Genomic DNA, 72,089 nt, shown 5'->3' with positions numbered 1-72,089 from the left:
CCTTTGTGTAGAAGGATGACTGCTCCTGTTCTCTTAATGAGGCACACAGCCTGTTTGGAGGCTACAGTTAAATAACAATTCCAGATGGCCTGATAGGTCATATTTCATGCTATTTAGAAGGCATCCTGGGATATTGTCTAGGCCCATTAGTGCAGTCTTCTTGGCCTTAGAGAGAGCATTAAGGCCCTGTTCCAAAGTGATAGCAGGGGAAGTTATATTTGATGGTACTTCCACAGGGAATGTTAAGGGGGAGACAGGGATAAAGTTGAAGCTGAACAGCTCGGTATAAGTGTCTCAATTTACAATGAGCTTTGGATGTTGATGGGTCTTCTCCTCATCCTGTACTCCCAATTCTTTTGGACCTGTAGAACCCCCATTAGCTCCTTAAACCACATCTGAGGAGTCTGGCATCAGTGTCATATGATATGCTTTAGTGACCTGAAGTGCATTCTCCTCTTCAAGACAATGCTGGTTCTACTTTCTTCATATTCCTTGACAGCAGGGGTACAGTGGCCTCCAAGTGCTAAGACATGTTCACTGCACCTGCTCCTCAAATATCACTGCAGCTTTCTTAGGTTCATAGGTTCATAGGTAGGTACTAGGCCATTGGCCCTAGGGCCTGTACAAGCCTAGCCAAAAAGGTACCCTGGCTTTTGCCACCCAAGAAAATTATTTTCCTGTACCGCTGTCAAGCAGAACCACAGAAGTGATCCCCGAGGTGAATTTCCTATTACCCATCCAATCATCAAGATTTTTCTTGAAGAGTGCTAATGAGGAGCTCTGTTTGACATAGATAGGTAGTCTGTTCCAGAGTATGGGAAGTCTCTGGGACAGAAATCGATCCCTCCAGCATGTTCTGTTTATTGTGGTGACAAGGTTTAGGACCCTAGAGTGTGTAGCTCAGAGGGATTGGGATTTCTTTAAGTGGAGCATGTCCAACAGCTCTGGGTTTGACATAGCTTTGTATGTTAGGCAGAGATCACCTCTGAGTAGGTGATATGCGATGGAGTAAAGCTGGAGTTTTTTGAGACGGTCTGCATAAGGCATCTGTTTGAGGCCAGTAATCCTTTTTGTGAGGTATTTTTGCGGCCTTTCCAGTTGTTGTAGATGTCTTGTGAGGTACATACCAAAAGGGGCGTTGTACTCTATAATCGGTCTAATGAGTGATGAGTAGAGGGGAACAATGACCTCTTTTTTTCTGGATGAGAAACCTTTTGTAATGAGGTGTGCCACTTAGAAGGATTTCCTGACCACTGTGGCGATGTGATTACAAAGGAGAGACTACTATCCACCTGTGTCCCAAGGTCTCTTATCACACTCTCGGTGTTAAGTAGACTACCGCCTATGTGGTAGTTCATGGGTACAGAGTTTTTACCAAAGGGGATGACAATGCATTTTTTGGCATTGAGCTTGAGACCATGTCTTTGACACCAGGCATCTGTCTCAGTGAGGCCCTTTTGTAGGATGTCCACATCGTTAGGAGTTTCAATTATGGCTCCTAGTTTGCAGTCATCTGTGAATTTAGTTAGCCAAAGACCTTCTATGTTAGCCTGTACTTCAGAGAAGTAGATACCAAACAGGAGAGGACCCAGGACTGAACCCTGTGGTACTCCACTTGTCACTGGTCTGAAGTCTGATTTGGAGTCTGCTACTTTCACAGTGTGGATTCTGTCAGTAAGCCAGCTGGCAACCCATCTTGTGACATAGGGATTTATACCTAGTTTAGTGAGTTTATCTATAATTCCAGAGTGGGGGATGGTGTTGAATGCCTTGGCGAAATCTAGATAGGCTGTGTGAACCAACTTACCCTCATCTATGGCTTTGGTGACTACTTCAAAGAAGTCTATCAGGTTTAGGAGACATGATCTGCCTTTTACAAACCCAAACTGTGTGGGGTCCAGAGTTTGGAGATCTCCAATGTCTTTTTTTATGAGTTCCATGATGATACGTTCCATGGCCTTGCAGACTAGGCTCATCAGGCTAATGGGGCAGTAGTTCCCGGGGTCTGTTGTGGCCCCCCCTTTGTGGAGTGGGATAACTGTCGCAGTGCGCCATTCAATGGGCACAAAGCCTGAGGTGAGGCTATGATTGAACATGGTACTTAGATGGGGAGCCATTTCATTCTGTAGTTCATGTAGAAGGCAGCCTGGGATGTTGTCAGGTCCCATGGATGCTGTGTTCTTGGCTTTGGAGAGTGAGGTTTTTACCTGTGCAGCCATGATTACAGGAACTTTGCATTCTTCTGGTATAAAGATGGGCCCTTTAGGGGGTGAGAGGGGGGTAAAGTTAGCACTGAACCTATTTGCCAGGATGTTGGCAATATCAGTTGGTTCTGTATGTTTATTGTCATTGTGCTGTAACTCAGAGTAGATCTGAGTGTTGCCATTGAGATTCTTGACATAGCTATAGAATGCTTTGTGGTTGTCTTTAGAATCAGTGGCAATTTTGTTTTCATAACTAGCTTTGGAGGATTTTATGAGGGATCTCAGCTTCTTACTGAGGCTGACCAGGGAGTTCCTCCAATCGTGGGATTTTACTCTTTTTTGCAACAGCTTCTTTCTTCTGTTGTAGAGTTTGTTTATGGCAGAAGACCACCAGATTGGCTTCCTTTTTTTGGAGGATAGCATCTTGGTTCTGTTAGGGATAGCATGATCCATGCACTCGTGTAAGTGCTTATAAAGTGCATTTGTGTAGGATTCAGCAGTTGTACTTCTATTGTCCATCTGCATGGGTGTCGTGAAGTTTGCCACTTCTGTCTTAAGAAGTGTGAAGTTGGCTTTGGAGAAATTTTTTACTGTTGTTTTCCTAATGGGGGTGAGAGCGGGATGGGGATGTCTAGGGTGATTAGCTTGTGGTCGGATCTGACCAACGAGGAGCTGACCTCTAGTGTGGAACACCGGCCACCCATGTTGGTGATGACCAGGTCTAGGATATTGCTGCCCCTGGTGGGGGTGTGGATAAGTTGATCCAAAGCGTTGGAATTGATGATTTCCAGAAAACGTTGAGCAAAAGAGTTGGTACATGAGTAGTTTTCCCAGTTAATGGTAGGGTAGTTGAAATCACCTATTATTAGAGTGTTGGGTTGTACCTTAATATTTTCCAGTGTATCAAGAAAAGAGGAGTGGGAATCCTGGGGCATGGTGGGAGGTCTGTAGCAAGCTACAATCTGGATTGCAGTTTTGCCCAGAGTTAGTTGAACTTGGATAATCTCGGATGCATTATTCTGAGCAACTAGCTTGGAGGTGTGGATATCCTTAATGAATATGGACACGCCTCCACCTTTAGTGTTTCGGTCCAGGTTTGGTGGCAAAGTAACTTTTAAATACGTTAGCATGCTTTCTTCATACGAAAGCATGCTAAGGGCACCATCAGAATGCATGCTGCTATGTGACTAGGTAACAGCATAAAGACAGGAGCCAGAGAAATAGTGCTCTTTGGGAGAAATGCATAACTGCTAGAAAAAATGTATTCATTCCATGGGGAGAGATTCTTTCTATATTTTGCATGCATTTTTATAATAAAAGTAAAATATTTAAAAGTTACTTTGCAAAACATTTTCTTCTCCAGATGAATCTGAGAAAGTACATTACCTATTGTAATTCCTAATGGTTTGATTAATTTTTCTCACTGAGTTTCTGTCCAATAATATATATTTTTGTTAATGTAAACTGAATGCTTCCACACCTCAAAGGGCTGCACAGTTCTTTCTTTTTGTATGGGCGTGACTTGCACATATGATCTTTACACCTGCTCCTACTTTCCCATTATTCATACTCCAATGGCAATGGCACACTTACTGGCTTCTTTCTCATTCTGCACAACAGTTTCTATATTAACAAACATGTTGCCAACACAACCTCAGTAGCATCAGACTCTGAAAACATTTCTTCAGAACCATACAGCATGGGAAAGCAGCAACTTGATTTGACTCATTTTTGTTCAGAATATTTAGAGAAATACAATCTGCCTTCTAATAAAATAGTCACAATGGCACATCCAGAACATGGAAGCATCATCATTTTCACTTTCAACGCACGTTTTGCTGTGTAACATCCATCTCCACTGATTGACTGACAGTATCCTTCTCAGCCATTTTGGAAAAGCTCAGTCCTCCATTCACTTTTGAAAAGGACATTTTCCTCCAGCTTCCACTGTTGAAAAGAACAGGGGAATTTCCGTGGTGCTCTGGTCAAATTTCTCCCTAGTCAGTATGAATACCATTTTAGTTCTTCCCTGAGTAGAGGCCATAGGCCTTTTAAGCCAAACCTAGTTAACAAATGCATAAATGAAGTCCTGCAGAATCAACGTTAAAAGTACTTTGTATGAATTATCATAAGTAAAGCAGATGTGTTCACGCTCATGTGTGAGTGTTTGTGTGCCTGTGTCGTTGTATGTGCATTAAAAATTCCCACCAGTTCTGAGGGCTGTAGTTGCTTATTATGTTTCTAGAAAGAAACAACATAAATTTGTACCTAGAGATAAAAGCCGAAGAACTTTTCTTTGTATCATGCATATCAAATAGCTACGCTATGTCTTTAATGAAGAAAAGTCAAACATTTAAGAATCAAAGTGGCATGTCTTTTTCCATTAGATTAATAACCCTTTCTGCAGAGAACTGATTAGCATATATACAGCTCATGTCTGTGATCAAATTAATAGAATCTCTGCTTTTTTACCATGCAAGACTGGATGAAGTCTGACCTTGTAACTATTTAAAGGTTTTTATACTTATAAACTGAATATATTAGTCAGTAACATAGGAGCAAAGATCACAGATAAGTGAGCTAACATATACACAATGTGCTGAGAATTAGTTGGTTTTCTAAGCTTTAGTTAGTTTTATGAGCTTTTTCATATTAATTGACATATATCTCACACAATTATTTTATTCTGCTACAATTACTGAATCTTTATTCCTTTATTTATTACATGCTTATTTGCTGTTTTTGCTATTGGGCCAGCATAAATACAATTATATAAAAAATAACTTCCGTAGAATGGGAAAAGTTTTCCAAAAACATCTGTGAAACAGGTTGTGGGATGTAATATAATGATGCCTTCTGCTAAGTTGCTCACTCTACTGTAAAATCAAGGATGGCTGCTTATAAGCAGAACAGCAGAAATAAAATGCATTAGCTTTTACCTCACTATTTTAAAATTAATAGTTTATGCCCCACCCCACCAGAAATCACTGCAGAGGCCTGTAAACTGACCCATGCAGTCGTCCCACAACTCTACTTACTAGGTTAGAGATACAGACTGGCAAAGTTATTGGCTGATGTACTGCTGGAGATAGCAAGAGATTTGTGTTTATTTGGCATAAAACAATGTGTGTGTGTGTGTGTGTGTGTGTGTGTGTGTGTGTGTGTTCACACACATGCAAGCGAATGGGTCTGTGTGTACATGTGTCTACGTGCTGCATGCACACGTCTGTATACGTGTTGATAAAATAAATGAGTATGCATGTGTGCTTGTATATTTAAATGATTATACCTCTGGCAGAGTATTACTTTTTGTGAATCACTAAACTGCTTTAAAAAAACGAGAATTTCCAGGCACTTGGGAACGTTTGTGAAGCATCAGGAAAGGTATCTGCCAATGAAAGATATGGAACAGGAAGGTGACTATGTGTAGTGATATATTAGTGACAGTCCTGGATCCTGGCAAGACTCTGCTTATGATGTGTTCCATGGTTAACTGTTTTATGGCTTCAGTGCTTTATGCTATAGTCTGCAACTATAGTGAATGCAGTCATGTCACTGCACTAAGGTTCTGATGTTACAATGTTAAAGTGCTTCTTTATTCTACTGCCTTTTAATCACTGGTAGTTTATTCCTGATTTCTACATATCTACTCATTGGAGAAATATTATGTTTGGTAAGGATGAGTGTTTTCACAAACAGCCATCATTTCTTGAAAGATGTTCCGTGCCATTTCTGAGACTAACTCTGGAAATACTGTTGCTAAAAATATAATTTACAGTGAAATAACTTCTCAAATAAATCATATCCTGAAAGACTGGAGAACTGTAAACTCAACACTTTAAGAAATGGTGTCAGGGCTCAATGTTTTATCATTAACTAATCATGTAGCAAACTCTAGAAGAACTTAATATCAGGTGCCGAGATCATTGGATATTCCATTAGAAACTTGTGACCAGTTCTCCCTCTCACAAGTTCAGTAACCATATACAAAGTGACATCTGACTACAAGGATGAGTTGCAACTGTTATTATTCAGTGAAATCAGTGGACATCAATGCCTGACCCATGAATCAGAGCCGACATCTGTAATGACAGGGAAACAAACACTTATAAAATGTAATTATGGACTCTGTGGATTAACCCAGTGCTACATCAGCACTCAGTACCCACTGTTACCATTATCCATTAAACCTGCACACCATTCTTACACATTACTTTTGTGTACATTGTCTAAGTGTTACATCTGAACATCTTGAGAATAAAAACACCTTTGTGAGGGTACTATTCATTGACTTCAGCTCTGCTTTTAACACAGTCATCCCACTTCATCTGGTAATGAAGTTACTCCAACTGGGTGTCAACACTCCAGTTTGTAACTGGATTCTTGATTTTCTCACAGACAGACCTCAGAAAGTGTGCATAGGAAATAACTCCTCAGATAGCATCACTCTTAACACTGGAGTTCCACAAGGATGTGTACTAAGTCCCCTGCTGTTCACCCTGTTAACACATGATTGTACAGCCAGGTACAATACAAACCACATCATCAAGTTTGCTGATGACACAACAATGGTGGGCCTCATTAGTAATGACCATGAAACAGCATATAGAGATGAGGTGGAACAACTCATTACCTGGTGTGGAAATAATAACTTGGCACTAAATGTGAACAAGACAAAAGAGATAATTGTGGACTACAGGAAAAATCGCAAGGAACAGTCCCCCCTCACCATCAGTGGGGAAACAGTTGAAAGAGTGAGAAGCACAAAGTTTCTGGAAGAGCTCATCAACATACCTCTCAACCTCTTAGAGCAAAAAATCTGGACAAAGCCTCAAATGATGGGGGGACAAATAGGGACAGATTTTAAATATTGCTCTTACTAAGAAAGTTGATACAATAATAGATTTTGCATTAGCATGAATTTTCTGAAGGATGTAGAGTCTTAAACTCAAATGTCTGTCATTATTTAATGACTTCAGTCCTCAGCTATTTGCCAGAAAAGTACAGATTTTAGGAGGAACACACTAAAAATATGAGGCAAAAATCTAGACATTCTGTGAAAATCTGAACAGTTGAGAGGTATGCTCATCGATGATGACTTGTCTTGGAACACAAATACAAATACCATAGTCAAGAAAGCACACCAGAGGCTGCACTTTTTAAGAAGGCTGAGGACAGTGACTCTCCCATTGGCAGTTCTCACTACCTTCTACAGAGGTACGATAGAAAGCATTCTGACGAACAACCTCGTAGTATGGTATGGAAGCTATACTGTATAAAGAAATGAAAACAATTACATATCAGAAAGTATTTTATACATGCATCACCAGCAATCGACTACCTTCCCAGACCCCATACAGTCCATCATAAAGTTAGATTAGTAGGTAAATTTTGTGTTAATGCATTCTGTTTTAGACCTGATTATTTTAGACAAGAAGTCTCCAAACCTGGTCCATTTTCCACCAATGCTATTACAGGTCCAGTTCCAAATTCAAAAAAGACTTGATTTTTCATCATTTTATTTGAGAAAAATTGTCAGTCATGCAAACTACTGGAATTCCTGCTTAACCATGGTGCCCCGAGGAGTGATGGCATCTACCCATGCCATGTTTTACCAAATTACGCAGCAGTAATGTTATCAAATCACCTTCTCTTAACTCTGCCTCTTTTCAAAACTGTTCAAACTTTATGGAAAGGGGGCAATTGTGATACTCATACCCACATTTTCCAGACCAACCACCATCTCTGATTATCCACCTGTATCTCTATTACCATATCTTGGATAATCATTGGTGCAGCATTGTATAACCAGACCACCAATCATCCATCCCATGACAGCATTCTATCATCTACTATGACAGATTTATAAAAAAACACAAGTACCGAAGCATCAGTCTTCATCCCCAGTGTTGCCACTCTTTCAAATGCTGACCTAGGTCAACTGGCAGGAATATTCATTCATCTAAACAAGGCATTTGACTGCTTCATCTATATCCTCTTATAAAACTCTCTGTCTGTCTTCTGCTTCAGTATACAAACATTTATTTTAAAATGAACCTTTCTAGCAACATCTTTTATACTATAGTCAAACAATGTTCTTTGCCATTATAGATATTGCTCCAGGGGTCCTACAGGATTAATACTCAGACCTGTGTTTTTCAGCATATTCATTATCTATCTCTCCCTGACCTTGGACTTTTAAACCTGATCCTCTGTGGAGATGATGCTGTGCTATAGTATGGCACACACATAACCAAAATACATGTTTTTTAACACCCAAACAAAATGGAAAAGCTTACTGTACTTTCCATGTCCCCTTAACTGCAACAACCCAAAAGATACTATGCATGCCATCAGTTAATTACTTTGACCTCACTATTGATACCATACTAACCGTGTCAATGGATATTAATAAGTAAAATAAAAATAAATAAAGCCTCATGTGGATATCATAAAATGTCTCACTTCTTGAATGCAGAGGGGAAGATGAGTCATTGGTAAGAAGTCTTACAACCTCAACATAAATATAGGCTAGTGCTTCTTCCCCATGCCTCAAAAAACAAAATGCATATCAATTTATCTTCAATCAAACTCAAAAACACTTCCTTAATACATATAGACAGACTAGCTATTCATGAATGTTTTGATTTCCTACTTGGCCTCACTCACAAAATTCTCGATAACATGATATCCTGTACTTTTGTTTCAGAACAGACTGCGACACATACTCTCCTACTATGCACCTTGTTTAACTTTTCTAGCAAATTGAGTCAAACATTTATTCATAACTGAAGGTAACAATGACCATTCTGAATGTCTTATTTAATCTTTTATACTGTGTCATTAAGGTCTTACAGGCAGTGATTAAAAGGGATAAATGGGTCCATTTGGATCAGTCCACTACCTTTGCTAATAAACGTAATTAAACAGAAAGAGCACTGACTAGTTAAAAAGACAAAATGGAGTGGAAGCAGTAGAAGTAGACAATATTCTTCAGGCTGTAAACAACATGTGAATAAATATAGTAACATAGTCATAAGCAGGCCTCATGTTTCTGGCCAGGGACAATTACTAAATACCAAAACCTCCTCAAAGAGTGGATTTGCTCACACAATACAAAGAATCCCAAATCAACCTCAAGATACAAAAGTGCCATCTGATAGTTTAGATGACAGATTTCTGACATCATTTAAGCACCTTTTTCTCAGGATATGTAGCAGGTAGTAAAGGAGGGTAGAAAACCTGCTTACAAACTAGATGACTGAATGAGAAATTTACTACAAGACTGACCAGTTTGGCTCTCTTGGAGAAAGCAAGTGCTATTTGCAGGGCAAGAATGATCAGGTAAGAATGGTCTTGACATAAGGATGTTTGGACTCTGGTCCCTCTCCAATCACCTATTTTCCTAAGCTATGGCAATCATCCCATATAATTACGAATACTGCCACAATGATCTAATCAAGAGCATAGTACAACTGTGAAAATTAGCTTACCTTACCATAAGATAGATGTTCACATAGAACCACTATTGCATTATTAGCACCCTCCTACCTACCTCCTTATTCTCTTTGTCCTACTTTTCCCAGACTGGGGTGGGGTATTTATTTTATCTTTGCCCTCCTGGCATGACACTCTTTACCAGTTTTGAGTAAATAAGGCTTCAGCCTCTTCTTTGGGCAAGAAAGTTCAGATTTTTTGCACGTCTCTATGTTTTTGTCGGGTCTATATTAGAAGACCGAAGATGCATTCTTTCAAATGCGTCTGCGTCGAACTGAAAAGGCTGAAAATGGAAAATATTGAAGTGGCTGTTAAGCAAAGTCTTTCCCTGGGAAAGAATTCACTTGGCCGCTTCAGTACTTTGCTGTTTTTGGCACTGTAGTGTGGTCTCAGAGTTGGCATATTTAAGTAGAGGGGTGTGGGGGGGGGTGAAGCCCCCCACTTAATGTAATTTTTGTAATTGATTTATTTTTTTTTGTTGGAACAGCGATGTTCTGACACTTCGATATTGTAAGCTTTCGCTTACATAGGGTCGATTAAACACCGTTCACTTTTTTAAACATTCAGTGATTTGATATAGACTCTTTTTTTCTCGTGCTAAGTGCAGGCGTACTGTACATGAGGACACAGCCCAAAAGATTTGTAGACTGGCTGCATAGCTGATATTTGGCAGGATATGTCTCTTATAGTTATGGCTACTGCAACAGTGATCTATTTGAATACTTACTATTATGGAAAGCTAACTTTTATAACTGTACTTTCTGTACTTTCTTCATGATTATACTGCGGTGGTGGTGCTGCGGTAGCATTGTCGGCTCACAGTAAGACATTGTCCTGTTCGATTCTCAGCTAGAGCATCTTCTGTGTGGAGACATGCGTGAATGAGCATACCTTCATTGAAGGTTGTGCGTCAGGGCCGGCAACTCGGCACGTACAAAATCTACTGCCAATCATTAGCGGACCGGAGTTTCACTGTGGCGACCCCTAACTTGGAAAAAGCCAAAAGACACAACAACTTTCTTCATGATTATATTTTTCCTAGTTCTCAGCTCAATGTACATTGCATGCAACATAACTTCTTGGTGAGGCTGTTTACTTTCTTGCATTGGAAACTAGATTGACATCATTATTTTTAAGTCTGCTTTTCAACATTGAGTTTTGTTTTCAACAAAATCTCTCATTGTGGCCAAATAGTCCACATTTATAACAATCTCTGTTTTGCTTCTTTTATTGTCTCATGTACAAAGTTTGCCCTTTGAGGTCTGGTTTCTCCTATTCTTGTGAAACTTCTGTAACTTTCTTGTTCAAATACATCACATTTTTATGAAATTATTCACATTTGTAAACAATTCCAAATGCTTCTTCAGAAATTATGTATTCCTCAGTCATCAACTTTTTCCGAATGCAATATATTTTCCAAAGATCATTGTATTTTTCAGTAATTTTTGAAAATCATCTCTGTAATTACAGTTATGGCCTAAGTTCTTCAGATTGGTAATATATTGTACTAGTTTTACGAGCTTTCTTATTGTATAAAATGAATTTTCAGTGCTACACTATAACACTTGTCTTTGGATTAAAATAACTTCACATCATGTAATCAGCTTTTCAAATACATTATTGCCTGTTTTTTTCCTTTGCTAAGTCTATTTCCCATTAAACTGTTTATACTTCTATAGCAGTTTTCTTTTATTATTCAGTGCCATTCCTGTAAAACATTCATTTATCAGGGCTAAATATGGTTTGCATTGCTGGCAGTATGACAGGAGGGAAGGGAGACAGAAAGAATAAATTATTATTACCAAAGCAGAGACGTTTTACTAAAACAAATTATTTAAAAATTAATTCAGTATGATACATGTATTATGCCTGTGAGCTATATGTGTTTCCCTGATCAAAAGTTAAACTAAATATTATACATTTTCCTCATACTGGTTCATTTGCAACAAATGGCAGAATTCATGTATGTTTAATGAAAAAAGAAATCAGAAAAAAAGAAAAGAATACAGGAAATAGTATTTCAGGTTTAAATCAAACTATGCAACACTGAAAATAAATTGAATACAAATGTATACAAAACAGTGACTAATGAAACAAAGGCATGACATTTACTGCACTTTCACCTATGTCATAGCAGGCCAAATAAATATTTTTCTGTAGCATGTGCCACACTTTAAAATACAAAACAAACTATGCTAAGGTAATCTATTGTGATATCCAAATAAATAACTAAAACTTATATGTTACACTACAGTATGTGACTTTTCATAACTACAGGGATAGTGAAAATGTGTACCTTCATGCTTCATTTGATTTATTTTTGTATGCTTCATCCCTGTACTCCTTCTATATGCACACCTTGTAAAAGCAGATAAACTGGTGAAAATCCAACTCCAGAAACAGCATAGAAAATGAAATCTTCTTTAATACAGAATAAAACAAGCGCTTTCGCCTGGCAATCCCAGGCTTTGTCAAGTTACAATGTTGTTCTGGCAGTGCAGTGCATTTATATTAAACTGCTGAGCCAATTAAACAATTAAAAATCACCAATTACAATAATCAGAGTCAATTAATTAAATAAAACATTCAGTCAAACTGTTTTAAAATGCTTTGCACAACTTACAAATGCCATTTACAGCTCTCTAAAACTTGGATTTAAAACCAAAACATTTCTTTAAACAAAATGCTGAAAATAATCATAAATAATAAACCTTGACATTAGTGCTAATGCAAAACTAATGATTTTGCAGCTTTCAACTAATGCTAGCTTGAATGCAGTGAGGAGTTACAAGATGTTTAAAACCCACATCTATTGTTCTATTGTCAAAACCTATGTGAGCCAAAAAAAATGAGGAGATAAGACTTAAACCGGGCGAAAACACTATGCCACAGTGTGCACCAGCTGATGGTCAATACAAGGACAGTATGTTAATGTAATGAACATAACAAAACCAAATGTTAATAAACTTGTGTTGTGTTGTGCTTTAATTGTGCCCCCAAAAATAGGGTACACAAATAATATACTACTAAGTCAAATCAAAAATCAAGCTTAACAACTTTGACATAACACCCTGAAGCAAAAACTAGTAGGAGATGACATATGCACACCTTACTAATGTGCTTTCCCCAGCCTGTACCAGGAATAGACACAGTAGATGCCACCCCACCCTAGGATGGTAACACCAATTCCTCCCTGCTGCTCTGTCAGTCACGTGAGCCAGTAATCAAACCCTGGGTGCCTAGCTCATAGTCGTTGCATTATCCCTCTACACCACCTGAGTGGCTGGTGCTTAGTAAAACTGCAGTTATATATGGCAGTGTGACACTTTGTTTCTCAACCAAAGATCAGGTGTTTTATAGTAAATGCTATAATGATGATTTTTTTGTATTAATCTCTTTACATAGACAGTTCCATGAAGCATACACTAGCTTGCTGAAGGATATTTTACAAACTGCTTGGTAGAAATGAGGTCTGTTCAGCTTGAGGCTTGTAAGACTATATGACAGTTCACATACAATTAGAAGGTTATCAAGTGGTGGGCAGCACAGCCATATCTGGGTAGGGTAAGAGGGATGGCTGCTCTAGGCACATTCTGTCAGGGTGCACATTCTGCAGGTGCAGATGGGGTGGAAGTGCAATAACAACATGCATTTATGAAGCCCCATAGATATCAGGGTTTCATGAATGAAAGTTGATATCGCATTGCCATATTTTGGTGAAGCTCAGTTTGTATGCTAGCAAATGTAGGAAAGGTGCTTAAGTTGTAGTCAGCAACTTGCTATAGTTACAGAAGAAAAGAAGACTTTCTGGGTCAACTTCAGAAGACCTTTTTCTTGGGAACTCAACTTCTTTTTAATGGTCCTCAGTTTTTGGGTTGCAGAAGCATTAGATGAGCTATGGAAAGGGTGGATGTCAGATATTGACTAATAGATTATTACTTTTATGTAAAATGTGATAAGAATCTGTCTCTTTAAAATGGATTTTGTATGTTTTTCACTATGAGCAATTAGAAGTCAGGCTGACACAGGAAGATTTTGCAATGCACTTGAGGTGTACTTGAATATGTAACTAAATATTCTGTGTAAATTCTGATTCATCAAGCAACGTTACATCAATGCAGTTGTTTGTAGATATCTGTGCTAACAAGTGCATTAGTACATGCAATGGACAAGGGTAAGAAGCAGAACGTTTTGTCTGCTTACAAGTAAGGGCTGAAACATCACAATATTGTTTGCCTGATAAGAGAAGAACATAAGAACATGTGGGCAATCCTTTGTTACTGTGGGCTAGCATGACTAGTTATCTTAGTCATCTCTGAGTTGTCTTATAATGTAAATACATCATGGGCTGACTGGGATTATGCTTATAGTATAGTGCACTGCATTCTTGCGTTAGTTCAGATTATGTCATTTTGCTCTTACCCATATAACAGTTACTTAGAACAGAGCGATAAAAAAATCTTATGAATAATCTTGGACTTCATCTGAATGTCTCAAAGTCTCATTCTCACTGATGTCCTGGTGACAGCTATCAAGTGGGGGCATATTCAAGTTTTTTAGGCAGCCTAATGGTAGAAGGGCTGAGCAGGGATCCTAGCTTATGATTGTGATAAGTAGCAATGTTGCCTTCTTGAATAGAAAGGCAGTGGTGTCCACTAGCACTAGCGAGGATGGGTAAAGATGAAAATCTTATTTTCACTTGTTTGCAATAAACCATGAATGAGGGGCAATGACAGACAAAGCATATTGTAATCTGTGGAGTAAGATAATGGCAATATCCAAGTGAACTTCTGGAGGAAGAAGCTGTGAAATATTGTAGGCAACCCTAGGCTGCTGAAATGCTTTACATGGGGAATTTTCAAACACAGAAAAAATACAAAGAATAAAAAAAAATTATGAACCAGTATCACGTTACATGTCCTGATAAATCAAACAGAATAAAGTAAAGCACTGGACCTCCTTGAAAGTGTTTTTAAAACAAAAAAAATAAAACAGGTTAGTGCTTTCATCCTTACACACTATACATGACTGCATACAAAATCCAATCCTTAATTTATCCAATTAATACTTTTGAAAACATGTAATCATTCATTAATTTAATAAATGCATTTGAATCCTTCATTAATTCAAGTTCAAAGACTATGGAAGGAGAGAGTATAATTCAGCAGTATACTTAGATATTTTATGGATAAATTCTGGTGACCAAGTGTCCAAGTCACTGAGCAGAATGTTGACATACTCTAAAAGACCAAATCATAGTTCAGATACAAGGCCTTTTAGTCTCTACTCATCTCCCTAATAGAGAGTAAGGTTTAGGGTTTTGGTCCTTTTCATGTCACTTTAGACTGAATACAAAATTTATGAGCAAGATACATTTTATGCTGTTGTAAAACTGCTGCTGTAAATTATGAGGAAGTTTCTTGTCATATGTAATGATGTAAGTGCAGTTTTGTGTGTGTGTGTGTGTATTTGTGTGTGTGTGTGTGTATATATATATATATATATATATATATATATATATATATATATATATATATATATATATATATATATATATAAATATATATATATATATATATATGGGTTACCTTTAGAATGTCGACAGCCCACTACATCGAATTCCACTTCTCTGACACAGCAGAACATCGACAAATAAAGAGCCGAAGTTTCCCACCTTACCTTTTGGCCATCCATAATTGAAAAACTGCCATCAAACTGACTACACAAATGTCACCCACACACCCCTACATGGGGGGCTACACCCCCTACACCCCCCTAACTTAATATTCTAACTCCAAGAACGCACTACCATGGGGGTACGGAGCAAAGTTCGGGTGGCTGGCCAAATGGTAACTTACCGTGCAGGAAATGTCGGCTCTTCATTTGTCAATGTTCTGCCATGTTGGTGAAGTGGAATTTGATGTAGTGGGCTTTCGACATATTAAAGGTAACCCATATATATATATATATATATATATATATATATATATATATATATATATATATATATATATATGGGTCTACTTTTTCTTATAGAAAGCTTATGCTTTTGAAAAGGAAAAGTACGAATCCATTTATGCGAAAGATGCAATACCTTTACTTTTAAGACTGTGTCATATAGAAGGATTTCCTTACTACTGTGGATACGTGATAGTCAAAGTTCAGATTGTTATCAACCTGAGTACTCAGATTACATATTAATGGGTCTACAGTTGATGGGTGGGCTGTCTATAATGTAATTAGCAGGGTTGTCAGCTTTCCTAAAGGGAATAATAATGCATTTTTGCATTTAGCTTTAATGTGTGGCTTTTGCACCAATTATTTGTCTGTGTTAACCTTATCTGCAGTATATTAACATTGTTGGGGGACTCCATGAAAATTCCCAATGTGCAATCATCAGCAAACTTGGTCAGCACAGGCTGTCCAAGATTGTCTGGACTTCTGAGTAATAAATTCCAAACAGTAAGGGGCCCAACACAGAAGCGTGTAGTATGCCACTGGTGACTGGTCTTTTGCTAGAGGTGAAGTCACCTACTTTGACACTATGTGTCCTGTCAGTGGCTATGAATCTGGTAATGTAGGGGTTAATTCCTAACTGGGAGAGTTTTTCTATAATACTTGAGTGGGGGATTGTGTCAAATGCCTTGGCTAGGTCAAGACAGGTGGTATGCACTGTCTTTCCATCATCCAGGGCCTTAACGACTTTGTTGAACAAGTCACCCATGTTTAACAGGCACGATCTACCTTTAAACAAATCCAAACTGGGTTGGGTCCAGTGTTTGGAGATTACCTATTTCCTTGTTAATAAGATCCATAATTATTCCTTCCATGGCCTTGCAGATGAGGCTGGTCAAGCTTATGGGCCTATAATTCCCAGGGTCAGTTGATGGTCCCACTTTGTGCAGAGGGATTACTATTTCTGTCCTCCATTCCACCAGAACATAGCCAGTTCGCACACTGTGGTTAAACAGGGATCCAAGTGGGGATGCTAAGTCATGTTTTAAGTTATTTAAAAGTCAAGCTGGGATGTTATCTGATCCCATTGATGCCATGTTTATGGCCTTGGAGAGCAATGAGCTGAACTGCTCTCTTGAGATAATAGGTTGAGGAATGGTGACAGGTATACTTTGGGGAATGACTGGAGGGGACAGGGGGTGAAGTTTGCTCCAAATCTGTCAGTTTGCAAGTTGGCTATTACCGCCAGTTGAGTATGGGTGGTGCTACTCACAACCAGTTCAGTGCATAGCTGGGTATTCCCTTTTAGATTTTGGACATAGTTAAAGAATGTCTCGTGATTATCCTTAGCAAGGAAGGCTATTTTTACTTCATAATTAGCTTTAGAGGACTTGACAAGATCTCTGATTTGTTTGTTTAAGCTAGAGAGGGAACTTCTTCATCTGCACAGCCAGTTCCCTCTTGTTCTTGGGCATAAGTTTCTTTCTCTTGTTGTATAGCCTGTTTATAATAGGGGTCCACCTGGGTGGCTTGTTTTTTCAGGAAGACCTGCTTTTAATCCAGTCATGTACAGCTGATTTTATACAACCGCTTAAGTAGTTATACAGGACATTGGTGTACACCTCTATATAGTATTTCATGTAATCTGCATTCAAGGGGGCTTTGAAACTTCTTATACCATCACTTAGTAGGAGGTAATTTGTTGATGAAAAATTCTTAAGCATTTTTGAGCTTGATGGGGTATCTATTCTTATAATTACATTGAATGAGAACAATTTATGGTCCGATCTAACCAGGGAGGACATCACACGGGTTGGGGTGGGAGGCATCACACCGGGGTGGGGTGCAATTCTCTCCCATATTAGTGTTGAGCCTCTTGTTTGTGTTCTGACTAGCTGTTCCAGAGCATTTGCATTGACAAAGTCTAAGAATCTCTCAGTCAGCATGGTTGTGGTTGTGTATGTTTCCCAGTCGACAGTCGGATAATTAAAATCACTGATGAGTAAGGTGTTGGGCTGTATGGCAAGTGACTCTACTAAGTCCAGGTATGTGGTATGCTTTTCTTGTTTCATGGTGGGAAAACCTATAGCTAGCTATGATGTGGTAGGGGCTTTGCCTATAGTTAATTGGACATGGGGTAGCTCAAGACAGTCATATGGTTTGACTAGTCTCAGGGTGTACTTATCCTTAGTGAAGATGTGTATACCTCCTCCTTTGGTTCTTTCACACTCAGTTTGTTGTCTGAACATATGAAAGGCATTGTAGCCATGCATGGCCTGATGCTTTCCATGCCTTTGAACCATGTTTCAGTGACTGCGCAGACATCATCATCTTCCAAAGTGAGGAGTCCTTCCAGGGAGTGCAGTTTCTTGTTTAGACTCCTAGCATTAAGCAGCAGTGCCTTGAGTTTATCTAGAGAGGATTTTGTTATGTTGTGAGGTTGGTTATTTTGACACTGCCTAAAAAGGCACAATAGGGGTGGCCAATGCCTTTGCCAGTATACTAAAACCTAGAGGAGACAGGTGCAGACCATCTTTGGCAAAGTAGCATGGCCTGTCAACCATACCTTTCCAGGCTGACAGATATTGGATCCCCTTGAACTGACACCAAAAGCTAAGCCAGTTGTTAAAGCCAATCATTTTTTGTTTGTATTGTGGTATCATCTTGGGAGACGGTAGAGTGCTGCTTAACGCTAGGCTTATACCTGCCAGTGACACATAATCTGAGAACTCATTCATGTCTCTCTTTCTATAGTCCAATGAGGTATGTCCCAAGTCTTCACCTCCACATGGGCTATGACAGAGTCATACCAGGGTTGTGTGACTTGAGTGTTTGAGTGACTTGATGGCTCCTGGCACCTGACAGGCATCTGACTGTAACCTGCTCCTTATCCAGACTGGTGAGGGGAATCCGTGTATCTCACCTATGACCAGTACATTAGGTTTTATGGTGTTACGCCAATTGTGTTAGCTTCTTATTCAATGGCATGTGTGCTATTATGTGCTGTGGTTGTTTTTTGCATTGTCATGTGTGTAAGCTGTTTCCATTTAGGAGGCCTCTGATCTTTTGGTAAATTACTAGTGAGTACCTCCATATATGTTGGTTTATGTGCCATGTCTTTATTTAGTGTGGGAAGTGCGTGTGTGTGTGTGTGTGTGTGTGTGTGTGTGTGTGTGTGTGTGTGTGTGTGTGTGTGTGTGTGTGTGTGTGTGTGCGTGTGTGTCTGTGTGTGTGTTGACAATCTGTTTGGTATTCAATGTGTCCTTATGTAAAGTCTTTCTTCCAGTTTCATAGTGTAACTGCATCTTTCGCATAAAACATTTGTTTGTTTCAGGAGTAAGTAGTTGTCAGTATATATGAGACAATTGCTACATTGTCTTAGGATGGCCATATCAATCAGGCTGGCTAGAGAGATGATGGGAAACTGGCATCCATGATATCAGGTTCTTACTGTATGTTTCATTAAGGAAGGGAATGGGTTAACAGGACTGTGCTGGTAATGCAGAGATTACAAGAGGGACCTATACTTTATGTAGGCTAAGGTTAATCAAAAAAGCAACACTGCTCACTGCACAACTGAGCTGCTCCTAGAGTTACAGCAGAAAAGCTTGGAAGGGTTTCACTGACAGCTGTTTATGGAAAAAAATGAGCTTTTAGGCTTTTGCAGCTATACAGAGCACTGCTAACTGACATGAGGCTTAAATTCAAGCAACAAGAAAAAAAAATTTAAGTTGACTACCAATCAGGAAAGTACACAATAAGCCTTCCACCAGAAATCCTCATCACAGACAGGTTAGATCAGCATACTTCTCCAACAAGGGTGCAGAAAAATACATTCTTAATGTAGAATAGCTGGTTTGGAGCCCAATTGTAACAAGACCACACAAACTACCTACAACAGCCCTAAAACTTTTAGATACAGAGTAATACAGTGCTATTAACTACTTAAAGCAATATCAGACAGTGCATTTTTTTTGAAACTGCTAAAGTACAGTCACTGTATATTAGACAACAGCAAAAAGATATTTAGAGCCCTTATATGTGTTTCCCAGCTCAGACAGACCAGATAAACACCTACTGCCACTAGATGAATAATCCCAGTCAAGGAATGTTTGGAGTGAAATGCTACCGCAAACATAAATGATAAGAAATGTTACCACATACAAACTTAAAGATACAGATACAGCAGTCTACTTTAACCAGCTTATAAAAGTGTGATTATTGAATAAAAGTACTTTGTATAAATGGGCCAAAAGCCATTCAGATGTACAGAATTTAAAAAGGCACTAAAAAAGAAAATAAGCTGACCAATAAGCCCTCCAGCCAATAAAACTACATACAGAAATCTCAAATGTTTCTCCAACTTAAACAGACCAGGCTTCCTCCCAGTGCACTAGATGAAAAATCCACTCACCTCTTGATGTAAAAACAAGTGCTTGCTAGAGTGTAAAAATATACTACTTTATCCAACAGCTAGCTAGATACTAAATTCAGAGCAAGTAAAATTAGTAGAAGAGACAAGAAGAAGCAAAATGCACTTTTTCAATATAAACACAAGGAAAGGCAAAGAAATAATTCAAGATATCAACAGCAGTGTAGAAAGGGAGAAGCTTATTAAGCTCAATTTACAGTAGTGTTGGGCAGCTTAAAATCATGAGGTTTAAAAAGCAGATCAACGAAGGGTAAGGTGCATGAGGAAAACCTAGCAGGGAATCACCAGCAGTGCTTTAGTTTATGCAGGCTTGAAATCTTTTAAAAAAAAAATAAATATAAAAATAAAAGCCCAGAAATGCACTGTGTATTTATGTATCACTCAAACAATGTAACCTATGAAAAACATGTGAAATGTGCAACCTAGCTCATTTAAGTGTCTCTCTCTCTCTCTCTCACATAGGACAAACACCAGACTGAGAAAAAGTTGTGAAATGCTCAACACACTAGTTACAATTGATTCAGATATAAAATGACTATAATGTAAAAATGCCAGAGTTATTGAAAAGTAGATTCCAGTCAGAATGGTATAGGAGCCATGATCCTACAAGATGACAGACCCTTAGCTTGAGAATCAAGAACCTATAATGATACGCAGAAGACATACCTGTTACCAATAGTTTATGGATAAAAGAAATCCATAAAAGTGTATTTGGTAAAACAGTTCAGATGGAATAGACCTTACACCTTTGCAAAGAATATTTCAGAAGCCATTGCACAAAGTATATGCAAGATTACAAAGGGCAATACTTAATCTAAAGAAATAAGACCTGAAAGCAAATTACACACCAGGCAAGGAGTTAACACAGCAGATTGACTGAACAGATTTACCGGAGATGCATAGACAATTGTTACAAAAGATAGATCATAGGCTCATAGGATAATAGGAGGTTACTAGCCTATCGACCAAGAGGTCATTTCAAGCCTAGCCATTTCATCCCAATGTAATACCATAGATACTCTAGCCAATACCTAGGACTGTATTTAGTAATGACTGCCCATGTCCAGGAGGGTTGTGGGACCTATCCCCAGTATGAATTTATGGTGGCCCATCCCTCATCCAGGTTCCTTTTGAACAGTGCCATACAGATGCTTTGCTTCACATGAATTGCCAGCCTATTCCAAGGATGTGGCAGTCACTGGGAGTCAAATCTGTCTCTCCAGTATGTCCTATTCAAGTCACAGACCATATTTATGCCCTTGGAATGGGCATCTCTAATCCAGTTTAATTTATGGATGTGCAACAAATTCATTAGGTTTGGGTCAGAGATTGCTCTGTAAGCCAGGCATATGTCTCACCTAAGAAGTCTATATGATACAGAGTATAGTGACAGTGACTTTAGTCAGTCTGTGCAAGGCAGATGCTGGAGTCCCTTGATCTTCTTTGTTAGAAATCTCTGAGGTCTCTCCAACTGCTGCTGGTGCTTTGTATGGTACATGCCGAAAGGGGTGTTATACTTAATTATGGGGATGATTACTGAAAGATATAGAGGGGTTATAATGTCTTTTGCTCTAAAGGTGATGCCTTTGCTATAAAGTGTGCTACATAGAAAGCCTTCCTCACTATATTTGACACATAGTGGTCAAAGTTAAGGTTGCAGTCAGTTTGTGATCCCAAATCCCTTACCACTTTGTAGGTACATAGGGTATTGTTGTTAATTAATAGTGTGAAGGGACATTGTTTTTACCAAAGGAAATGATGATGCATTTCTTAGCATTTAGTTTGAGACCATTACTAAGACACCAGTTATTGGTCTATGTAAGACCATCCTGAAGTTTACTGACATCATTTGGGGATTTGATAATTGCACCCAGTTTGCAGTAGTCTGCAAACTTAGTCAGCCACAGCCCCTTAGTTTTGGCCTGAACTTTAGAGAAGTATATATCAAACAGTAGGGGGCCCAGCACTGACCCTTGTGGCACCCTGCTGGTGATATATCTGTTGGTTGATGTAGAGTCACCCACTTTGATTGTGTGTGACCAGTTTGTGAGGCAGTTGGCAACCTATCTTACAACAAAGGGGTTTACATTCAGTTTGCTAAGTTTATCGGTAAAGCTTGTGGGTGGGATTGTGTTGAAGGGTTTTGGCTAAGTCAAGCACAGACTTGCCCTTGTCATTGGCCCTGGTCACATTTTTGAAGAAATCCACCAGGTTTTACAGGCAGGATCTGCCCCTGACAAAACCAAATTTGGTCAGATCCAAGGTTTGGATGTCTGCTATATCTATATTTATGAGGCCCGTGATGATATGTTCCATGGCCTTATAGATGAGGCTGATCAGACTTATGAGTCTATAATTCCCTGGGTCTGTTGCTAAGCCACCTTTGTGGAGGGGAATAACTGTTGCTATTCTCCATTCCGCAGGAACATGTCCTGTGGTTAGGCTGTGATTCAATAGGGTACTTGATGGTGATGCTAGTTCATGTTTTAGCTTGTTTAGAAGACTGCCTGGGATGTAATCTGGTCTCATGAAGGCTGTGTTGTTTGCCTTAGACAAGGCATTAATGACTGGCTCTTCAGATATGTAGGGTAGGGGGGAAGTTGGCGGCAAGATTTGTAGATTTGTGATAAGTTTGGAGGGGATAAGGAAGTGAAATGTTCACTAAGTCTGTCCACAGCAGGTATGCTATCTCTGAGGGATCAGTATGTGTGATACCGTTAGTCACTAGTTCGGCACATCCTTTTAGGCTACGTACATAGCTGTAAAAGGCCTTGACTCTGATTGCTAAGTTTCTCTCAAAGATACCCTTTGAAGATTTGACATGTTGTCTTATTTCCGAAAACCAGAATAAACTTCAGAAAAAAAAAAACGTGAAAAGAAGACAAAATAGTGACTGTCCACACAGATAAAAAGTTAAGCGATTTCTTTCATTTTAATCACAACAAACTTCTTCAGAACTGACCAGTAAACCAATTAGTGAGGTTTAAATACAAAATTTAGTTAATAAATAAACCAATCAAATGTCCATTCATCTAATTATTAATGAATACATACCATTTTCTTAAAAGCAAAACTATAAAATGTGAAATATAACACTTGACATATGTACAAAAAGGATATAGCACATACAAATGTGTGCATACTATAAAATGTTTATCAAATAAACTATTTATAGTCTATTATTTAAAAGACATTTAACATTTAAGGTCTCATTTAGACCAGGAATATGATCTGCCCTAAAGAAAACTGGCCATCTGAGCTCCTTGTTTTCCAAGGCATTATTGAATTCTGTAACAAATGGAGTCAAATCTATTTCATCCAACACAAGAAATAAAAATTTCTTAAAGTTAGGGCACTCCAGAGCATGTTTGGCTAAAGCATTGTTATTATCTTTATTTCTAATAGCCAAACAATGTTCATAAATCCTTTTGTAAAGGGCTCTAGTTGTTTTCCCCCAGATACAAATTATGACAGGTGGAGCACATAGCCCATACTACTACCCCCATACTTTTGCAGTTGTATCTGCCTTTACTGACCACCATTTTATTAATGTGCGGAAAAAATATATATTTTGATGAGTCAATAAACCTGCATTGTTTGCAGTTATAACATGGATAGGTACCAGTGGCTCCTCTAACAGTTTTGTGTTCTCCTATTTCTAAAATAGACTTTACAATTACAACCTTTTTATAAATAAAGTGTGGATGGTCCCCTAATACTCTAGCTAGGTCTCGGTTTCCCAAAATAACTTTCCAGTTGTTGGAAATTACCTGTTTGATACTGTGACAGTCAATACTAATAGGAACAGGAAAGGCACAGTCCATTTCTTTTACTTTCCCACTGTTGTTAGTTCTAAACCCACTAGTTAAAATTGGTGGGAACTTGTCCATCCTAACCAATAATATCTGCTCGAAAATTTCCCTCAGTTTTTCATATGGATACCCTCTCTGGACAAACATGGAAATAAGTTTGTTTGCCTCACAAATTAAATTTTCATTGTCTGAAATTAGTCTGCTGAGGCATATAATTTGTCCTCTGACTAAGTTCAACTTCATGAACAAAGGATGACCACTCTCAAAATGAAGGAAATTGTTATTATAGATGTCCCTTCTAAACACCGTACTGGGGAATCTTTTTTCTTCAAGATTCACATTTATATTCAAGTCCAAGAAGTGCACATTCGTGACAACTTCACTTAAAGTGAATTTCAGTCCCATCCTATGTCTATTCATATCATCCAAAAATAGACTTGTCATCAGTAGGTCCATTCCAGACAAAAATCAAATCATCAATAAACCTCCTATAAAAGGAGACATATTTAAATATCTCCAATTTGGTCAGGAAGGACAATTCCCACCAAGTTCACACTAAATTAATGAAAGCCACTGCTACTGTAGCACCCATAGCAACCCCACAGGTCTGACTGTATAGTCTTCTGTCAAATAAGACAAAGTTATTTTTCATCACCAAATCTAGTAAAAGGCAAATGGACTGTACCATTATATTATCAAGCTTAGTGTGCTCCTTCAAAAAACGTTTCACAGCTTCTATCCCCAGACTTTGATCAATTGAAATATACAGGGATACTACATCTATGGTAACTAATAATGTTCCTGTACCTGTAAAAGTGTAATCTTTAAGAAGGTCCAAGAACTCCCAAGAGTCTTTAAAAAAAATGTGGAGTCTTAACAACTAAGGGGTTCAGCAAATGGTCCAAATAGTGGGAGATGGTAACAGTTTTACCCTTCTAAGCTGATATTATGGGTCTAAAGGGTGGGTTGGTCACATCTTTATTTATCTTTGGAATACCAAAAAAAACCACCTAACAGAGGTTCTTCCACATAAAGGAATTCATAGGTGTTTAAATTAATATAATTTTGTTTAACAATTCCATTAAAACTTAATCTATATTGTGAAAGTTTCTCCTCCCTGTGTCTTTATTGACTAACTGATAATTCTTTTTGTCATTTGGCAATTCCTTGATATATGCATGGTAGTCAGATGTTCTCATTATGACCAACCCGTTACCATTATCGGCTTTCATAAAACTATACTGTTGACTCTTTCTCAAATCAGTCAAAATTTTCATCTCTCTTTGGTCCCAAAAATACCTTTTACTTTTATTTTTGTTTTTGTCATAAATTGTATTTGTTCCCTGATTATTACATATACCCCTGATGTCATTCTCAGAGAATTCATTAAATATATTGAGTGTTGATGTCAATTTTGGGTTCACATTACTTAGGTTTCTACATTCAGTATTGTTTCTGTGTTTTATACCAGCTAAGATTTAACTTCCTGATGTATAGTTTTAAATCTAAAATAGTGTCAGTTAATGGAGCTTTAATAGCAGGTACAAAAGAAAAACCTTTTTCCAACACTTTTGTTTGACTTTCACTAAGTGATAAATCACTAAGGTTGTATATTTTGCATAAAGGTACTATTTTTTTCAAAATCTCCCCTTCTTTTTGTTCCGCAGGTTTCCCTTCCCTTTGTTAGTGCTCACATTATTGTCTGTCTCGGATGACTTGTGGGAAAAAGGGTTATTTGAACCATGTGAAACATCATTATTACTGCTTGTACCTTCCATTGCTTCATTTGTTACATTTCCACTGTTTTCATTACTATTCTATTCTTTTCCATTGTTGGGGTCTCTTAGTTTTCCTAGACAGCAACATTTTGCATTTATTGTAAACTTTGTTGATGCTGGATGTCTACCAGGCCAGCTTGTTTTTACTTGGGGCTCTGGCTTTGATTCTGTCTGAAATAGCTGAGTCTATACACTTATACAAGTAATTGTACAGGACTTTAGTGTAAACTTTCATTTAGTTACCACTTCTAGCTGGGAGTGGGGCCTGGAAAGCATTTATACCTTCCCATAGGAGAGTATAGTTTGCCTTGGTGAAGTTTTTTAGTCTGACTTCATCCATTGTGAGTTCTGCTGCTAGTGCCTGAAGGAGACTGATTTGTGGTCACATTTAACTAATGATGGTCCCACAGTCACAGTGGTGCATCTGTTTGTCATGTTAGTGAGGACCAGATCTACTATGTTTGCTCCACTTGTTGCAGTTGGAACAATTTGTTCAAGGGCATTTGAGTTAACAAAATTAAGGAACTTTCACACTAGTGAGTTAGGGCTAGAGTGGATTTCCCAGTTGAAATCTCCCATGACCAGAGTGTTTGAGAATATTTGGATTGACACCAGTTTGGTCAAGTAAGCCTCATGTACTTCGCGATCTATGGAGAGGGATCTATAACTAGCTATAACTTGAATGGGGTCTTACCCACAGTAATCGGAACTTGAGTAACTCCATGGAGTTGTCCTGTCTAACTAGTCTAGAGGTGGATTTATCTCTGATATAGATAGAAACACTGCCTCCTTTGGTTCTTACACTTTCATTTTGCAGTCTGAAGATGTGGAAGGCATTGTAGCTTTGCAATGCTGGGGTACTCTCTGAGGCCTTGAACCAGGTTTCTGTGACTGCACAGACATCTACATCTTCCAATGATAGGAGTGCTTCCAGGGTGTGCAGTTTTTGGTTTAAGCTCCTAGTGTTTAGCAGCATAGCCCTTATTTTGTTGTGACTGGCAAATTACACATCAGCAATTTTGTTTTTGAGACCTTGCCTAAAAAACGGCACTATGGGGGAGGCAAGAGCCTTTACCACAGCCAAAAGCCTAGTGGTGCCAGATGGAATCCATCTCTGAAAAAGCAGTGAGGTTTGTCGACTCCATCATTCCAGGCTAACAGAAACTGTATCCCCTTGGAATGACACCAAAAACTTAGCAAATTATTGAAATCAATCATTTTTGTTTATACTGTGGCATCATTCTAGGTGAGGGTAATATGCTGCATATACCTGCCTGGGACACATACTCTGGGAGCTCAGTCATGTCTCTCTTCATATAGTTCAGTGAGGTATGCCTCAGGTCTTTCACGTCAACATGAATTATGACAGAGTCATAATGGTAGTTGTTGCCGATTCCAAGAGGCCTGAGTGCATGCGTGATCTGACGAATTCTGGCACCAGACAGGCAGCTAACTGTGACTTTCTCCTTATCTAACCTGGTGAGTGGGACATCTGTGTGTCTCAATATGGAGCCACCAATGACAAGAAAAATTGGTTTATGAGTGTTGTGCCTTAAGGGCTTGGTAAGTGAGAACTGGTGTTACTATGTGTCTTGTGTGCTATGGGAACTGTGTTAGTTGTAGCAGTCTTGTGTTTTAGAGTTCTCTGGTGTTTCGGTAAGCTCTTTGAGCGCACCTCCAAGAATGTTGATTTATGTGTTGAATGTTTACTATGTGTATGAGTAGTGGTACTATGTGCATGCGTAGTGGTGCGTGAGTTAACAACCTCTACAGTGTTACTTTTTCGAGTGGTAAAGAGCAGAGATTCAATATTCTTGGTGCAGATACATCTCTTGCACTCTGTACTAGAGTGAGTTATTAGTAGAGGATTTTCAATGTATATGAATCAGTTGCTACAGTGCCTAAGGAGACCCAAATCAACAAGGCTGGCAGGAGAAACAGTGATAGTCCAGCTGTCCATAATGCTAGGTTTGAAGAACTGTTATCACAACGTTTTTTTTTTTTATCCATAACAGAAGAAACACTAAATGATTTTCAGAGATGTACTAATACTGACTTAGAAATCCACATACAGAAAGATGTAACACTGAAGTATAGCCTTAGTGAAATGTCATTAGTAAAGAAAGAATGCTAGCCTTATTTTCTTTCAAAGAATAAGCTGTATCCAAGGCATAATGCCAAAAGCAGACAAAATAGTTGTTCCTGGTCAAGTAAGAAAACAAATGCTTGGCAGGATGCATAAAGCACATTTGGGTATAGAACAAATGTAAAGAACCCAACTTAAATGGTGACAAATATCTCAGTCTTGGACTGCTTGCAAGTCATGCTATGACAGCAGCACAAGGGAAGAGGCACTGGTATACCCTGTTGTAGTCCATCCACAAAGCTGAGTGGGTACAAAGCAGCTGCAGTTCAGATAAACCATGTTTCTCATAGGTAGACCTTATTATTCAAAGTTCCCCAAAATAAACTGGCAGACACATGTGCAAGTGTGGTAATCCATTGTACTCTATATTTAACATAGGTGATACCCATCATTCAAGAATTCAAAAAAATATTTTCTGAGTGGGAATTAAAACATTTAATGTCCAGTCCACACTTTCCTCACTTGACTGGACAGCTGAAAAGAACTCACCAAATACTAAAGAATCTCTAGAGAAACAGCTGTAGCAAATGCTATGAAAGCTGTCATCTGGCAATGTTGGACTATAGTAATATTTGACTGCAGGTACTCTCTCTCTCTCTCTCTCACTCACAGGCTCAGTCGTTCATTGGCTGAAAGCTGAAAATTGCCAACTTCACCTACTTGAAAATATGTAGTAGTAATAATAATAATAATAATAATAATAATATAGGGATGTCAACCAACTCTGTTAACTTACAAGATGGCCATTTGGTTCCTAAGCAGGTATCTTCATTTAACTATTTCAACTGTCTTGTCATCCCTAATCATGGCATACCAGTATCTTTCAGAAGAATAATTATTGATAATCGTACAGATTAGGTGTCAGGTTTAAATTAGATTTTAATTATCTTACATAGCAGAGTCTGTAAGACTGAAATCTTGAAACCTTTTCTCTAACATAAATCTGCATATCACATATCTGGGATGGTCTTTCTGCCACAGGGACTAAATCTGAAAGAAATTAAACTGCCACTTAAGCAACTCTTGAATGACATTATCAGAATACATTCAGGCTAGACTGCTACATGTTCAGAAATTATTAAAGATTCTATATTAGATGGGGTTAAAGGATCTCAATATGTTACTGTATGACCATGGAAAATAAGGTGTTTTGTGAGACTATAACAAAGAGAAAGATTTTCTCTCAAATGCCAAAACTATGAGCAAAAGAAGTCTTGAAAACCCAAATTAAATAGTATTTTTGGGCAGAGCAACTCCATACTTCTCATGCAGGAAGGGAGAGTTGTACCCTCTTACTACCTTTTATAATCAAATCGTTGGTCACAATAACGATGAAATCCAATGGTTTTAGCAAAACATTAAGTATTTTTCTTTCTGTATTTGGTTTCAACTTTATTTTTTTAGATGTAGTGTTTGAAAATGTAATTTAAACAATTGCACTTCAATAAAGAAAGGCCAGCATCACACCTCTCAACCATACCGAATTCCTCAGAATTTCCCAGTTTTGAGGCTAAAATAATGTGGTACCATGAATTCACGAGTGGCCCCTTCAAATCATGTTTTTTTTTATTTACAATTTTTTTCAATAATGTTGAAATCATCACGTATTGCCAGTGTATCCTGCAATGTCATCAATGTGCATGGGTGTGCTTGATGATGTCACAGTCATGAGACTGTGCCTGACCCCTGACTACCTGTAAGAGAGCTTTAAAAAAAGTTGTTTATGGCTGCAGGCCCACTCACAACCTGTGGGAGTACTTATTTAAAGAGGAAAAAAGTTCTTGTTCATTTTTTGTTTTACATGCTGGCTGTCATTCTAGGAGTCTAGTTCAACCTTAAACAGTCTACGGTTTGTCAAATGAAGGCCTGATATTTGAACAAACTATACAAAAGTTCTTCCAAAGGAGACATATGTGACAGATCTGCTAGGAACCATTTACACTCTTGGGGCATTCCAAATGATGGGCCAGTTTATCCACTTAACTATCATAAGCTCGGTGTCTGTGTTAAATAAATGCTACACATACAAAGTAATTACTGCAATAACAGAGCAGTCCATGCTGTTTCTTCCCATATAGATTCAAACCTATGACTGCACAAAACAAGTCAACATGGAAGAACAGCATCTTTTACTAACTAAAGTTGATTTCTACACAAGAAGCTCCAAAAACCAAACCTCGCAGTAGCTCCCTTTACCTAACAGAGAGCATACCATGTTAGCAGTTTGTTTCCCAGGATAGTTTGCTACATTTAACTGTTGCTGTCATGTTACCTAGTTCTGTCTCAGTGTCACATCATCGCTTCCTAGATTTTGTTTTTACACGCATTTTCTGATAGAAGCTAATTGAGTGATGTTTGCAGAAAAGTCCCATCCCTTCATTGAGCGCAGGCGCTATACTTTAGACTACATCACTGAACTTGTGTATGCAAACAATAGCAAGAATTTGCATGTTACCTCTGACCCTTAAGAATTCTTCCAGTTTTGTCTTATGAAAGGCAGAACATGTGAGATCTATTAAAAGTGATATTCTTTGGAGTTTTGTAATGTATAGATTATAATTCTGGTTGTAATAGAACAACGTCACTCAGTAGGGCAGGGGATGGAGTCATATAAATGTATACAGAAACCCACGTTGCTGTTGGCTGTGGGCAATGGACCAGGTAAGACTGCAAAGCTCATTCTTTTATTAAACCAGTGAGTTACTGAATGACATCTGTTTGTTCTTTCACGTGTGATGCTGGCTCAAAGCACACAGCTCTCAACTTCTTTGCTCAAGAGTCAGAGACAAAGCATAACTGAATCAGTTATGTCCTGCTCAGGATTAGTTTATAGTTTGTTTCTTTTCATTTTAAAATATTTGTGCATTTGTCGCTTCAGACATTTCAGTGTGAAGTTATTAGTCCTATTTATAGTATTCATAAGGCTTATTTCTCTGTTGTTTGAGAGCAAGTCTGATAGTTTAGGAGTGAAAGTGGAGTTTTTCACATCTGGGAGTTGAACACTTTAAGTGTGCAAGTGTGACAAACCATGATTTCTTCTTTTGGGAAGAAGTAAAACTGTCACAGTAAGTCGAAGAACTGAGCAGGAGAAAATGGACCAAAACCAGCAGCAACTTACTGCCTTCAACCTGTAGCATCAGTACTGGGATGATGGCACAACATGAAAACAAGAATGGAGGGCAGGGCTTTCAAGGTAAGGCAGTAGGACAAGGGAGGCTTTTTGGTTTGAATGACACTATTTAACGCATAAGACTGCTTAGTCCTAGAAGTGCTTTAGATTAGTAGAGGTTGTGTGCATGAACTGTCATCACAAAAAATACTGGGAACATTTTGAAGTGCTGTTTAATATTTAATTATACTTACAACTTAAACGTTAGAAAACCGAAAAAGTTTTGCTGTTGTATTTAAATACTGTTGTAATTACATTGCTGTATTTCGAATATCTTAAACCCACACACAGTTTTTCTTCACTTCGCTTTTTGAAGTATGCAAAAATATGTGAGTGAGTGTTTGCAGTGGTAAAGGGAAGTTAGGAGTGTAAAATACTTTGTAAGTTATATGGATGCATAGATGTATTGGTAAGCAAACTATATTTTGGGATATGCTATTTTGGTAGATGTCTTCAGTTAGTTAAAGTGAGAATGACGTTTGCTTGTGTATTATGCAGTTTTCTTAAACCAGACAAGTTTTTGCTCAGAAAGTAAAGTGTCTTAATTTTCTGATGCATTGGATAAATGCATACCTCTCAATCTCTCAGAGCAAGGAATGTGGACATAGCCAAATATAATGGTGGGACAAAGGCTTGAAAATAGGGACATATTTTAAATATTGCTCCAGTAAACTCAGTTGCTAGAATAACAGGTTTTGCATTATTATATATTTTCTAAGGGATATGAAGTCTGAAATTCAAATGTCTGCCATTATTTATTATTATTTATTTACTTCAGTCTTCATGTTGGTATCCCACAATTCCATTGGAGTAGGTGGGATTACATGATTATGTATGAGCCTTTTGTCCAGATTTTTGATGTTTACAGATTGAGAGGTATGGCCAGCATCTCATATTGTGGCTTGGCATCTAATGAACACAATAGCTGTATATCTCTTGGAAAAGTAGCATTGTCCCCATTGGCATACAGCAAATAGAGTCTGCATAAGATAGACACACAAATGCACGCACACATACAAAACCATCCATTACACTCTACAGTATATTTTGATCTAATAGCATTGACCTAACTAGACACCTTTGTCTGACAGAAAATGACACATTCTGAGTCTCATTGTGAGAGCAGAAATATTTTCTTGGTAAACATGAGCTACTTTCTACACTGCCTAAAAATTCCATGTACAGATTGGCTGGCTACAAAATGGATTAGAGCTGCAAGTACCAGTTTGTGATGTACGGCTATTTTGTATTCATTGTGCACCTGAGCAGAGATGCTTTAAAATAAAGCAAACTCTCCATATCCTGAGCTAGCCATAGTATGGACTTATTTATAATGTACCTTAAGCATTCAAATTCAGTTGCAAATAAGAGAAAATATAACTTTTAAATTAAAATAAGACTGTTTCACCAAATCTAACAATCGCTGTTATACAGACCCAAAGTTCATACTTCTGTAACTGTCTTGCCAGTAAGTGCATTAATTAATAACTTAGTATGAACACTATTAAACACTCTTGCCAGTATCTAAAGCAATTACAGGATATAGCTTACCTAATTACTTCTCTTCTAGGCATTGTATCTTGTTATTGACATAAGTTGGATTGCTTCTCAGACCACACCAGACTTAAACACCTCACAAAATCCACTTATATTTTAAAAGAAAAAAAAAACTCATGCTTCACTGACTCCCTAAACATATTGATGATGTTTTACCTGCTGGTATTTCTTCAATGCCTGATAAAAAAAATCAGATTTTCACAGCCAGGGCTTACACTGTCTTGAACAGCATTTAATTGTATTCTTTCATCCAATACATTGATCATTAACAGATAAGTGCATTATTCTAAAAGAGGCAGTTAACAATAATATGGAAGGTCTGCAATATTATATGAATCTTATGGTTTTAGCTTTACATTCACTATCCTAGTTTTGTTGATTAAGAAGATTTATTTTGCTTACAATATATTTGTCACAGTTGTGTCCAGACTTCTGGATAAATAATTGTAGATTGCAGCCAAGTACTGCTGGTAGCTAGTGAGCACTATGTCCACATGCCACTTGATATTCCCCTCTAAAAGATGAGGACTCCAAGTAGTTTTAACACAAATGAATGGTTAAGTACAACTGTTTGCTATGCTTCTGTATTGCCCATGAGCTTCATTATAACTATCTGGTCTCTGTGGCTTCAGATTTGGCCTCAGTATTCTTGACTCCCTTTCTTAGGTGGATATACTCTTGCAGCTACAGCTCTGTTTTAGTCTATTTTGAGATAGCCGTGCCTTCAGGAATGGTTCCATGGCAGAAGCTAAGACCCATCATTTTGAGTCTTGCAGCTGACAACACAAGTGTGATCACCTTCCATTTTTGCTGCGCCCCCTCTCCCCAGCAGAGTTTGAGGTACTAGTTCATATTATTATAATTAGTCGATTTAATGGAATATAATAACATTCATAATTTAGTTCACACAAAAATGTCTCCTTCTTATTGTTTGGTGATATAATTTCTTGCCTGATTTCACAAGCATGACGGGTAGTTTATGTTTTCTTCCTCAATTTTTTCATTTTGATGGTAAGAATTCTATACAATAGGAATTCTATACAATGAAGTAATTTATAACATGCTGTAGTCAGCTTAAGATCTTTTCCAGATATTTCAGATTATTTTAAAATTATTGCAGTTACATAATGGAAAAAATACAATTTTGCTTTACTGGTGCTCTAGTTTTTGTTAAGTCTGGTTCAAAGTGGGGGTAATCGGGACAATCTTGTTGAGGTTTAAAGGAAAGGAGAGGCACTGATCATAAGCAGACTGATTTCCAACCATGGGGGGCCAAAAATATTTAAAAGAAAAGCTAGGCTACTACTTAATAAAATGGAACAGTGGTTGAGGTGGTATTAGGTTATGAGGATTAGACTGACTGACAATGGTGTGGTGATGTGGGGTTGTAGGCTGGAATAGGTGGTCCATTAAGAAAATAGAGTAATTGTACATAAACTAATCACAGATGTGAAGTGGTAAAAGACAGGCACCAAGTAAGGGAGGGCTTTTGAACAGGACAGTCAGCTCTGCTAAGTGTGCCCTGGTTATACATAGCCAAAGTAGGGCAAAAAAACTGAAGGTGATTCAGGGGCTCCACAGTGCTCTGCATGCTTATGCCAGCCATGGGCAAGCTGTAGTATAACCCAATATTACAATACCATCTTCCCTGATCTCTGTTACAAGCAAACTACTGCCATAGTGGTTGAAGTCCTCTCCAAAGATGGGGTAGTTCTCAATTTTATAGAAATTCTCTAAGTCCTTGTTGTCCTGTTTCAACACCAGACACCTGAGAGAATCTAAATGACCTAGATATGACTTGAGATTTGAGGAATGTGTTGCTTGTTTAAATTACAAGTCAATGTCTGTACTGCCTGGTTGTCAGATGTGTTACACCATCCATGCCTCCATTACTCACTGAGTTCTGTTTTTTTTTTGTAAGATGCTCTCCAGTGACTGATTTCATTGTGGCTTGTGTAACTGAAAGTCCATGTTTGAGATACCATAACTTGGAAACTGTAGATGGCGGAGTAGTTCTCTGAGAGTCTCAGCTGGAAAAGAAAATGAAGGAGTCTTAGTATAACAGTTTGCGGCTAAAGAGGGCTTGGAGTGATGTGCATCTTTCAATTATGGGAAACAATTTTGCTTAAATTTGGAATGAGCAGTATTTTCTTTGAGGGGGGTGGGGCTAACTAAGGCAAAGAAACTACAGATTTGATTATATATGCTTTCCAGAGCTGAGTGCATTTTTTTCTGTCTTTCTTTCTTTGAGGCTTTAGCAATGGGGTGCCACAGTCTTACTGTGATAGGAGAACTCATTTTCCAACTGCAGATTTACAGTATATTTTATCTTAATGGCTTTTGCATTTTGTCTGACTTTATACAACATTCTGTTGAACACGTTAATAGTGTGTTGAACAATCTCTGTTTGTTTTTTGCTGCAAAACAAGGAATGCTCATGATGATGAACAGGTCATTAACTTGCCTATCTAATTTATGGAAAGCTGACAACTTACTGATACAGTAAAAACTTATACTAGCTCAATGAAAGCCTCCAGTTTTTATTGACAATAGTTCTATTCACTTGGTGTTTGGATAAGCATGGATTCTTGAGGCCTGGGCAATTGTACATTGCATATGACATTCTTGCTTCTTCCGCTTCTCTCCCACAGATTTTCATACATTATCCAAACCCCATGTCAACATCATACCACTGATTATGCTCCATGCTGATGTGATATTTTTGGTCATGCCTTCTTTGTTCTACTTTGGAGATCTCAAAAGATAGTAACCCTACTTCGCAAACTCTTCCTGTGCATTACTATAAGTACGCCCAGAGCAATAACTGTTGATATTACCAGCACTTTGCAAACCATCCTCATAGATATGACAGTGATATGTAGCTCAGAAGCTATACTGTTCAGTTTTAGGCTTCTAAGAAAATTTCTTGAGAGGAAGTAATGGCTTTAAAACTAACCATGCATTACATAGGTTGCCCACTTGCAGTAATGGTTTTAAAGCAGAGGAGATTATGTTCCAGTTGGATCTGTTAGAACTTCAAATGAACAAAACATGTGCATTCATAACATTGACCCCAAATGAGCCAAGTGGTATGATATTGAAGTGCCACAAAAGCAAAAGGCAAAATGTCACACAGCGTACATGGGTGTTTCAGTGAAATTGCGATACATATGTGAAAGGGATTTTGCCTATTTTCAGCTGTAGTGCAATCTCAGAGATGGTATATATATATATATATATATATATATATATATATATATATATATATATATATATATATATGAGTAGCAAGGGGGGTATAGGAGTACAGGGGCCTTCCTCCCTGCAAAAATGTGTGTTTGCAATTTTGCCTTTGTCTTTGTGGCACTTCATCATTGTACCATTTCTCTCATTTGGTATTGATATTATAAATGTTGATATTTTTATAATTCTATGTTTTAACATAGATCCATTGCAATTCCTATGTCATTGTGGGTAAAAAGGGTCCTTTTAAAACCACGATACTTCTGTTTATAGTTGGCATCAGTATAAAGCTCTTCATGCATTGGTGGAGGAGTATTACAAAAATGTGGTACTTCTGTAGCACAGTTGTATTCCACACTTTTAACCTTTCTCATCAAAATGGAGAAGGACAGCATCCAAAAACTTTTGATCATATTTACTAAGAAAAATTATTAGCCTTGTTGCTTGCTGTTTGTACTATGGCATTTGTGATGATGTGAGGTATTGCCAGCTATACCAGGAGAAGTAGGGCAGTGGATGTGTAACATATGCCAGCATAGCTAACTGGAGTTTTGTAAAGAATTTTATGTCATTTGTATAGCAAATTGATTTGTACAGGTGCTTGTGTTGAAAATGTATTTGCAATGCTGCTTGTGTTAAAAATGTACGAACAGTGGGTCCTGCTGGACAGAAAACAAATACACAGGTATGTCAGACTGTATTGTAACTGTTGAAATTAATATATTGTAACAAAGGATACTGGAAGAGAAGAGGTTAATCTCAGTCCAGCTAACTTTGCAAAATTGTCTGAAAGTAAATTATCTTGCCTAGGCCATAAAGATTGTATCTTACAGTTCTGACTGCAACCAGAGACAAAGTGTCTGTGAAAACCAGGACTAGGAAACCTACTATATTGTCCTTAGGGGTGAACTATTTGCTACTCTGGAAGGGTGGAAATTTTTGAAATGGTTTTACAGATTCCAGATGCAATAACACATCTTAGCAAATCTCTGTGTGTTTGTATTATAACACATATGTGCTAGATTCTGGTTCAGTTTCTAGTAAAGGAGGTAGTGTGGGTACCAGAGTCAGATGACCAGCTGTATGTGATGTCATTCTGTAATCCAGCACTGAAAATATGTTTTAATACTAGATGAGACAGAAGTCTCAGGGCAGTCTGTTTTTGAAACCTGACAAAGAAGGATCACTCATCCACTTCATCTTGCCTTGCTTTATTTAGTAAGTAACCAGGGAATAATAATTCTTTAGATCAGTCAGGAAATATAGTGAGATTAGTTAAGTATTGTTTTTCTGTATCTGTGTAAACCTTTCCATCAGTGTTATTTTTAATATTTCCTGTGTTTGAATCTCAGGTGTTTATTGTAAATAGATATTTAGTATTTTCATGGTCTTTTATTATTATTAAATATATTTAAACTTTTCATTGTGGCTAGTCTTTTAGAGAATATTTTAACCTTTGAGAGTACTTAAATATATTTGGCAACACTGTAGCTGCTCCTGAAAGCCTTGCTGTATTGGTCAAACACTACCATTTGTATTAGTATTAATTGCACTCAGTATAATTGGGTACCCTTGTAAGAGACTTATAGTAGCTGGCATTAGAGTGTTCTGGTGGCAGTATCCACTTTAAAGTCTGGGCAGAGGGGACATAGCTGGTAAAGCTGTGCCAGCCTTTTCTAGGTGTGTGTGTGTGTGTGTGTGTGTGTGTGTGTGTGTGTGTGTGTGTGTGTGTGTGTGTGTGTGTGTGTGTAAAATCAAATTTCAAAAGTGTGTGTCAACTACTTGGAGAAGGGACACAGAAAACTGGTTTCAAAGAGAGGGTGGTGGAGGACTTGGCTTGGAACACTCGTCTGAGGACTCAGCTCTACAGCTGTGGTCAGTGTGGAATCTTATTTAGTGCCTGGTGAGAGACACGGAAACATAGGTCCAGGATGGAAGTGTGTTCCCTGTGTGCTCTTAAGGGAAATTGTGCTTGGTGCAGAGTGCTGCATCTGGAAATACTATATGTATATATTTTTGTTCCAAGTGAACATCCCTCACTGGTGTCTGTGGTGAGGTTTGAGACTCCTTCATCAGTGGCCCATAGGAGGTACATCACAACACTGTCCTTGAGTTTGGCACACACTTGAATAAAAATGCTTGTAGTAAAAATTTTCTACTATGTCTGTACTTTATAGTTTTGCAAACATTAATACTTTCAATGTGTCATAAATAGTTATAATCATTGTGAAATCCAAACTGTAAAATCGCATAATCTTCACTTTGAAAGGGCAACTGTGGAGACAATAGCATGGGAATAAAGGCCTTAACTGTGATACATATGTTAGCTTCCATGGGGAGCATTACTGCTTATTACTATGGTCCAAATTAAACTAGGATCAGGCTTGTATGGAAAGACTACAAAGCTAAAGGGAACTCTGGCAAGCTTGTGAGGACAAAAGCAGTATCATAACTCTCATGTGATTAATTATAAAATGGGGTCAGTAAGTAGCCTTCAGCATGATCATAGTTAAATGTAGCCTGGTATAGTTTAAGTTTAATAGTTCTTTATTTCCAAAAGCACTTAACCTTAATAAAGTTCTTTATTTCACTAATTTGTGGAATTTTTGAGAGTTGGGTCATGTGGCTTTTGGCACCACAACACTTCGTTTCAACTTTTCTATAATATTTATTTTCATATAAGAGAATTGGATCACTTTGACCCTTTTTCAGTAACAGCCTACATGCAATATACTTTGATTAGTAATAACACAAACATAAGATGATAAAAATGCAACTATAACAAAATAATGCCAACTCAAGACACACATAATATAAGATACATGATTCTGTTAGCTTGGAAATACAATGAGAAACCATTATAATCTTGCCCAAGTGCAGACATGCAGTTTAAGTAAAACTGTACAGTTTACAGTTTAAGTAATACATAAACAGATAGAAGGCAGAAGACAGCAATGAGAATCATTCTGCTTTGGGGCTTATCGTTGAACAGATGAACATTTTGTATTCTCTTGCTGTATATCAGTAAGTGGGAGAGTAGCAAAATTAATATAAAGAGAATTCTCTATATCCATCAAGTGGTATCTCTAAGGAGATCAACTGTGTGGAAACATAGCACAAAAGTAGCTGCACACATAATAGGATCATGGCTGAAGAGTGCATACACACACACACACACACACACACACACACACACACACACACACACGCACACACACACGCACACACACGCACACACACACACACACACACACACACACACACACACACACACACACACACACACACACACACACACACACACACACACACACACACACACACACACACACACACACACACACACACACACACACACACACACACACACACACACACACACACACACACACACAAATATACACATGAAATATTTAGCCCTCAGACAAATTTTGCTGTAGTTTAACTTCCTCTAGAGTGCAAGATTATCTTCTTGTGCCATGACTTTTAGAGGAGAGCCTGGCTATACATGAGAGTAGTCCACATGCCCACTTCTTTTGCACTAACCCTACAAGGAAAGCACAGTCACTGCACTAGCAAATGCTCATATGATAAGCCAATACCCAGAAATAAAAGTCAGAAGAGTATATAAAGAATACAAAACAAGTAAAATATAAGGTATGCTAATGGTATAGCATACAATATTCAACTACCTCTCATGTACAGAATATCAATTCCAAATAAAATCTGAAAACCACCCTACATCTCATGAAGTCTCAAAATACAGCTAGACCACCAAGAAGTCCAATAAATATATAGTGGTTACTAAACCAAATATATGTGCCATGTAAGGGGCAGCAGAAAAGGAATCTCTTTTTGAGCAGTGATCATATCATTCTGCTGTTACAGTGAGTTATCACACAACGGTACTATATACATTGTAGAGATCACTGCTGCAGGATTACTCCATAACAACAACTGGTATGCAGCACCATCCAGTGTTTTTAAGCAACAAAGTTTGTGCTAGTAATGCGTTGGAGACCCAATTTTTAATGCTTTGAATATGTGCGGATGGATCATCCTATGACAACTTCAAACATATACATTCGTAAAGAAGGTTGCAATTTTAAAGTAGAGTGTATGTTACACTTTCCCAAAAAATTGCTTTATTGTACTTATGATAGAAATCAATGCAATTGCCAAACTATAATGTGCAATACTGCATTTTTAAATATATTTGCACATTTGCATACAAGCTGCCAGACTGTATGGAGGTCACAACACATTTTGTCATGATCACTTAAGCTTTTTATTTATATTATATAATGTTATATAATGTCAGAAGTATCAGAATTGGACATTGCTGAACTAGAAACTCACACAAATCTCTCTCTCTGAAAGGTTATTTATGAGAAAGCAGGAAACTTTGGTTCTAGATATTTGATTTATTCCCACTTTAAGTGGAATATTTGAGATGTTTGAAAATATTCAATGTACTATATTTCAAAAACTTGTAGGGGAATAAGTGATGAGTTTGCATTACTTTTGGAGTTCCTTGTGGCATAAAGGATGAAAGTCACAGTACTGAAACAAAAATTCCAGTGGTATTGTGAGTATAGAAAAAAATCTGCCATATATTTACAATAATTTTTTTCAAGATAATTCCTAACCAGGCATATCCAACAACTGGATCATCCATAGATATATACAGTGCATAAGTAACATGTCCTATGCAGACCACCTCCAGGCCCTATCCATGTATTCTGTCTCCTACAGGCTGTTGAGGGGAGATCTATGCCTGGCAAACAAGTTATTGTCAGACCTCCCTTTGATGGACCTCTTGCATGTCTGAAAAACAAACAGCACCTGAATTACCCATTTAAAAGACTTAAACTTTGCCTGTGATATAAATAGGACCTTCTGGAGAGGCAGGTATGTTTCCTAGACACTACTCCATCTCTGGAACAGGCTCCCCATCCATGTGAAGCAGAGTTCCTTCCTAACACAATTCAGGTATAACTTGGACAACTAGATGGGGAACAGGAACTTTATCCCTGGTTTGGCACCTATGTCTCTAATGGGCCCAGACAGGTTGTAAATAGTTCATCTCCCAAAACCCTGCTTATAAATGTTTCATCTCTCAAGACCCTGCTTACACTTATCAAGTATATGAGATCTTGTCAGAGATTTGCGATGCATGGCAATTCTTAAAACGGCCCTTGTGGTCTTTATCCTAGTAAACACCTATGAACCTAAGAGATCACAATGTCCAATAGAAGATCTCTATGTATATATTACTGATTTTAAAAATAAAGCCATATAGTGTGAGAGTTTGTTGAGTTGCATGATTTCTTTGTACAAGAAACTTGTATGTGACATAACATGTCCATGTGAATGACAGATTAGTGGAAGAAGCTGGCCATTATAAAAAAATAGATGTATGTAGATCCAGGGGAAGTTAATCAGTTAAGCAACTTATAGAAGAAAGCGTGCATAAATATAAATGTGTAAATAAAATGCGAGGAAAGTTGAACTGTGAGAAGCAAGTTAAGATCAGCTGCCATTTTAACTCATATTTATTTAAATGTTCTTCAGTAATGAACCCTCACTGATCTTTGGCCATTGATTGAATGACTATAAACTTAAATTTGTGTGCCAGACATTCAACTATATGCCTGTACAAGTCATCCATATTTTTCTTCTTTCAGCTGAATTGGACAGTTTGAATTCTGCTTTGTAAAAGGAAGTAATGTTCGCTCACTACAAAAGTAACTATGGGACTATATTTTGTAATGTGGACTCCCTATATGAAAATATATTGCAGCGTAAGGTTAAAAAGTTTGAAAGAGATGTAGAAGAATATCAGAAAGGTTCCACCTATCCTAATCCACTAATGTAGAGGTATAATAGGAACATTAGTAGTAATGTCAATCCAATTAGAAGACAACAGGAAGTGGATTCACAAGAGGTTACTTATGATACAGCAGCAGAGCCCACCCCTTTAAAATGCATCAGTTTTCAGTGATCCGAGAGATTAATGCAGAAGAAAAGACAGCAAGCTGTAGATAATACCAGGGAGGAAATTATGCAAAGCAAGGGGTGAAGCTAAAGTGTTACCATAACAGGAATTTCAAGAACCATCACTAATGCCAGGTGCGACTAAAACTGTTAATTATCCCGTTCAAATAACTATCTGGGTGATTTTCATTTGTTTAACTTCTCTGATGAGGATATTAAAAAATAGCATGCAGATGTTTTGGCAAAGGGTTTGAGTTTTATACCAACAAGGAGAGCTTGTGTAGTGGACAGTTTAAAAATATACACCCGCAAGTTGAATCTTGGTATATAGTTCAGCAATAGTGTTGACAGACCTAGTGTGAACATTTTGCCAAAATCTAGCACTTTTAACCATCCACTCAATTTCACTGTAATTCTGTTTAAGAAGTTATGTGAAAGGAAAATGTGTAGTTTGCTTTCAAAACTGCCTAATAGGAGATGCTATAATTTGTCTGGTGATGATGCTAAGTATTTAAGAGATGTATATGAAGTTGGCAACATTAGTGTGATGAAGCCTGACAAGGGAGTAGGCTTGTGATAATGAATAAGGAGGACTACATCAACAGAATGAACATATTATTATTAGGGGATGAATATATCAAAACAACATGGAAAAAAATCAATATTGCCTTTGGAAAAATAGGTATGGCTTTATCTGACTGTTATTAGAGGAGCAAATAACTCAAAAAGAGTATATATTTCTAGAAAATGCTGAACCTGTTATTGCTGAGATATCTGGCATCCTAAAAATACATAAATCTGTGACTGATCCACCTCTGAGGCCAATTGTTGATTCCAATCGATCAAAGTCACATTATATAGCTAAGTTTGTTGATGTGGTAGTCAAGGAGTCTATACAAAAGGTACCACAGATTTATAGAGATTCTTGACAATTTTTAGCCTGGATGAATGCATTGGAATTTGTGGAAAATTGTATTTTTGTCACTATGGACACCATCAATTTATATTCTAGTATACCCCATTGGGAAGGTTTACAGTGGTTTGAGGAGATGTTATTTGAGATAGGAATTCTAAGTTTGGACAGGGTAAAATTAGTTACCACCCTCATGGTTTTAGTGTTAACTAATAATTTCTTGAGTTTTGGATGCCAGTATTTTAAACGGAATATGGGTGTGGCAGTGGGAGCAACTTGTGCTCCCAGTTTTGACAACCTGGTCATGGCTCACTGGGAGTCAGTATATTTATTTAAGAGTGAATTTGTCAGTTCTTGGTTCTATTACACTTGTGTTTTAGATGACATATTTATCTTATGGACAGACATGGATAACAGGTTGAAGGAATTTTGTACTTTATTTCAACTACTACTGATTTTTTAGGTTTTACCCATCAGTACTACACTGAAGTAAATCAGCTTTTTGGGTGTAGAAATAACTAAGAATATAGAGGGGAAAAGGTATGTGTCCAACATACATAAAAAATCCATCTTTTCTAATACCTATCTCCATTATAGCAGCTAGCACCCGAGGCAACAGAAAAAGGGTGTGGTCAAGGGTCAGCTGGTTAGATCATTGACGATGACATCTGATGAAAATATGTTTATAAAAGAATGTGATAATATAGTGAGGGTGTTTTTGAAAAGGGGATAGCCTAAAGAATTTTAAGTGAAATCAAGAATGAGGTTGTACAAAAGACAGCCCAGGGAGTTTATACCCCTTTGCTAGGTGGGAATGAGAGGAACATAAATGTAAACGCTAACATTAATAGTGTTCAAGAACCAAATTTTAGCATAAGTTTGGGAGATGACTTGGATAGCTTGAGAAAAAAAATTCCATTGTGGAATACAAATCATTTTTTTTCACATATTCACTGGACAGTCATGGTATATTGAATATTTTACAAAATAATTGGCTAATTTTTTCCACAGATAACCATATTTTCAAAATAGTGGGTGAAAAACCCTTAGCAGTGTATAGGAAAGTCAGATCTATTAAATATTTATTAGAAAAGCAAAAAAATGGAAAAAATAAACAGACTTATGGGAATGGTGATGTGTGGAAGATGTTCACAGTGTTCCTATTTATTAATTAAGGATAGTATTTGTCTGCAACAAGCTGATGTATATTACTGTAATGGCCATTATTTGTTAGTTCATTCATTCATTTGATTGCGATCAGACATCTGAGGTGTGAAAACAGATATAAACATGGCTTAAACTTTTGATATAGAGCAATATAAGCTTTCATGTTCAAAGATGCTTCATTAGTTATACAGACATCCCAACCAACAGATATTTAAATAAAAAAAAAAAACAATCAAAAAACAAGCAATCATGTGTTGATTTAATTAAATAAATTAATTCAATTAATAAATGAAGCCGCAGTGGTGCAGCGGTAGTGTTGTTGCTTCACAGCAAGAGGTTCTCCCATTTGATTCTTGGCTGGAGTGCCTTCTGTGTGGAGTCTGCATGTACTCCACACGGTCGAGTGGCATTCGAAAGACATGCGTAGAATGGGGGTGCCTTTGCTGAAGGTTGGGCGTTGAGCTGGCACCTTGGCACCTGTAAAAAATCTACTGCCAATCATTAGCGTACCGGAGTTCCGCTGTGGTGACCCCTAACTGGGAAAAGCCGAAAGAAGAACAATTCAATTAATAAATGATGCAAGCTATGTAGCCTTAAATAGGTTTCAAGGAACAGAATTCATTTAAACCTGATGCATTCATAGCATTAAGATGTACAATCCATTTATATACATAATATTCAGTTAGAGTAACAATATCACCTCTGCAAATAGTTGAATTAACAAGTTGTAATACACTAAACTTAAAAGTATGTGTGACACCCTTCCTTCTCAAAGACATGTTTAGCTAATTTGTTAAAGCACCCATTCTACTATCATAAATATTTTGTGATATTATTTTTTTAAAACATCTGTTAGCCTTGCCATCGTAAAATGCTGCATAAGATGTACATGATGCAACATAAATCAAATTAGAAGATTCACAGTCAGCAATCACTTGGAAATAAAAGATGTTTTCAGTTCCAAGGTGCTTAAAAGAAGGCAAAATATTAACATGCTGACAGCAACTACAGTTCATACAAGGAAAAGTTCTAACTTTGGAGGTAATACCTGAATAAAGGACGTCAGCCCTAGTAAACTCCATTCTATAACAAAGTTATGTTCTGAGATTTAATCTGTTCTTAAAGGCAATCATAGGAGATAGTCCGATTAGATTTTTAACCTCTTGTGATGCCAAAAGAATTAACCAATTATGCTTCAGAATATCAATAATATATCTTGAAGTTTTATTATAGATTATAACAATGGGTGCACATTTTTTAGAACATTACCATCCATATCATCCTTATCATTACTGATACTCCCAGATTTAAAAAATGGACACGCGATATAATTCCATAAACTTTTACCATTATTAAATTTGGATACTATCTGTTCTAATTTATACCCATGTGCCAAAAAATCATTGCACACAATAGAGGCTTCATTGCACACAATAGAGGCTTCATATAGAAAAAGCACAGCATCCAAGGTAAGTCTAGAAAAGTGATAAGATTGACCCTTTAACAGATTCCTGCAAACTTAACCAGGATGCATCCTACTGAGATACAATTATGTATTTTACTTAACAATCTTTTTATATATCTGTTTTTTAACATTCCAGCGGTATCCTTGTAAACATTAATATCTAAAAAATTAATATTGTCCTTAGAAGAAACAGCTTCAAATGTTGTGGCATTATTAAGATAAGAAATAAAAACTTCTAGTTCATCTGGGCCAGATCCCCATATCAGCAAATATTGTCAACAAAACATCATTACTATAAACGCTGTTAAAAACAAACTGTTCTTCCCACTCATACATAACTAAATTAGCATATTATGTATTAGCTACAGGTGTACCCATAGCTACTACAGTCTGTTGTAGATAAACTTTATTACAAAAACAAAACACATTATTTTCAATGAGTAACTCAAGTACAGTACATATAGTATTAATAAAGGAATTAGAGTTAATATCAGACCTACCTAATAAATGCCTGATAGATTCAATTCCTTCTACATTGAGAATGTAAGTAAACAATGATTTAACATCAAGTGTAACCATTAAATAAGAGCAACATTTATTGTTATCATTCTTTTTGATTAACTTCTTCAAAAAAATCACCTGAATCAATGAAAATGTGTTCAATTGATTTTAAATATGGTTTCAGAATCTGTTCCAAATATATTGAAATAGGCTCAGTCAACCAATCATGACCAGAGACTATAGATGTGTAAAGTTAATAAAGTGGCTGACTTGTTTTGTGAATGTATGCTTGGTTGGGCTGCATTACATACTTTACATACTCTTAGCACAAGAATTCGGGACAAAGGCAAAGATAATTGTTGGAGCGGGGCAAAGGCCCAAAATCATTGACAGATTTTAAAAATTGCTCTTATCAACTTAAAAAGTTGTTAGAATAAAAGGTTTTGATTAATATGCATTTTCTGAAGGCTGCAAAGTCTGAAACTCAAACTTATATCCTTATTTACTGATTGAAATATTCTATGGATTGCCAGAAAACCAGAAATATTATGATGGACAGGCTAAAAATATGAGTCAAGAATCTGGACATTTTACAAAAACCTGGACAGTCAAGAGGTATACTATAATTATTAGCACTGCATGTAAGTGACAACAATGACCTGAAATACATACTGTGGCCATTATTTACTTAGCCATTCATTTTATCATAGTCATTCATCTGAGGTGTACGCAATCAATAAAGTGCCTGTAATTGGTGATTGTGTGTGTGTGTGTGTGTGTGTGTGTGTGTGTGTGTGTGTGTGTGTGTGTGTGTGTGTGTGTACCCATGCAGTAGGTACACTGTATATGTGTGACAGGAATGACCAAAAATAAAGTGCTGTAGTTATTCACTTATTTATTCATACCTTTTATGATATTCAGATGTCTGAGGCATACAGAATGAATAAATTGATGCAATTAGTGGGCACACATGAATGTGCGTGTTGCACTGTGTGTAGCAGCAATGTTCAGAAACTTATTACAGTGGCCATTATTTATTCAGTCATTCTTTTGATCCCAATCAGACCTTCAAGATTGTACAAGCAATAGAGTGGAGTAATTTATGGACATATTTGTGTATGGGGGAATTGCAATAATTTGGTGCTTCTGTCTGACAGCACTGACATGAAATAAATATTTGATCACAGTCAAGACATCTGAGGTATAGAAAGCTGAAAAAGTGTCTATAATTAGTAGGAATAGAGGCAACCTGTGGATGAAAGTGACTGACTCTAGTGTTGTATCATCACATTTAAACAATGACTGATTTAGCCTGGTTTGGCTAACATATATTTGATTGAAACAAGTCATACACATTGTGACAATTATTAGTTTACTTTCTCCACAAAGAGAACCAACTTGCCAATGCTTAGTTACTGATGGTCATAAACAAGTCAGAACCCTGGGGATGGGGATATACTTTAGTGTGGACAGTTTTGCTATTAAACACATCATAAGAAACTGGGAGATTCTGAAAAGCAATGCAACCATCTCTGTGGCTGTGGGTGAGAACCCTTACTTTTATAACATCAAGGGTGACAACTTAAAAGTTTATTAGAAAGGAATGAACACACTGGGAGAGAAACAGTCACAGTGAAAAAGAAGGGAACATATGCTTGTGTTTTTTTGTGGCGCTTGCAGGTTATTGCTAATAGTTCATATTACTGTGATGAGGAAACGGAAAACATATGGTGCTGAAGAAAATTTCAGTTGTGGTAGTAAGAATGTTGTTTATGTTGCTGCATGCATCTCTAGTGAAATGAGTCTGTAAGTCATAAGGTCAGAGTTTTCTTCTTTAGCATCAGCCTCTTACAAGGGGACATGCATTTCATCTTTCTTCTTCTTTTCTGTTTTACCTAGAAATAGAAGGATGCAGTTGTGTTATACATTTCTAAGCTGTGAATACAGGTGTCTCTAATACCCAACTGATCAGCATATGACCCCCTGAGGTCTAATGGACAGCAATGAATAATGGGTCTTCTCTGAGTATCTGCCTAGCTGATGTAGGTGCCAAGATGTCAATACCAACAGTTATAGAAAGGAATTATGAAAGGCAGCAACAAAAATGCTGACAGTCCCCTTTGTCACAACAGTGAAATCAATCCCAGGAGCTAAGATAGAAACATAAATTCACATGACAGAGCTGTAATTTATCATTTTATTCGTCATAGCCATAACTCTAGAAAACCAATTGACAACTCAGATATCTGATGACTGGTATCAACATGAGTTTTTTTTTTTAAGTTTCAGGAATTAACATTTTCTGAGCTTTAGCTTGACTCTGAAATAGCTTCTTCTTTTCATTAGATCATCAAATCTTTCCCCTGGATTCCTTGTAAAATAATGTGGTTAGTTACTAGGGACAGAAATAATACTCAGGTGGGCTTCATCCTGGGAAACAGGATGTATGAACCTGGGTTCCAAATTCCAGCAAGGAAGAAGAATCACTCAGAAGAGAAGGCCCATGAGTACCTGTTACTTCATCCTCTGATTCAGATGCCATCAGACTTTTTAATAATTTTTCTGGAAGTCTCATTTATTTCTCTTTAACCCTACTACAGACTGAGAGCAGGTAGAAGAACTGACGTGAAGTTTCTTTTTTATGTTAAGTAAATGCTAATAAATTCTTTGCACTCCTTACTAAAGTCCTTTTATTAAAGGAAGCATAATACAGACATCAATGAATATGGAGGCCTTCCCTTAGGTAACAAAAATACTCTAGCTAATCATAACAGAGAATCTATGGATAATATTGTACTTGCTGGTGACTTTCTTATGGACACTATTTACCCTTAACCAGCTTAGATAAATATATACTTATAGTCTGCAGCAGAAATTATGTATGAAATAATTTATCAAGATTGCTGATAAAAAATAAAGTCTAAATATTACAATGTCACTTGGAAGGTAGTGGCATGATAATTTACTTCAAGCAATAAGAAGAAACAAAGTGAACTTTCAGGCTACTATCCTTTAGCCAAACTGTTCTCTAACAGTCATGGCTTGAAAATGTAATATTGCATGCTAGGAGGCATCTGACTCTGGCAATGTCTACACAAGTACCATCCACCTATGGCAAACATCCCATTTATAGGCATGAAGCTTGCAGCAATGATCTTTACACTATAGATCTAAGGTGTCGAATAAAAAATTAATATTGGTTCAGAACGTAGCAGCACCAGTTCTGCTAATAAATGTACAGTGTGTAGAGGAATATAATTTGTTATGGTCTGTGAAATTATGACAATTTTCTCTTTGTATGATTTAATGACATTCTAAACAAATAAGTATAACTGGAATTTGAGATCTGCCTTTTAGTTTCACACAGACTCCTCAGATGTGACTGCTGTCTGGCATACAAAGCAATCTCAGACCTCGCCTAGATGGGACTTGCTGCATAACCAGCAAGTCATGCTCCACTCGAGTAACCCGCATGCACAACTTCAACCTGATCTGTGACATCAATAGGACTTGTTGGTGGAACAGATTTATCTCTTAGAGACTACCCCATCTGTGTAATAGACTCGCTACCCACATCAAGCAGAGTACCTCATTATCCCTTTTTAAGTACAACCTGGATAACTGGATGGGAAACAGAAAATACACCCCTGGGATTCTACTTGTGTCCCTGCTGGACTGGGGCATCGGGTGCTGACTTGTCTAAACATGGCTTAAACTGTTGGCTAGACTTATAAGGGCCTCAGTCCAATAGCCTAGTAACTTCCTATGAGCCTATAAGAAATAGTAAATTAGACTGCATTACTTTGCTGGCAACAGCTTGACTAATTACTTTTTGTCTGGCTTTTAATTCAGATGGATTGCACCTATGTGTATAGTACTTAGGGGGATTTAGAGAACATTTTAGGTGTTAACACAAATTATATGTTAGTCTAATTATTTTTTTATTTACACTTTTGATTTCTATAAGAGATGTATCCATATAGAGAGCGTGCAGCTATCTGTTTCCTTTGTCTCTCAGATCTCATAAGCTCTTAGTTATTATTTAGGTTAGGCAGGAAACTACATTGTATTTTAAGGTTCAGTTTCCATGACATAAATAAAATGGACACTTCTCAATTAAATAGGATGCAATTTTTGCACTAATACTACATCACAGAGAAAGAACTAATCTGTGACTATTTGTTTACTTTGCAGAATGAAATAATAATACATTTTGAACATGTTCTGCATTTTTCCTTAATTTTCAGTGTCATTGGAACAGCAGTTTAAACAGGAAAAACATAACAAACTCATAATAATGCAATTACATTAAGACAATGTACTTTTAATCTGACTTTTAGTTTCTTAATAAAATGGTGGGTATTTTATTAATGACACAAACACATGCTGGGAGATTCAATGTAATGTAAATCTTCTTGTGGGTGTGAATGGAGAATTAAACACAGATTTAAGCTGCATGAAGTTTTCCCACTAAGTATACTTGATTCTTCTCTGTGGACATTGTTCACGTGCATCCTGACACTCGTCTAATGGCTCTGCTCATGATGGAGAAGTGTCCTCCTACTGTCCTTGACATGCCTCCGAACTGGATTTCTGATCAGAGCCATGTACAAGCATATGATTCAAAGTGTATTGCCTGACGGCAAGGTCTTCCTGTTCTGTAGAATGAGGCATGGTTTGCCAGTGACATGTGTCTTTTATGGCTTGTTGCTAGTGGTACTACTAACAAGCAGGGTGAGGGGCCAGTGCATCAGCAAAAGTCACAGTGAAACCTGGAATGGTGACAAAAATAAAATCTCCACTCCATTTTCTAATATTTCTCTTACTCCAAAGAGTATGGGTGCCAAGATGACCATGTCACATGTCATTTCATCCTTGGTAAGGAGTACTGATTCAATTGACTGGCAATTATGGAAGTCAGTAGTAGAAGAGATAGCCATCATCCCATGGCCAGCTCTGCATCCTGGGATGATGGACAGACACCACCCAGAAAGGAGAGTTGCCCATATTACTCAGTACAAACCGAATCACTAGCCAGGCTACATTTTCCCAAGCTTATCACTGAAACCTGGTCTCTGGTTTCCTAGGAATGAACCAAACCTCTGCACAATTGGGCTGGCTACAACCTGCATCACTTTTACAAGTGGACAGAATTCCCATTAATTGGCATAAATAAATTACAACATTGTGAAAAGTAAAAGATACAGATGAATTTTCAGACTGTACACAGTCATATTAATATAATGATAGTCAAAAAATCCATGGATACGTGACTAGCAGTCAGTAAAGTGACAACAAAAAGTAAAGTGACAACAAAAAAAACTGTAATACCGACCTGCACGAAGACTTGTGCCTTAGAATTCAACCTTGTTACAGCTTGTACTTTGAACTGTTTTGGTACTTTTACTCAGTGATGTGCATTCGGGCCCAGTATTAATAATAATTAATAATGGAGGAAAACATATAAAATAGCATAGCCAGAAAAGAAAGTTAAGCATAGAACTTTCTAAAATACAAATCAAAAAAAAGTTTGCTTTATTTAACTGGCTGCATTCCTAACCTCCCACACTAATGATTAATAAACATGGAGATCACTGCACTTCAATGGAAATAATATATCTCCTTCTTATAGTGATCTCTGGCAGAAAAATCAGTTCAGAGTGGATAAATCCCTTCCAGCATTTTCTAATGAACTGTAAATTTGTAAACAATTATTTACATAAAGAAAAAAACTTAAAACAATTTTGCAACTTCTGTTAAAAACTGCTATCTTCAGTGGAAGAATATAGTCTTGAAAAAGCAATATTAGAAATTCACAGCTTTGGGAAATTCTGTCTTTATATTTGCAGAGTTATCTTAATATAGTCTTTGCCCACATATATTTTTTATATCAAAGTCAGATTTTGTTTGGAAATCCATGATTTGTAAGAACAGTTTAGAAGTTATAATGTTGCAAAGCACATTAAGAAATATACCTAGGATTGTATTACTAGTTGGCTTAAGGGGTTACATTTCGGTGTGCTCTCTCATTCTCTATGGTGCCACTTTGTAGGGACATACTAGAAGATTTAAGCAAACATGCATGAAAATGGAAGTTTTTCTATTTGATCTGCTCTGAAAGCTTTTGGATTCATTTTTAGGATGGGATTTCATTCAGTTAATGGTAGGTTACATTTCTAGCTTGCAAAGTACTACTGTCAGAGTATTCAAATGGTTGTAAACTGTCACTTGTATCAACATCTACTTAAATGTTCTTGTTCTTTGTGGTTGATATTTGTGAGACATATTTAAGCTCTTAGAGTACTTGCATATGTATTTGGTGACACTGTACAGGCCACTCCTAAATAACCTTGGTCTTGGTCACACTTACCATTTGGATAATAGTAACATTACACAGTAGGATTGGTCACCCCTTGTAAGGGCCTTTATAGTAGCTGATAAGTAGGAGTTGGTGGCAGTGATAACTACCTTATAGTCTGGGTACAAGGGGGCATATCTAGTAAACCTGTGCCAGCCTTCCACAGATGTGTGTGTGTGTGTGTGTGTGTGTGTGTGTGTGTGTGTGTGTGTGTGTGTGCGCGTGCGTGCGTGCGTGTGTGTGTGTGTGTGTGTTTATATATAAATCAAATCTCAAAGTGTGTGTGTGTGTCAGCTACTTGGGCAGGGACATGAAGCACTGGTTGGACAGAGAGGGTGCTGGAGGTTTTGGCTTGACTCTTCAGTTGGGATCTTAACCCTATAGCTGTGCCAGTGGGGAGTCTTACTGGGAATCTGAAGAAAGAGGAAGAAACCAGCCTCCAGGCTGACTGTGATCTCTGTGTGCTCTTAAGGTAAATTGCACTTTACTGTGTGTGTACTTGTCCTCCTCCCAATGTGTATGTCTCTCACTGGTGCTAATGGTGAGGATTGAGGCTCCTTGATTACTGGGCCAGTGAAGGGACGTCACAACAACCTCCCATTTTTTTTTGTTTATGCCAACATTTTGTTTTTCTAAGGAGAGATTTTATTGTCCCAGAACAGGAGGAGAGTTGATTCTATTTATTTTAGTGCGTAGATGAAACTTAAGAGCTTTGCCTATCCAAATCCCAATGCATTTAAAAGAAGAGGTTCTTTCTATGCTGGTAGTGTTTATGTCTATAATTTGCAGTTTATTTCAGGAGAGGAAGGAGATTTTAGATAATTTTAATCAATGTTGTATTAGTCTTGGAAGGCTGGAGTATTAATCAAACATTTATAAGTCATTTATGGAGTGAAAGAATGTCTGACTGAAACTGTGGCTGAACATCATTGAGGTTCGGACTAGATTTGTAGATGACTATACCAAATGTATATCTGATTGATGGTAGGTGGGAGAGGCACTATATGAGTTTGTGAATAAAGATAAATGATAGTAGGGGGGCATTTCATTCCCTTACCATTTTTTTCTTTCACATAACTCAACCTATTCACCTCTCACTGTTCTACTCTCCTATAATTCTTCCTACCTCTCACCTCATGAAACTATGAGTGCATATATGCCTGCAGATCAAATTATACTTGTGCACTCTAAAATACTTGTGTTTTAATTTCTTTCTATGCTTTGTTACTTCACCTTGCTCAAGTGTTATTATTTTATCTTCTATATTACTGTGTTTTAGTAGTTTTTGAAAATTATATTGTACTTGTTAACGTTGTTGATATTAGCTTTGTAATAATTGTATATGGAGCTTTCCTCCTGGGGCCACCATTGAAAATGGGCTCATTTTCTACCCAATAGACTTTCCCAGTTAACAAACTGCAAATAAAGTAAATAAATAAATAAAGTATAGATCCATGAAAGACACCCCCTATGTGTCGATAATCTTTTTCAGAGAAAGTGATCTTATTTTTATTTTGCAGTATCAGGTTGACAAATAGTGTTCACAGTAGTGTGTCTGTAAAGAAGGGAGTGGTTGATGTGACAAAATGTCTAAATGAGGTCAATGAAGAGTGTACCTTTAAGGGTGACTTTTTCAAATTTATCAGTATACTATCTGTTAGAGTCCAAAGTGCTGTTATAGTACTTTGTCTTGGGCAGAAGCCATGCCATTTTTTTTAATTAAGAGAAACTTTATTTCTATTCCAACTTCACAATTAACTTACAGCTGCATGCATTGTGCACATATGACTTAATGCAGAGGGCACCGCTCAAATATTCTATTCTTCGTGTATTTCTCTAACTAATACAGCATGTATGGTGCAGAGCCAGTGTTTACATCATTTATATAAAATTAGCTATTTGTTAGCGTTGTCGCCTCACAGTAAGACGTCCTGTTCGATTCTCAGCTAGAGCGTCTTTTGTGTGGAGACATGCATGAATGGGCGTACCTTCGTTGAAGGTTGTGCATCAGGGCCGGCAACTCTGCATGTAAAAATCTACTGCCAATCATTAGCGGACCGGAGTTCCGCTGTGGTGACCTCTAACTGGGAAAAGCCGAAAGACACAACAACAACATATAAAGTTAGCTATTTTACTATAGCATCTCAACTCATATTTCATCTCCATTTTTAACAAATATATTTTCCCTTCTATAAAAGAAGTGTCCTCCATCATGCATGCACAAATAATATGGCACAAGGTGTAATAGCATATGGATCAACCCTATTTATCTGAGATAATACCCTATATGTATACAACTCAATACTTGTAATTTAATTATTATGGATATAACAATTTACTGTCATCTTATTCAAAAACAGTGAAATAAGTTCTAATGCTTCTCTTCATCAACAGTATCCACAACAGATGGTTCCCCCCTTTAATAATAATATACATATAATATAATAATATTCTGAAAAACATCTGAGTGGTCATCAACAGCCTCAATGATTTTATTCAAAGTCTTAGCATTTTCGATCTAATATTGATTCATTTTTTTCTAATTTCCATAAAAATGTCCTGAAGGATTATTTTTTGCTCTGTATTTAGGAAAATGTTGCTAGACCTTTATGGATCTGTAGCCATGTTGAGATCTCTACTTGTAGTCTTCTCTCTAGCCTTCAATTTAGGCTTATCATTTGTCTTTCCCTTTTTCTTCATTCACATAGCTGACATACAGTAGCTATACCTGAACCATCTTGCACTACTAAGCTGTTAAATACTGGCAATAACTATATTTAAAAGGTGCTGCTCAACTTTATCAAGAGCAATGTACTCAACCCACACCATACCAGCAGTCCTCAGAAGCCATGTTGTTTAAAGGAAGACAGACGGTGTTGCTTGACATCCTCAGCTAGTTAGTAGACATACAGTTCTTTTCTAGGATTTTACCTTGGGTGAGTACAATGGAATTAGAAGTAGGAGCTAATTTCAGGATGGGGCTGCTTTGGAAGTGATGTTTATTAGGGCAGTTTTCCAGATGATGGGGATGATATTTTGAGAGACAAAGGTTATGGATATAGATGAAAGGGAGAGGGAGATGTCTCTGCAACGATAAACAAAGCTAAGGGTTAAACTATCAGAGCTCGGGGGTGGTATCTGTGTGGATGCTGTTTAGCAGGGAAGTGACTTCTTTCGATTTTGTGAAGGGATGAATGATGAAGTGATGGGTGTTTGAGTGTTTTGTAGAGGAGTGTGATTGTTCATGGGAGGTTCCTAAATTACTTGTAGAAGTCAGAGTAAGATATCTGTTTGTCCATTTGATTCAATACATTTCATGGCCTATCACTCCAAAGCTATAAGTTAGAAGAGGAAGATAAAACTGATTTATATTTTGAACTTTATTCCTAGATGTATAGGCAGTTATCAATATTAGATTTAGTTTTTGAAATGTTCTTTACTGAACTTTATTCTTTTTTTATGCCTAATTACCAAACCCTCATCTGTTCCAAAGTATTTATACGCTCCCTCCTAATCAAGTTCCTACATTCACATTCCTGTCTCATGATGATATTTTCTTAGTGCAGCAGCTTTCCTTTTTTAAATGTTGCTTTTCTACATTTATCAAGGCTAAATGTCATTCCTATATCATCTGCAAAAGTTTTAATCATTTGTAGCTGCGCTTTCAGCTCCTCATCTGAAGAAAGATACAGTTTTAAGTTATCTATAAAAAGCAGATGAGATGTATTTAAACAAGGCTGGTTTCTGGAAGATAAATTACGACCATATCCTCGGTGGTGGTGCTGCTGTAGCGTTGTTGCCTCACAGTAAGACGTTGCCCTGTTCGATTCTCAGCTAGAGCGTCTTCTGTGTGGAGACATGCGTGAATGGGTGTACCTTCGTTGAAGGTTGTGCGTGACAACTTGGCGCATAAAAATCTACTGCCAATCATTAGCGGACCGGAGTTCCGCTGTGGCGACCCCTAACCAGGAAAAGCTGAAAGACACAATATATATATATATATATATATATATATATATATATATATATATATATATATATATATATATATATATATATATATATATGGCTGTACTTTGATCCAGCGAATTTACGTTTCATCAAAACGTAAATTCGCAACCTCACTTTCACCAAAGTGCATTTTTTGAAAATGCACTTTCGTGTAAAAAGAAAAATAAAATCTAAACCAAAAGAAAAAAACACACTAAACACTATTATGCAGAGGGGCAAGCCCCCCTGCACCCCCATGTGGGGGGCAAGCCCCCCACCCCCCTACTTTAATATTCTCACTCCAAGATCGCACTACAGTGGGGAAAAGGGAATATTCCCTTATTCCCATGGTACCACAATCTCAGCAATAGTTTTCTTAGTTGTACATCAACACTAAACATTGATGTACAACTAACATTATATGCAAACTGCATGTTTTTATTTATTTTCTGTTTTTTTATTTTTATTTTTACATGAAAGTGCATTTTCGAAAAAATGCACTTTTGCGAAAGTGAGGTCCCTAATTTACGTTTCTATGAAATGTAAATTTGCTGGATCAAATGCGATCCATATATATATATATATATATATATATATATATATATATATATATATGTATATCTTTCATTTCCCTGCTATAAAAAATGCATTTACGTGGTTTTGCCCGCTGGGCAGTGCTGGTTAGCTAGGATTAAAGTATTGCCGGCTCCACAAAGTCTGCTCTTCAATGTTTCCCTTGGAACTAGACAAACTTTCAACTTAAGCACTCAAACCATTCATTTCACAGCTCAGCACTTGGTCAAAACTCATTGCAAGCACTAATTAGCCCTAGCACTAGACCCCCTATACTGTCCAGAAGGACAAGGCTCTCTATTCGTCCCTACCAGCTAATTAGTAAAACAGCTCACTTTACCTATGCAGGCATGTCCAAAGGGCAGTTTCAGGTGTACTCTCCAGTCCAACTGGTGAATCTGGGCATTTTGAGGCAATGTTACAACTGCCTCATGTACACAGACAACCCTCTCCTCCTACCATCAAACACTAATATATGAGCGAGATGCAATTATACAGCCAAACTGGAGGCAAACCTCTCTCAACCCAAGACTGGAACTGACAGTCAAGAGGAGAAGGAAATACTTGCAACACACTACCAGTCTCACATAGACCTACTAAACCAACACTGGCAAATAATACACATAAATACACAAAAACATACTCGGAAGCTCTAAATAAAAATCTGCAAAGCAGCAGAGACCTTCTAAGCAAACACTCAAGCAACCTCCACACCCCATCACAAACCATGAAACACATATTTCACATAATCAGTGTGCCATGCAATCACAGCCCTTAAGGCAAAATAACATACCCAATACACTAGTAATAGGTGACTCTATAGTCAGGCACACTTATGTCCCACTAACTAGGCTGGACAAAGAGAAGGTTAGTGTTAGCTGCCTGTCGGGCACCAGGATCCACCACATAACATAAGCACTCAGGTCACTTCAGAACAAGTACATATACGACTCTGTCATTGTCCATGTTGGTGTAAATGACCTGAGATGTACCTCCCTGGACTACATGAAAAGAGACATGGAAGAGCTCTTTGATCATGTAGCCCAGGCCGGTATGACCCTGACCCTGAGTAGCATCCTGTCTTCACCAAGAATGATGCCACAGTATAAAGAAAAAATGAACAATTACAATTTCAACAACTGGCTAAGTTTTTGGTGTTATTCAAAGGTGATCCAGTATCTGTCCACCTGGAATGACATGCTCGATAAGCCACATTGCTTCACAAGAGATGGCTTGCACCTTTCACCCTTAGGCTTTCAAATATTGACCAAGGCTTTTGCCGCCCCCATAGTGCCTTTTTTAGGCAAGGCTCAAAAGACAAACCCACCACCGTAAATAGCATAAGTAACCAAAAACTGAGGGTAATGCTACTCAACGCCAGAAGTCTAAACTTCAAAATGCATGCACTCAAGGCACTCCTCAGTATGGAGAACATCGACATCTGTGCAGTAACAGAAACCTGGTTTAAGGCTCCAGAGAGCACCCCAGCACTACCAGGCTATAACTCATACCATACTTGTCAGCCACAGAACCCAGTCTGAAACACAAAAGGTGGGGGTGTATCCATATTCATCAAGGATACCCACACCTCCAGGTTAGTGACACAGCACAATGTCTCAGAGATCATCCATGTGCAACTAACAATGGGCAAAACTGCAATTCAAATTGTAGTTTGCTACAGATCACACACCATGACCCAGGACCCCCATTCCACATTTCTGGAGACACTGGAAAATATAAAGGTCCTACCAAATGCCGTAATATTGGGTGATTTCAATTACCCAAACATTAACTGGGGGAGCTACTCAAGTACTAACTCCCTTGCCCAATGCTTCCTAGAATTTATAAACTTGAATGCCCTGAATCAACTGGTCAACACCCTCACCAGAAGTAACAACATATTGGACCTGGTCATCACCAACATGGGTGACCGGTGTTCTACACCGGAGGTCAAACCCTCACTGTTTAGATCAGACCATAGACTAATCACTCTGGATAGCCACATTCCACCCCCACCCCAATCAAGGAAACCACTGTGAAAAACTTTTCAAAAGCAAACTTCACGTTGCTTAAGACCGAGGTGGAAAGGTTCAAAGCCCCAATGCTAAAGGACAACGCTGTCCAAGCTGCTGAATCCCTTACAAAGGCACTCTATGAGCACCTGCAAGAATGCATGGATTGTGCTATCCCAAGCAAAACTAAGACTCACTCCTCCAAGAAAAGGAAACCAGTCTGGTGGACTCCTGCCATAATCAAGCTATACAATAGAAGGAGGAAACTAGTGCAGAAAAAGAGTAAAATCCCAAGAAGGAAAGACAACCCTGATCAGCATCAGCAAGAAACTATGATCCCTCATAAAATCATCCAAGGCTAGCTTCGAACGAAAAATTGCCAAGGACTCCAAAGATAACCACAAATCGTTCTTTAGCTATGTCAAGAACCTAAGTGGAAACTCTCAGATCTGCTCTGAGTTAGTGCAGAATGGCACAAAATACATTGAACTGACTGATATTGCCAACATTCTGACAGAGAGGTTTAGTGCAAACTTCACCCCCTCTCACCCCCTAAATGGCCCATAACCATACCAGAAGAATGTAGTGCCCTGGCAATCACTAACACACAGGTTAAAACAGCCCTATCCAAAGCCAAAAATACAGCTTCAATGGGACCAGACGGTGTCCCAGGCTGTGTCTTACACGAGCTCCAAAATGAACTACCCCCTCACCTAAACACACTGTTCAAACTCAGCCTCTCTACAGGCTATGTACCCATAGAGTGGCACACAGCAACAGTTATCCCACTCCACAAAGGTGGAGCAACAAAGGACCCCTGGAACTATCACCCTATAAGCCTGACTAGCTTGGTCTGCAAGGCTATGGAGCGCATCATCATGGAATTAATTAACAGAGACATTGGGAACCTTCAAACATTGGACCCTACCCAGTTTGGCTTTGTTAAGGGCAGACCATGCCTCCTAAACCTGGTGGACTTCTTTGAAACAGTTACAAAGGCTTTAGATGAAGGAAACAAGGTCCACACAGCCTACCTAGACCTTGCAAAGGATTTTGACACCATTCCCCATTCTGGTATTATAAACAAGCTCACCAGCCTGAACATAAACCCCTATGTCATGAGATGGGTTGCCAATTGGCTCACGGATAGAACCCACATGGTGAGAGTTGGAGGCTCTAGGTCTGACTCTAAACCAGTTACAAGTGGCATCCCCCAGGGCTCAGTCCTGGGACCCCTCCTGTTCGGTATATACTTCTCAGAGGTACAGGCAAGCACAGGAGGACTATGGCTGACCAAGTTTGCAGATGACTGCAAACTGGGGGCCATAACTGACTCTCCAGCTGATACAGACATCCTCCAGAAGGGTCTCATGGAGACGGATACCTGGTGCCAAAATCATGGCCTCAAGCTAAATGCCAAAAAGTGCATAGTCATCACCTGTGGAAAAAACAAAGTACCCGTGAACTACTACATACGTGGTAGTCCCCTAAATACAGAAATTGTAATAAGGGATCTGGGGACCCAAGTAGATAGTAATCTCTCCTTTAATAATCATATTGCCAAGGTGGTTAGAAAAATCCTTCTATGTGGCCCACCTAATCACAAAAGGGTTCGCATCTAGAACAAAACAGGTTATTGTGCCCCACTACTCATCACTCATCAGACCCATCCTAGAGTACAACGCCCTATTTGGGATGTACCTTACAAGATACCTGCAACAGCTGGAAAGACCACAGAAGTTCCTCACCAAGAGGATTACTGGCCTCAGACATATGCCCTATGAAGAAACTCTAGCTGTACTCGGTTGCATACCGCTTACTCAGAGATGATCTCTGCCTGACATACAAGGCCATGTCCAACCCAGAATTGATGGACATGCTCCACCTAAAAAAAAACAAATCCCCAAGAGCCACACGCTCTAGGGATCTAAACCTCACCACAACGATAAATTGGACGTGCTGGAGGGATAGATTCCTGTCACAGAGACTACCCATGCTTTGGAACAGGATTCCAATCTACATTAGGCAGAGCCTCTCACTAACACTCTTCAAGAAAAACCTTGATGAGAGGATAGGAAACAGAAAATTTACCCCAGGAATCACTGCAGTGGCTCTGCTGGACAGAGGCACAAGGAACTAATGGCTCTGCTGGACCGAGGCACCGGGAACTAATCTAAGGGGGCGGAGAAAGCCAACACATTCTGGCTAGGCTTATAGATGCCCTCGGGCAGATAGCCTGGTACTTACCTATGAACCTATATATATATATATATATATATATATGTATATATATATATATATATATATATATATATTTATATATACATACACACACACACACACACATACATACGTCTATATAAATATATATATATATATATATATATATATATATATATATATAGAGAGAGAGAGAGAGACTCACACATACACATTTACATATCATATATATATATATATATATATATATATATATATATATATATATATATATATATAAAACACACATGAAAATCTCCTTAATTAACAGGGGGACAAAGTCCCATAAAAAGAAACCAATTTTAATTATTTCTCTTATAAACTTAGAAAGTTACTTGAATAACAAGATTTGTGTTAGCATACATTTTCTGAAGAATATAAATTTTAAAACTCAAATGTATATAATTATTTAAAGTCTCAGCCTTCACTGGTTTCCCAGAAAGCCATAGATTTTATGAGGAAAAGACAAAAATATGAGGCAAAAATATGGAGAAGGTATGGCAGGCACTAACTAATTACTATGTAGCATAGGTTAGTGCAATTGTACATATAGAGCCACATAGTGTAGCTCTGCAACACAGTAGAAAATAAAACCAAAACAAAAAAAAAAAAAATAGCTGCAAAGAATAGAGCTGTGATAAGGCCCAACAACAGGCATTTGCAACCCAGTGCATGTCCAAGCCTAGTACTGCCACCAGCAGTAATCTTTTACAACAATGCAAAATGTAGTTGGGGACCAAAAAAGAGAGTATAGAACAGCAAGAAAGGGAGAGACCAAGTAGAGACATATTAATTAAAAAAAATACTTGTGATCAAGTCCTGTTAAGTTTTTTTGTCTTACAGAAAAATAGCAAAATGCTTTAATACTATAGTTACTAGCCCAGAAACACTTGCAGCTGTAGTACCTGATATTTCACCAGCACAACCAGAAAGAGCTACATCTCTTACCAAAGCTAATGTAATTTCTCTATCCAGGAAACTGTATAATGAGCTACAGCTCTACTATCCTGCTGCAAATCAAAATTTAATATTCCAGAACATCACTTTTCATATTTTACTTCCGAGACTCACTCAGGTATAAAATCTTTTACACTCTTTGCCCAATCTATTATCTTACCTGCTCACATGGTAAGCACCACCCGACAGGATAATGGGGGAGCTGCAAGCAGTAACAGACGAGAAGATGGTAGACACTGCAGCAAGAACCATGGGATAGAGACAAAATGGATGTTACATGTAGCTTCCAAAATATAGCTGTTGGTGGAATGACATGGATTGTTGAAATATGACTGGTATTTTAAGTACATGGAATGATAAAATGTGGTTGGTGTTTTATGTGGTATGGCATCAATTCCATTGATATAGTGGCATAGTAGTACCACCCCATCCAGAGGAAGAAAAGGTAGTGCCAGAGGTCAGAATCAAGGGGCAATGCCCAATTTAATAATATAAAGCAAAGAAGAGGCATGGTGGTGGATAACTATGGTAAATTACACCATAGACATATGAAAGGAGAATGCCAAAAGACACTGGAATAGAAACTAAGGGAGTGGTAAAGGAGAAAAAATAGAAAATGGAAAATGAATCTTCCAGAGAAAGACTGCAAGATCCTAAGTACCGAGATCAGTAAAGAGTGGAAAGTGAGTAAAGTCTTTTTTTCATAGTTAGTTCTGGTAACTGTTGATGGAATGGGCAGGAAAGAATATAATTCTAGATGTTGTCCTAACAGGAGGGGCAGAAATGTGCAAGTCATTATGGCATTACCTAGCTTTGATCACACTACTCTGTTGTGTACAGTGGGATGAAAGGTAAGATACAAAAGATAAAGAACATTCTGGTATGAATGAGGTATAAGTCAGAGAGGGAGTCTAATGAAGCAAAAAAAAACGAAGGCCAACATGGATGTCAAAAAAATGTTCAAAAAGTGATCAACTGATTGTGGCAATGAAATAATGAAAAGGGTATTCAGGGTACATAATAGATGGATAGCATAGCATGGCTTCCGAGTGTTGTGCTAATGTTAATCATATTTTTTCATGCTGTCCTATCATTGAAAATCAGCATGACATTTCTGCAACTAGCTGTTGTGAATGACTGATGTCATAGGAAATTACCTAAGTGAGAAAGCATGTTGATGTTGAACATCTGACTGTTGACACATACAATGAATTATGTGCTTCCAAGACCTATCACAAGACCTATCATAAACAAAGATCCATGAGGGAAGCATTGTGGAGACAGTGACACTGACTCAGAGAGACAATTATGTACCTATTAGATATTTTTCTATCTAGCCACTCTTGAATGGATTTGTCCCACTGAACTAGTGGCATCTTCTTTTCTGGGGAGATCTGAGGTAGTATTTATTATACTAGGGAAAATTTGGTTGGGACATCAGGGAACTTCCCCTACTATTTTCAGAGAGTATGGAGACACTGTATGAGGAACTTTGGGTTTCTGATCAGGATGTGTAGGCGGCCAGCCTGGTGAAACTAGAAGTAAGATGGAGGCAGTAATATTAGCAGTAACCAAAAAAATGTATGGAGGACAGAGCTGAGTCAGAGAACTGTTGTTCAGATGGTGAGATCAGGATCGAGAGATCAGAAGAGTTGTTGGAGATGGCCAGAATGAAGAAAAGTGCTGAAATGAAGGTTAACAAACTTTCATAGGATTCGGAGTATATGTTTCAAAAAGATCTGTTTTCTGATTCTAAATCAGAATATGTGGTTACAATCCTTCAATTGGGAGGGTTGCAGGATGATTATTTAAAAGAAATGGTAATGCAAAGTGAACTGGAGAGTGCAGCAGCGGCATCATGGACAGATATGGACAGAATCCAGGAAGAAGAGGGGAGAGAGATTATAGAAGAAAAGAAATCTTATGCATTGATGGTGAAGGAAAGAAACAGAAAAGCAAGAGAGGGCGAAGGAGGAAGAGATACTCTGAAGAAAAAGTTTTTCATGAGACAATCCAAAAATAATAATAACTAGAAAGGTACATAGTATGAGACAGTTATTGCACCTTTAGAAATATCACCCAACAAGGTAAGAGCATTCATTCATATTAATAAAGGAACTTATCGTGATAATATATTTGAAAATGGACAATATAGTGATTTTTTTAAGGAAATTTTGAGGAATAGAAAGAATACAGTCCATGGAATGCTTTTGTAGTACAAACTTTCCATAGAGAAACAAAGAAAAGAGTTGATATTCAGTTTCAGACTGACGCAGACAAGGATGCATTAAAAGAATATTTAAAAACTGTTTATTTATTTATTTAAGTTTGATGACCGGGGAAGTCCACTGGGCCATAAAGAGCCCATTTTCAGTGGAGGCCCAGAAATATTGGCTGTTAGAAAAGTTTATGATGAAAGAGGTTTATAGACTGGGCGATGGAATTGTGGAGTAATATTTAAAATGGAAAATTATAACATTATGTATATTTGAAGAATAATAATTGTAGAAGGTAACAGAAGATATGTAAGATTCAGGGCAGGGGACAACCAAAAACCTGCTTTTTGTAGAAAAAAAATGATCATTTAATAAGTAACCACGACAAAAGAAAATGTTTTGTTTGAGAAGAAGTGGGACATAAAGCAAAGACATGTAAATTGATATGTGAAAATGTGGTAAACTGGGACATGACTCAAGTAACTGTGATGTATAATTGCATGTTGATTCAGAAGAACAAATGAAAGAACATGTGCTTGATAAAGAGAATCATAATGGGGTGAACATGCTACTGAAAAAAAGGAAGATATGAAAGAAAAAGAAAAGAAAATAAACTGAAGGAGAGCAAAAAGTATTGGAAACAAGCAAAGAGGAAGACAGTAGTTGGAGGACAGCAAGAAGGAAAAACGTTTTATAGGGAGGATGGTAAAAGTTAGGAAAATAAAATTTTAAAATGTGAAAAATGTGAAAGAGAAAGATAAAGGTTAGGATGAAAATATTAAATTAAAAAACTGAGGGTCTTATTAATAAATGTTAGCAGTGTAAAGAGTATTAAAAGAAGGTTAGGAATACTGGAATGGTGTATGTTGCAACATATGCATTTAATAATTTTAGAAAATACAAAAATCCTAACAGAAGATGAAAGAATACAAATGGAAAATCTATGGGGGTTAAAATATTGTATGAAAAATGGGAAGACATACATGTTCAGGGATTGCTATATTATGTAACAAAATGATAAAACTCTTAGATTATACAATAGTACAGTTTGGAAGAATAACAATATTGGATATAAGCTATAACAATCATGTATACACAATTCAAAAAAAAAAACAATTTAAAAAAAAAAGAAAAAAAAAAGAAATGCAATAAAAACTTCTTGTACCAGGCCAGGCAGAAAAATCAGAACCTGTGTTGAGTGCTTTTGTTCTTTGTTTTTATCGCTACATATGCATATGTTACAAAAAATGGAAGAGAGTAAATGTTTAAAACATCTTGAATTATGTAGTGCAAACATGAAAATAATTTTGGTGGGAGATTTTAATTGTGACATAAGGAAAGTGAAAAAAGAAAGGAACAATGTTAAAATGATATATCAAATAATGAAAATTGGAAAGCTATATATATGGGATAATGTACGTTGGATACATAAGAAAGCAAAATTAAGACAGAAATTGATTACTTTTTATTATCTGATACCTTTAGAATTATAAAAAAAGGTACTAAAAAACAGTTTTTTCAGATCATTTGGGTATATTGACAGAAATAAAAGTAAAAGATGGACACCTGGACATGGCTGCCTCCCAAACATCTCAGATGCTCAGGTGAAGGCTGCCCTCTCCAAAGCAAAAAACACTGCTTCCATGGGACCAGATGGCGTCCCAGGTTGCGTCCTACATGAACTACAAGAGGAACTAATCCCTCAAATAAAACAGCTATACAATCTCAGCCTCACTACAGGATATGTGCCCATAGAATGGCGTACAGCAACAGTGGTCCCACTCCACAAAGGTGGAGCCTCTACGGACCCTGAAAACTATCGCCCCATAAGTCTGACTAGCTTAGTCTGCAAGGCTATGGAGAGGATCATCATGGAGCTCATAAACAAAGACATTGGGGACCTACAGACACTAGATCCTACCCAGTTCGGCTTTGTCAAGGGCAGATCTTGCCTTTTGAACCTGGTTAACTTCTTTGAAACAGTCACCAAAGCCATAGATGAAGGGAAGGTAGTCCAAACAGCCTATCTGGACCTTGCAAAGGCATTTGACACAATACCCCACTCCGGCATCATAGATAAGCTATCCAGCTTAAATATAAACCCCTATGTCACAAGATGGGTCGCAAACTGGCTCAAAGAAAGAACCCACAGAGTGAGAGTTGCTGGAGCCATGTCAGACTCGAAACTGGTCACAAGTGGCATCCCACAGGGTTCTGTCCTGGGACCACTCTTGTTCGTTATATACTTTTCCGAGGTACAGGCAAACGTGGGAGGACTATGACTCACCAAGTTCGCAGACGACTGCAAACTGAGTGCCATAATCAACTCTCCAGCTGACACAAACATCCTTCAAAAAGGTCTCACAGAGACAGATAACTGGTGCCAGTAACATGGTTTAAAGCTAAATGCCAAAAAATGTATAGTCATACCCTTTGGCAAAAACAATGTGCCCACAAATTATCACATAGGTGGAAACCCATTAAGTACAGAGAAAGTTATTAGGGACCTGGGGACCCAAGTTGATAGCAATCTCTCCTTTGAAAACCACATTGCCAAAGTGGTTAGAAAGACCTTCTACATAGCCCACCTCATCACAAAGGGTTTCACATCTAGATCAAGAGAGGTAATCGTGCTCCTTTATTCATCCCTCATCAGGTCCATCATAGAATACAATGCCCCTTTTGGGATGTACCTTACCCGACACCTGCAGCAATTAGAAAGACCCCAAAAGTATCTCACCAAGAGGATCAAGGGTCTCAAACAGATGCCATATGCTGCTCGGTTAAAAAAACTCCAGCTCTACTCAGTTGCATACCGCCTACTTCGAGGCGATCTATGCCTGACATACAAAGCTATGTCAAATCCAGAATTAATGGACATGCTCCACCTCAGTAAAACTAAATCCCTTAGAGCCACATGCTCGAGGGACTTGAACCTCAGCACAGAAATAAATAGAACTTGCTGGAGGGACAGGTTCATAACCCAGAGGCTCCCTTCGCTCTGGAATAGAATTCCAGTTCATGTGAGGCAGAGCACCTCACTGAATCTCTTCAAGAAGAATCTCAATAAGTGGATGGGGGATCGTAGGTTTGTCCCAGGGATTACTCCCGTGTCACTATTAGACAGAGGCACAGTAAACTAAACCTTAAAAAGGGCACAGTATACTCAAATCAAGGGGTGGCGTAAGCCATACAGAATCGGGCTAGGCTTATAATTGCCCCAGGGCAGATAGCCTAGTATGAACCTATGAACCTATAAAGATAGGTAAAGGAATTAACAGATTAAATGAGATTGATATAAATGATGAAGAGAGAAAATAATTTGATTTATTATGACTAGATCACATAAAAATGAACATGTTTTATAAGAATTGGACTTATTGCTGGATATGTTTCAAAAGCAAATAGAAAAAGTGTTTTTTTAGAAAGTCAAATGAGGAAAAGAGAGAAAGAAATGCAAACATACAGGATGTTAAGTCAAACAGTATTCATAGACATACTGAAAGATAATAAAAACCTTAGTGTAAAGGAGAAAGAAATGTATGAAAATAATCAAGAGATAATTAAGAAAATGTTGTATACACAATGACATTTTTGCAAGGAAAAAAGAAGTAGCTCCATAGTTGAATAAAATAGTAAAAGAAAATGAGAGAGTAATAAGAAAATTGGAAAACAGTGAAGGAGAAAAGGTAAATGCACAAAAAGAAATACTAGAGGTTATAGAAAAGTATATAAAATGCATTTAAGAAAGAAGAGATAAAACAGGAACAACTATGGGAAGTAAGTAAGCTAAGTACAAATGAGAATGAGATTATGAAAAGAAGTATAGGAGAAACTGACAAAGTTTTAAAAGATTTGGAGGGTGGCACAGTGGTACAGCGGTTAACGTTGTCGCCTCACAGCAAGAGGTTCTCCGGTTCGATTCTCAGCTGGTGTGCCTTCTGTGTGGAGTTTGCATGTTCTCCCTGTGTTCGCATGGGTTTCCTCCGGGTACTCCGGTTTCCTCCCACATTCCAAAGACATGCATTTGGAGCATTTCTCCCTGGGCCTCCACTGAAAACAGGCTCTGTGGAACCTAGTCGGACATTCCCGGTCAAAAAATGTTAAATAAAAATAAAATACATAAAAAAATGGCAACAGGCCTAGATGGAATTATCACGTGTATTATAATATGAAAATTTGGCAAAGGTTATGTTTTGTAAAGGTTGTAAATGAATGGTTAGAAAAAGAGATTTGTATAGCAGCCATGAAACTTATAGGGAAGAAAGGAAAGATGGATATTAAGAATTGGAGACCAATAGTATTAAATAATACAGATTCCAGAAGCCATGGTGGTGCAGCGGTAGCATTGTCACCTCATAGCAAGAGATTCTCCTGTTCGATTCTCAGCTGTAGTGCCTTCTGTGTGGAGTCTGCATGTCCTCCCTGTGGTCGAGTGGCGTTCGAAAGACATGCGTGAATGGGTGTGCCTTCGTTGAAGGTTGGGCGTTGGGATGGTACCTCGGCACCATAAAAATCTATTGCCAATCATTAGCAGACAGGAGTTCCGCTGTGGTGAACCCTAACCTGGAAAAGCCGAAAAAAGAAGAACAAGTATTAAATAATACAGATTCCAAAATATTTATGAGAATAATAGGGAAAAAGATTAGATTAAGGTATAGACAGATTGATGGAACCTACAAATTTTGGGAAAAAAAAGAAAAGGAGATTTATTATGGGTGTTAAGAGAAGTAATAAATGATATTATAATTAGGAAAGTGGAAGCTAAAATATTGATTGGTGATATAACCAAACCATTTGATAAAATACAATATGACAAATTATGGAGTATATTGAAGGATTATAATGTAAGTGACAAAATAATAAAAGTCTTTAGATCAGTATATGAGAATAATATTATAAAATAATACTAAATGGATGGTTAAGTAAAGAAATAAGAATAGAATGTGGCATAAGGCAAAAATGTCCAGCAAGTAGTACATTATTCATGTTAGTAATGAATGTGATTGTAAGTGCAATGAATAGAAATATGGAAATAGCAAGATACAGGATGATAAAAAGTACTTAAATATCAGTGAATTTTACTTATTCAGATGATATACTCTTAGTTACTAAAGACAAAAAAATGGATGGAAATAGGAATTACGAAGTTTTATTTATTTATTTATTTATTTTATTTTACGTTTGTTAACCGGGGGTGTCTGACTGAGCCAAAAAGGCCCTTTTCACACAGAAAAATTACAGATACATTTAGATATTTAGACATGATCAGTATACACACACACATTACAATATACATGTTTTTACATTGGTATGCAGCATATCAACAGTTACAGCAGAGAGAACAAACAAGAAAATGTTAATTTACAAATAAAGGTAATTAATAGATTTGTGGTGTACAGCTGAAATTTGGAACATAGGTAGAATACATACAAAGTACACAGGTACAGTACATACATTGTACATTAGCCAGTGTTTGTGAGTAAGACTGAAAACTGTTATCAAGTACTCTAGGTTTAGTATGTGTACCTTAAATAAATTTTAAATAAATGTTAAACAAATACTTAAAAATGCTTTGTTTAAGTATAACCAAAGATAAAAGTAAAGGATTTGGATCATTAGATGAGATAGAGGGTATTAAGTTTAATACAGATGAAGTGGAAATATTAGGAATAGCATTTAGAAATGACATAAGAAAGGAGCCACAATGGGAGATATTGTTAAAAAAATTAAGAGAACTGTGTATATTTTGGAAGACTTGCAGACTATCATATACGAAAAATGTGTATCTAATAAATTCTATTTTATTAGGTAAGATTGCATACTTAGCAGGTGTATATATGATTCCAGCAAAATATGAAAAAGAATTGTTATTGATCATATTTTCATTTATATGAGGATCAAGACTGAATCCAGTAAGAACAGGAATCTTGTATGTACAAGAAAAAGAGGGAGGATTAGGATTAGTAAACCTATACATGCAGCTTCATTTAATTTGTATAAAGTGCTGAAAGGATTAAAAGAAGAAAATTAAACTATAGTGAATGATACAATGAAATATAAATATGAAGAAGTTTGGACAAATGTAAGGCATGAAAAAGGATGTAAGACTGTTACTGACAATGAAATGAAAGATTATGAAAATAAGATATTATTATGCAAATTAAAAATGGAAAATATAGAAAAAGACAGGAAAGAATGGTATGAAAATGTAATGAGGGAATGGTATTTTATTTATCCATGGAAAATTTAGATAATGAAAAAAGAAATGGCATTAAAACAAGGCTTGTATGAAGTAAAAAACATATGAGTGCAAAGACTTCATGTGGAGATTAATGATAAGTAAATTGCCTGTCAAAGCAAACATGCCATATAAAATAATTCAGGAAAAAATATGTAATTTTTTGTGGTGAAATTGAGACAACAGAATATGTATTCTTAAATTGTAGAAAAATTAAAAAAATTATGGGAAAGTTAGATGAAATTAAAATATTCAATGATGACAGAATTGTGAAAAATATAAACATGAACATGAGAGAATATGGCTATTATAGTGGCAAAAAGCAGAAGAAGCAAATACAATTGATAAAAATGATTCTATGTTTTATGGGTCATATGGAATGAAAGATTTAAAGAAACAAAATATAATGTAAAATGGGTATTAGCTGAAATTTTGAAAACATACATTTATGGTTGTGGAAAAAAGTGTGGGAGGAAATAATCAAAACGATTAATGTATTAAATTACATGATGTGCAAATGATAAGCAAAGAAAATATTATATATATATATATATCATCTTTCAGCTGTTCCCATTAGGGGTCGCCACAGTAGATCATCTGTTTCCATTTCTTCCTGTCTTCTGCATCTTGCTCTGTCACACCACCCACCTGCATGTCCTCTCTCACCACAGCCATAAACCTTATCTTAGGCCTTCCTCTTTTCCTGTTACCTGGTAGCTTCATCCTTAGCATCTTTTTCCCAATATACTCAGCATCCCTCCTCAGCACATGTCGAAACCAACGTAATCTTGCCTCTCTGGCTTTGTCTCCAAACCTTCCAAGCTGGGCTGACCCTCTAATATACTTATTCCTAATCCTGTCCACTCTCGTTACACCCAGTGCAAATCTTAACATCTTTAACTCTGCCACATCCAGCTCAAACTCCTGCCTTTTTGTCAGTGCCACTGTCTCCAACCCATATAACATAGCTATATATTGTATATATTGCAAATAATATAAATAAACTAAATAAGAAGTTGTATTCAATAAAGAACCCCCTACTAGTTAGCATAAGGAGTTTGGACAGCTGCACTTCCTGTCTTTCATTCCAGGTGCAAAGGCAGCCCAGACAAGAAGGAAGTTGTTAACTGAAAGTATGGAGGTTTGAAAAGGAGATACTGTGGATTTGATCTCTGATAATCGGTCAACGGAGGCAGTAATTATGTTTGAGAAGAGTCAAAAGTTATGAAGGTGTTTAGTGAAGATGTTGGTGTGTTGAATATAGCTGAAAAGGCAAGTGAAGCAATTAAAAACAAGTGGATAAGTCAGAAGGGTATGAAAAAGGTTCAGAAGATTTATTTCAGCAACATGTGTTCAAGTCAGAAGATACAACTAAAAGCTGTATTGTTACAACCCTCCAGTCGGGAGGGTTGTGGGATGATTATTTTAAAGAAATTATTCTACATAATGAACCAGTGAGTGAAGCATTGGTATCTTAGGGAGAAATCATGGACAAAATCCAGGAGAAGGAAGGGAAAGAAATTGTAAAAGGTAAACAATCATATGCCATGACATTGAAGGAATAAAAAAAAATAAGGTAAGAAGAGGGAAGAAGAGACATGGTGAGAAAGAAGAAACATGTTGTACATTTAAATAGTAAAAAAAAAC

Source organism: Protopterus annectens, chromosome 8.part0 (assembly GCF_019279795.1).
Source record: "Protopterus annectens isolate FY-2018-M chromosome 8.part0, PAN1.0, whole genome shotgun sequence".
Taxonomy (NCBI): Eukaryota; Metazoa; Chordata; order Ceratodontiformes; family Protopteridae; genus Protopterus; species Protopterus annectens.
This window is presented reverse-complemented; position numbering follows the sequence as displayed.